The 72,089-nt window shown below is 43.7% G+C and overlaps 1 protein-coding gene across 2 annotated transcripts; it reads right to left on the reverse strand.

Annotated features, from left to right (window-relative positions):
• Nucleotides 1-12,848: 12,848 nt before the first annotated feature.
• Nucleotides 12,849-48,652, reverse strand: SNAP25 (synaptosome associated protein 25). Of its 2 annotated transcripts, none has more exons than XM_077812048.1 (7): nucleotides 48,581-48,652; nucleotides 47,726-47,767; nucleotides 38,042-38,090; nucleotides 26,882-26,999; nucleotides 22,731-22,856; nucleotides 19,995-20,139; nucleotides 12,849-12,917 (listed from the first exon to the last, which is right to left on the reverse strand). In XM_077812048.1, exons 1-7 carry the CDS (start codon nucleotides 48,650-48,652, stop codon nucleotides 12,849-12,851), a joined length of 621 nt encoding a protein of 206 aa, XP_077668174.1. The 2 variants fall into 2 exon arrangements, with proteins under 2 accessions (XP_077668174.1, XP_077668175.1); XM_077812049.1 differs by lacking the exon at nucleotides 26,882-26,999 and adding an exon at nucleotides 27,138-27,255.
• Between the last annotated feature and the right edge of the window lie 23,437 nt (nucleotides 48,653-72,089).

Raw genomic sequence — 72,089 nt, forward strand, 5'->3', positions numbered from 1 at the left:
TGTGGGGAGAGGAGGCTCTGCAGACACAGCTCTGCTCCAGCTGCAGGAACTTGCTCAGGGCATGGAGGAGAGAGGCTGTGATAGGGACACGCAGCAGTGCCGTGTAAAAATCAAAAGAAGCTGCGGCAGGCATAGCGGAAGGCAAGGGAGGCAAACAGCCATTCTGGTGTGGAGCCACAGACAGCAGTTTACACCAGCAGAGAATTTGGCCCCATGTATTTTCAATGCAGTTTATTTGAACAAAGATTAGGAATATTAAATATTTTGTTACAAAATAGCACTTATAAAACTCGAGGGCAATTTTCTGTTCGCTGCTTATCCGACTCATGGCTACTTGGAGTTAGAATAAAGATTTACAACAAATATTTGGGGGTCAAATGCATGTCTGATGCAATTCCAATGACTTCAGTGCCGTTCCATCAAAGGTGAAGTTGGTCCTTTGTATTTAAGATGCTTGAAATCTTTATGAACTTCAAAGGTATTTATAAAATTCAATTGATCAGAACGAAGTGAGATTTTTTTTTACAATTATTTTATTGTTTCCATTACCCAACTTAGAGCCCCCAAACAAGAGCAGGGTCCTATTGGTGTCTGGCAGACACACAGTAAGAGATACAAGTCTTTGTCCATTCTTGTTGAGACGTACAAAGAGCGAGGGGCACAGAAGCATTATTACTCCTGTTCTACAGAGGGGGTACTGAGCCACAGACAGATTCAGGGACCTGCCCAAGTCATAGAGAAGTTCTGTAGGAGAACTAGAACTTGAACCCATGTCTTCTGCATTCCAGGCAAATGACCTGACTACAATAATACTGATACCTAGCTCTTAGAGAGCACTTTTCACCCAGAGATCTCAAAGCACTTTACAATGGTGGTCAGTTTCATCATCCACATTTTACACATAGGGAAACTGAGGCACTGAAATGGGCCGCAACTTACCCAAGAGGCCAATGGCAGAGCGAGGAATGTAACCCAGGTCTCCAGTCAAGTGTTCTATCCACTAAACCACACTGTCTTCCATACAAGGCTCATCTTCTTCTCAGGTAGTCTTCCTCCCCAGGATATCCTATCCCCCTAGTCATTTTAGCTTATGTTTATAGCATGTCTTTCCATCAGACGGTTCTCAAACTGAAAATAGAGGGATCATATACAGAAAAATGCAGCAACCATTGGGGTGAAACAGAGTGGCCATTCAGAATGAGCAACATGACTGAACAGATTTTAGAAGAAAAAGGGAACCATTTCTTCTCACTGCAACCACAGGGAAATACAGTCAGAGGGTAATAAGCCACCTTGGAATTTATCCAAGGCACTGCGGTAGCAACCCTACTCTTGACTCAAGTGCAGTGGGATCTTTAATGACCAAATGTGGAACGAACCTCTCATCTCTTCCTTGTTAGAGTCCATTATCCACGCTGATCAATTTCACTGCTGTGATCAATAGGAAAATACAGGGCTGCTTTTTTCTCTCCTATCAGTTTCACACTCCTGTAACTCCAATGACTTGAGTGGAGTTGCTGCTGGTTTACACTGATGTAAATGAGAGGAGGATCTGGCCCATAGAGTAACAAAGTGCTTTCTAAAATAAATACAGAGAGGTGCTGACATTTCCAATGTTTTCTGGTCTCCCCAGACGAAGCTCACGCTGATGATACTGTATCAGCTCCTGTTTTATTCCCAGCCAGGTCTGCAGTTACAGAACAGATACAGCACAACAAAAATGGCTTTACATTATTCATTCTGTGCCGCGCTGTGATGTTGGCTGCTAATCCCTTCGAATCTAGCACTTCTTTGAAGAGCTGCATTAACAAAACCTTACGTTGGTATTTTCAGATCAGGTCTTGCTGGAGTGTGGCCCACCTCACCCAGGCAGCATGCAGAACTCAATGCATTTTCAGCCTGTGATTAAAAAGAGGTCAGGGCAACACGCGCAGAGAGAGCGAATCTCCTCTCGTCCCTGAGGAAAGCGGTGTCTTCTGGCCAGGGTGGAGTCTGACTGTTGAGGGGATGGTCGGGCTGGTGTGTCACTGTGCTCAGTTTCTCGACTGCCTGCTTCCCACAGAGGCTGTTCGCGGTGAATGATCATACTGTCTGGGATTGTTAGGCGGTCATGTTACATTATGCCATAGAATTTACACGTGTCAGGACAAACCAGGAGTGCCTTTTTGGGGGTGGGCGAAGCCCCAGTATGGGATGTGTCCCTGAATTCAGAGACAGGGCCCTTGATACAGGCTCTAATGTTACACTTATTGCAATCAGTGATACAGCTGTCGTTGGCTTTAATGGGTGCTGGTTCAGGCGCATGGTACCTGTGAGGAGGGGAGATCCACCTCTGATTTACACCAGTGGACGAGGAATCAGAATCAGGTATGGAGGGGGAGGTGGGGAGGTGGGGAGATCCACCTCTATCCTCTGCGGTCTAGAAATGCTTCCCCCTGGTGTCTGAGGTCAGAGCCGACTTTTTGCCGACTTTTTGGAGGCCTACTTGAATGGCAGTGAACATCTGAACCTCTGCTCCTCACAGGATCTGACAGAAAGTCAGCCAGAGCCAACTACTGCCGGCTGTATCTCTGTCTAACGCTCATGAAGAAGATAGCTTTGCTCTCACAGAAACCACAGGACTTCAGTCTGTGGCTTTTATGTCTTATCTGCTCCGACGCTGCTCCATTTTACACTGAGAGCCATACAGGGCTCGGCAGGGCCCCAGAATGCAGGGAGCACAAGTTATATATGTATCCTTGCCACTGTCCCTACCCCAAGTGCTGAAATGGAGTAACTGAAAATCTGGCTGCTAATGCTGCTATCCGGGCCAAAAGGGATGGGAAGTGGGTGGGGGCCGAGGCTGGCATGCCCCATATGCTCCCCAGACCTGGGGGCACAGTGAGCCACAGTCCACACACTGTTATGCCAGTATCAATGTGGCGTGACCTTGCTGAAGTTACTGGCGTTGTTCTGGATTCACGTCGGTAGAGAGCAGAGCCGTGCGTCTCGCACGCTGGGCCTGATTCTGATTCCTTGTCCACTGGTGTAAATCAAGAACGATTTCAATGTAAAGCTGGTGGAGGTAAAATTAGAATCAGGTCTAGTGCCTCAGGGATCTCGCACAAATTCCAGCACAGGCCTGTAGCTTAAAGTCACAGCAGAGCCATACGTCCCTGTAGGCAAAGATCTGTTTTAATACTGATTAGTTCTGAGAGGTTTTTTTAATGTTGCCATAGACCATACTGTACTGCATATATCTGCAATGTGTCTAGTGCCCTGGTTGCAATTTAGCAGTAAAAGAGAGCACATGGATTAAATACACCTTTCAGTAACACCCATGCAGCCCCGGTGTCAAATTTAGCCTTATATCTTCCTTCTTTACTTAAAGGAGTGGTGGAAGTTTAGCTTCATCGTCTCAGTCTATCACACACTCAGCTGGTCAGAAGAACAGCCAAGGCATTTCAACATGTAAAAATACACCACTGAGACTTCTCCCTATGGGAGAATCATTTCACCGAGGAATGATTTAAACAGCTGTCGTTTGCCTCAGCTGCATATTCTTGCTGCTTTTAGAGCTGCAAAGTAAAATATGCCCTCCACCAAAGGCACTGTTTTTTGCAAAAATACAATCCTGTTATACAGTGCAGTATGCATCTTCACAGCTATTACGCGGTTACTTGACACAGCTCGAGCTGGTTGGGAAATGGGGGTTTTTTCCCAACAGAAAATTTTGAAGAAAATGGAAAAAAAAAGTTTTTATTGAAGTTTTCTAAGGAAAATTTTGACTGCAGCAAAAAATGGAAAAGCTAAATGTTCTTGTTGAAAATCAAAACAGTTCCCTTAAAACCTGTAATAGTTGGACCAAACCCCAAAGTTGTTTGATTCGGCAATGCCACCATGGTGCTTCCTGGGGGTTGTAGTTTGGGTGCCTCAGGCCCCCATTCTCCATGATACGCCGCCAGACTTCCTAGTCATTCATCTCCCATGATGCACCACAGTCTTCCCTCTTTGTGACGTGGGTGGTGCCCCCTATGAGTCCCATGGCATGGTCCTTCATAGACAATAAAATCCAGCGGGGAGCTCAGCCCGATAAAAGAGAATAGGGGCATGAGGCAATCAAACTGCGACTTCATGAGGTGGTGTGGTGACATTTCTAAATCAAAATGTTTTGGGTCTTTGTTTTTTCGATAAAAACTTTTCCATGGAAAGCAGACATTGCTGATGAAGAATTTTATTTACTCAAACCCCCAATTTTCCCACTGAAAAACAGTTTCAATGGAATTTTTTGACCAGCTCTGCACACAATACACGTTATTGAGACATCTAAGCAAACCAAAAGACATTACCTGTATGATATGCAAGCAGAATGCAAAAAAATGATCAATTGTCACTAAAATTTGGTTTTATTATTTCTCTGAAGCAGCAGAAGCAGCTTCCCTTCCATGTAGTCCTTAGCAGAAATAGAACAGATTTGGATGGTTAATCAGAGAGCCTTTGAAAGAGGTCTCCTCTTTTAACACACTGCAAAGAAGTGTCAGGCAAGACCTTGTGCAGGGCTGCAGCTCATTCCACAAGAGAGAAGCCAAAACTGAGATCATACCTCACCCCAAAACTTATGGGTTTGGAATTGCCAATATAATATTGGTCCTAAAATGTTTCAGACATGGATGGTTCATAGGCACCTCACTGGCTTGCTTTGGCTGAGACATAATATATAATGAGACAAATTACCTTACAAATCAGACCAAAGTTTGCTCACCTCTTTCTTTACAAGGGAACAGTGGGAGTTTGTTTAGACAGAAATCTTTCTCTTCCTTTGACTTTTCTCTTCGCTTCCGGTATTAACCTTTCCCATATTTGTAAGATTTGCCGACACTCTGAGTCAAACAGAATCTGTGTACATCATACCATGTGATTCTTTTATCTGTATTTAAGTGGCTCATATGTATCCCTGCAATTTTTAATGCTTCCAACTTACAAGGTCCATGTTATGATGTGCAAGTACTTTGACATAATCAGCTGACTATATAGTGATTCCCACCCCCATATGGTATATGAGATTCGTTTTTAGCCAAGGGAGTATTAATGAGGCTATTAATATCAATGGAGGTTCCACATGAAGGAGATAGTGTGTCTTTTAGAGTGGCATTAGTGTGCCTTTTAGAGTGGCACACCTCTCCCACTGCTTCAGAGCCCCAGCTCCCACCCAAGCTGCAACTTCACAGGGCTGTGGATGCGGCTATTTTTAAAGTGCTAGCATGAACCCTGCTGGCCCAAGTCTGTCGATCTGGGCCGGGAGGCTCATTTCCAAATGCTGTGTAGACATACCCTGTGGGCCTGTGTCTCCTCTTACTGACGGCTTTATATCAGTGTAACGTCATTGACTTCAGAGCGTTGGGACCAAATTCATTCTCATATAAGTGAGAAGGGAATTGAGCAGCTCAGTTCTGACTTTTATTTATTGAAATTGGCTAATTTGTCATGTTAACTCAAAAGAACAGAGTAGAAAAAGCCCTGAGCATAATGCAGAATAAATGTTCTGCTCAAAGTACCTGTCATGAAGGCAGGTAAACCATAACATCTCTAGCCCAGTAGCCCTTATCTGTGGCTTTCCCTTAACATGTATTCAGAAGTCTTTCTATATTTCTAAACCTAGAGAAATCAGTCAGAAATGGTATTCATTAATCCCCTCCCGTCCTGCGAGGCTTGGTGGTTTGTCTTAATTGAGAGTATTTGCACTGAGCATTAGCTGAGTACATTTAGAATGTGATCGTGCAAAATCCAAAAGGACTTCTCAAAATTTCAGTGGTGGTCAAGAACACTCATTGTCTCCCAGGACGAGCTCAGCACTTTGCAGGGTTGGGCCCTTAAGTGGCAAGTGATTAATAATGTGCTCTCTTGTTTAGGCCACTAGAATGAACGTAAACCAATGGTAGTGTAGAGAACAAAAGCAGGAAGAGATATAAGGCAATGAAGCAAATGACTGTTTTCCTTAAAGGAAACCAGACTTCTTAATTTGTTTTGTTAACAGCGCTTAGAGGCTTCCACTGAGCTTGGGTCCCCATTCTGTTAGGTGCTGTAGAAATGTAGTTAGAGCTTACAGTCTAACTAGTCTTGTGTATTGTGGTTGTCATTTGTGGCAGTACACCATTGTGCAGCATTAGTAGATTATGCCTTCATCTCCTTGACTATTATAATTGGCTTCTCTATGGCTTCCCCAATTTCCAGCTCTTCAGCCTGTAGAGTGTACTGCTGCCCAATTTCTCACATATAATCAATGACAAACATTTTAAAAAGGATCACCAAGATGTGATATTTCTGTAGAGACCCTTTTCTGGTCATGACCACAGTTTGGCTGATTTAGTGGGAATTTTTTCCAACCATGACAATACGAGATGTATCTAAACATAACAGCCTCTTTGTATTGGTTTAGTAATATTTTACCATATATGGCATACAGGTCTCCAACTCCACAGTATCTTAGGGCTTGATCTGCTAAACCCTTACTCACACATCTAATCCTACATGTAAGTAAGGGTTTGCAGATTCCAGCCTTTAGTGACCTTTCACCTGAGATCTCTTCGAATCAGGTCACCTCACAGAAGAACCCTGTCATGAGGCTCTGGGATCAGCTCTTTCTGTGACCTCAGACATACTGAAGTCATTGTGCTTTTCAGTTCAAGCTGAGAGTATGTTAATTTTCTGTTAATTTTCGTATCCTCTACGTCTTGTTCTATCCCATCCTCCTTTTTTCTTTCCAGCCCTCTGACTAACCACCAGCCTCAACTACTGCGATTTTATTTTCGTCTAATTACATTTTATTTTAGAGACAGGGATATTTTCACCTCCAAGCTTGGCAAGGGTCAGCAAATGCGGCTTGACTTCTGTGGGCAGGCTGTAAGTACAGTCTGAGAAGAGCAGCAATTCATTAAATATTATGTTTCTGGTTTATTTCCTGATATTCAAATTTGATCTAGGACACAGGAATATACAGTAGAGCCTTCAAATGTGATTTAAAATAAGGGTTTAAGGCTGAATTACATGCACAATTGCTAATGTCATACAAATTAACTTTTCTGCACATGCTTTTATAGTCTATATAGACTGAATATGCTGTCTGAAGGATCATCTAGCCTTTCATGGTTTTCTACCAAGCATCAAAAATACTTCATGAAATATGGCCAGAAACAGGATCTTCTTCGTGTCAATGCAGCAAATCCAAGTAGGTAGGTTTGTTTTTAAAAGAAATGTTTTGTTCACGTTTGCATGTTGCTGTTATCTACACCCAGAAATCTTAGTCAAAGGCAAACTACAATTTTGTGCTATCAGGGCTTAATCCAAAACACACTCAAGTTAATAGGAACCTTTCCATTGACTCCAGGGGATTTTGGATCGGGTCTTAGATGAAAAATAATTGTATTATAGGTGGGAGAGGTACCTGCAGATACGGGTGCCTGACACTTATAAGACTTCAATTTTAGTTGCTTACAATTTTGCCAAACTTTAACCGTTTGGGCGAAAAGTACCAATGCTGGGTGTCTGCCTCAGACTGAATGTATATATTTAGTTGCAAGTTTCAGCAAAGACAGTTCAGCCCTTTCAAAGGATGAAAATGTGCTGTTTTACTCATCACAGAACACTCTCCTACAGATTCTGGAATCGAACCCGGGCGTTCCAAGTCTCTACTTTCCTCTGCTATCTGCAAATAGCCGCAAAGCCCGCCCCCAAAAATGTGTCCCCCATCTCCCCTCTAGAGATGGGTCCCCCTGGAAGATGATAGCCTACTGCTGCTACTATTTACTCTGTTCAAGTGACAGAGGTCTGTGCTGTGAAGCTAAAGCTCTAAACCCTGCGGATAACTCGTGTAGAGGTACCACATGATGGAATTTTTGTTTTTTTCCCCTTTTTTTTTTTTTAAAGATTAGGTAATTACACCCAAAATAAGCTATGTTAGAAGAATGTTAAAGTTGCAAAGTCAAGTACTTAGAAGTTAGAAAATGCGAAGATGAAAGTTGCCCATGCAACCTTAATTTGGTCTGCTCACGAGTGTGCATCATGATAGTCTTTGGACATGATCATATATTAGTTTTTCAAGGGCTACCTTACTTGTGGCATTTCCTGACTTTTGAGCATTTAACTTTGCAACCTTAATGCTCTTTTAACATAGTTGTGGTGGAGGTAATACTGTAGAAAGTGATAGGCCCTGAGGCTTGAAAATACTTTCTAACATGATTTACTTTACTCACATGCCATGGGTGTCAGTGGAACAGCTCACATGCTTAGTTGGCTGTTTTTCTAACGATCTGCTCTAGGAATTATTTTGGGGGGAAGTTCTATGGCCTGTGGTATACACAAGGTCAGACTAGATGATTGCAATGGTCCTTTGTGGCCTTGGAATCTATGATGTTTGTAATTAAGCATGTATAAATGTTTACTGGGTTAGGTCATAAGTGATCATGGTCAATGATGTAGCTGAAACTGCACTGGCAATCAAGCACTACAATAATGTCTTGCTATAGCGGTTGAAAGTAACCATCGTCATGTATGTCAGTGTGAAGTTCATTGGGGATAGTCCTGTTGCTCACAGTTATGAGTCAGTGGACAATTTGTCCATTAAAAAAATATATTCAACATGCAGGTGAAGCGTTAGGTATATCCATATAGCCAGTTCCCTCTGTTGCTTTGGGCTGATCCTTTTAAGTATCCAGGAGAATCTGCACTTTTCAAGGGAGGCTGTCATATAAGGGGTGGTGTCCACAAAATAACATGTGGCCTATGCTATGAAAATGTCAGAGAATCCCTGCCCTAGCACCTTTCATAGTCCTCAATTTCCCCCTGGTCAGAGATCCCCCAAGAATAGCCTCTGTTATGGTCATTTGGTATTTCTGTTTCCACCGGAGAGTAGGAAGTGGCCAGGATGTGTGACCGCCTCCATCTTGGCCAACACACTGGGGACCAAATCAATGATCTCCAGGGCTAAAAGCACAAGCTGCTTGAGCTAACAAGCCAGGTCTCGGTAACTGGGAGCTGTCACAGCTCATATCCTCCAGGGTTCAATACAGAGAGGGACCTGGAATATGCGGGTTACAAATGACTCATCATTTTAGAGGAACTCGTCAGCCGTGCTTTTACAGAGCTCAACGAATGTTTGGTTAGATCTGAGTTTTGGGTCAAGATTTCAGATGAGGAGGCTGGACACCCCAGTCATCTCTGGAACCCACCAAAGCTCTGGTCGGCTCCATACCAACTCCACGTCAGAACCGCATCATTATCAGGATTTGGCCCTATAGGCTGTATACAAACTGTCAGTGAATGTGTGCGTCAGCTGTAAAATGTAAGCTATATTCCATTAACCCCGGCCTACTTGCTGATCACCAAAAGATCCTTTCCCCAAAGGGTAGCTTTCTACGTGGTGCCGGTACAGAGAACATTTCTACAACATGAGGATGGTGTGCAGAAAACGCTGCCTGGCTGTTTACTCAGCTAACATTCCCCCCCATATGTCCCTTTGTAGGGCCTTGTACTGACCTCCTCACCAGGGGTGAGTTTCAGCTGAGGCAGGACTCAGGCTCTGCGTGAAGATTTGCCTTTAGGGATTCGTGACTGGAGCGTGCGTCTCAGCATTTACATGTTTGTCAAGATTCCAAGGCCAGAAGGAAGCACTGTGATCATCTGGTCTGGCCTCCTTCATAACACAGGCCAGTGAATGTCTCCAAAATAATTCCTGTTTGAACTACAGCAGATCTTTTAGAAAAAACAGTCAATCTTGATTTTAAAATTGCCTGTAATGGAGAATCCATTATTTTGGTAAGTTATTATTATTCTCACTGTTAATATTTACACCTTATTTCCAGTCTGATTTTGTTTAGATCAGTGGTTTTCAACCTGTAGTCTGCCCACCTTTGGGGGGTCCACAGACTATGTCTAAGATTTCCAAAGGGGTCTGCACTTCTATGTGAAAAATTTTAGGGATCCACAAATGAAAACAGGTTGAAAACTCAACCCCCAGCCGTTGCATCTTGCTATACTTTTGTTTGCTAGGCTGAAGTGCCCATTGTTAAATATTTGTTCCCCATGTAGGTACTTACAGACTGTGAGCAAGTCATCCCTTACCCATCTCTTTGTTAAGATAAATAGATTGAGCTCCTTGAGCCTACCACTATGAGGCATGTTTTCCAATCCTTTAATCACTCGGGTGGCTCGTCTCCTAACTCTTCCAGTTTATTATCATCCTTCTTGAATTGTGGGCACCAGAACTAGACACACTATTCCAGCAGTGGTCGCACCAGTGCCAAATACAGAGGTAAAATGACCTCTCTACTTCTATTTGAGATTCCTTTGTTTATGCATCCAAGGATCACAGTAAGTCCTTTTGGCCAAAGTGTTGCACCGGGAGCTTGCGTTCAGCTTTTTATCCATCATGAACTCTTCAGAGTCACTGCTTTCCAAGATAGAGCCCCTCCTCAGCATGTAAGTGAGGCTTAAATTCTTTGTTCCTTTGCCCATGTTAAAACATATATTGTTTGCTTGCACCCAGCTTACCAAGCAATCCAGTTCGCTCTGCATGAGTGACCTGTCCTCTTCATTATTTACCACGCCGCCAATTTTTGTGTCAACTGCAAACGTTATCAGTGATGGTTTTATGTTTTGACAATTTGATCACTTATTTAGGAGGGTGCTAATAACATCAGAATGCGGGGCAAGATCTTCATGGGGTATAAATCATGTAAATGTGGATTTAGGACTCTAAATTTAGACACCCATTCTTGGAAATCTAAACCCATAGTTTTGCATATTTCCCTGCATCTGACATAGCTCTTTAATGTTAGCATAGTCTGATCCATAATAATAATAATATTGCCAGAGGTTTACCCTTTATCGACAGAAAGTGGGGGGAAATTATTTGCACAAACGGAATAACAACAGATACTAAAAATAAACAACTGCAAGAACACACACAGCCTGGCATTTGCTTTCTTATATGTTTTGACAGAGATCCATTTAGGCATGTGAATGAATTGTTCACTCATGGAGAGCTAACAATAATTGGACTCCCCGTAAGAAAAATACCTGGAAAAAATATGCCAAACCTATTTTTAACCATATTCATTGTCAGTAAATATTTACCTATATTTAGTCCTTTGTTAAAGGCATTCCTACCAGGCTATACAAATGTCACAGTTACTAGGGTTCTATGAATACAGCCATATTAATAACATGAGGCCTGACCCTCAGCTGGTATCAATCAATAACGTTCCATTGACTTCAGTGAAGCTACACCGGTTTATACCAGCTGGGGATCTGACCCATGTATTCTATTTTCGACCCCAGAACAGGGAGAAATTTTCATCTCAGTATTCAGCTAGCTCCCCAAAACGAGGTAATTTAAAACAATAATCACATCACAGTTTGCTCGGTGTGAACCGCTTTTGTTCGGAATAGTTCCCTGTCACTTTAATTAGCATCCCAAATGGAAATCTTTTGTTTCCAGCCCTTACATACCACTGATTTGCAAAGAGCCCTTGGACTGCATCCCTGGCTCCCTTTTCGCACGTGGGTGGAAAATAACAAGATATCACTGACACACAGGCCGACAAATGGATAATGGAAGCCTAGATTCCGAGGTCTATAATTTTTAATAATTTTTAAACTAGCTACAAAATGTCAATCACGTCACAAACTGACAGGAGACAGAAAGAATTTTCATATTACATGCGGCAATGATATTTATCTCACAGTTTATCTAAGATTTCATTCGTGTAGGTTATTTTTTATTATTATTTTTCATTAAGTCAGCTACTAAACATCTCAGCGATTTGGTGTGCATAGCCCTAGGTAAGCAACAGAGAACTGTACTGATAACAAACCACACGAGGAGAGCGAGTAGTAAGATAGAGCCTTATAAAAATTACATCTCTTTGCATCGATTCCTATGGTAGTCGTTTCCTCCAAAAGATAAGTCTTCAAAAGCAACAGACAAACCCAATATATTACACCTATTTCTTTTTGCCTTTGACATATTTTCAGCCAAAGGTTCAATTTTACTGGCAATGATGAAATGGTGAGTGCCCAAGCCATCTTTTTTTCCATAATTAAAAAAAAACGATCATGGTTAAAAACTGTATATATATCAACAAGAAAAAAGTGGCACGACTGCATACTTGCTGGTATAACACAGTCCCAATACCGAGCATGCTTTTGTTGTCATTTGTTGGTGCGCTACTGCCATGGGAAAAGTCTTGTTTAAGTAGGAGTCTAGAGGTCTAGTTATTTCTCATGCATAAATGCATAAATCACATCACTTTTTAGTGCAATGCTTGTTATAGTTACATAATTCCACATTGTCTTATCATGAAATTATAACAACAGATGACAGCAATGGAGAACAGAAGACAGTAAGTTTAAGTGATACCCAAAGACAGGAGTATGGCAGTAGCTCTGTGGAATGTCACAGTTTTACAAGAACAATACTGTATATTTAAGGGTTAACAGCACAGTTAGCATTCCAACATTGTTGTCATTCAGCAAACATCATAAAAGAAAACGAAAAGAAAGCAACCCAAAAGAGAGAGAGAATTGAAACAAACAAACAAACAAAAAATCCCAACCAAACAATCCCCCCCCCAAACTTCAAAGTGAGCTAGAGCCATCAAATCAGCACTATGTACAACCTTTGGAAAGAAAGGTCTCTAGAAAAAAATAATTACAAGTATCATTTTTGGAAAGCTGACAGACTACACAGGACAACATTGACAATGGGGGCTGATATGTGCATGTGTGCAAACCTAGTAGGTAAATACCATGAGAAAAGCATGAAGAGACTGCCGCCTGGGACAGTGCTAAGAGGGAAAAGCACTACGTGGCATTTAACCACTGCCCAGCATCTTTGTTGCACGTTGGTTGGCTTCATCAATCCTGGTTTTGTTGGAGTCAGCCTAGGGGAAAAGAAGAAAAGAAACAACTGATTAAACAGCAGAGAGAGAACATCTGCTTTGCTAAATATGTAGTAGAGTATTTCACCTATCGGGGCCCTCTCTGCTACCTACCTCTCTGCTTCCTGATCCTGGCCAACTCAGGAAGGGGAAGCTCAGAAATACCATGGAATTGGCTGTTGTGTTTTTTTGGGGCCCAGCAGGAAGACAGAGTAGATTGTAGATTGGGTCCCTTTTGACCTTAAACTGTGTGATTCTGCGACTAATAGAAATCACCTGTTGGCATGGAATTCCCACCCGAATTTGCAAGCCCAAGAGGTTCAGGTAAACTCCGGGTGAGCATCTCACATTTCAGGTTTTTGTCTGAGCTTCCAAATGCTTGGCCACATCCCTGGCGGGTGTGAACTGACGTAGCACCATTAAAGTGAATGCTAGGAATCTGACCCAGTTTGAAATTCATCCATCAATAATTGTAACAGATGTGCTGGTTTCCCTGACCTCAGGCTTCGTTCATCTTTGCTATTATATAAGCATGTGGGATGCCATGGATCTGGGCTCTGTCCTGGCTGCACAATGATCTAAACCTTGTCCAGGCTGCCTAACAAGACTTTTGTTTTTGTTGCATTGGCAAAGCAGTGGAGAATCCATCGGGTCAGAAAGCTAGATTGTCCTCTCATATAAGCCACTGAGAAGAGGCAGGTTTCTTTTGAAAATACATCAGACTGAATCCTCAGGCCAGAGCAGAACTTGCTGCACTTGTGGTGGGAAGGGAATAGGACGCATTAGGCCACCCTTCCACCCTTCCACCCTTCCCACAAGATCCACTGGCACAGGTGCAAATTACGGCTGCCTCGAGGCTACTCTAATTTTCACCAGCAGATAACAGCATAAATGGGAATTGAGAGAGACCAAGGATCTGGCCCATCAGTTCCACCATATGCTCTGGGGTCAGATGTATACAAGGACTTACAATGCTCCCAATCCTATATTTCTCACATGTGGTCGCATCTCAAAATCCCATTGAAATCAATGGGACTGTCAGGCAGGATTAGGTCCACAAAAAGAAGCAAAAAGAAAAGATTTCTGGAGCCTCCTTGGACACTGGCTGTAAAAGAGACGCTCAGCACACTCCCCGCAACACTTTGTAGAGGGGTCTATGTGGAAGGAAAGATTCCAGGAATACAGGTTTCACCATCTCGGAGCCCACTGGAATATCATTATAAGAACAGGATTGCAATTCCTTTTGAGAAATGTAAATATCATTGGAAATAATCAGACTGGATCTTATTGAATACAGTGGGTTAAATTCATCCTTCATATAATGTCATTGTCATCCAGGGATGGATCTAGCCCAGTAATTTTGAAAATTAAACAACTCCCCTTTTTTTGGCACAGACACTTTTTTTAATTGGATCTGTGGGTTGTAGTAGCTGCCCAATGTCAGCTTTGGAGACAAAGGGGCATTATCTCAACTGAAGTTGACCGGCGCAGCTATATCCAAGTGGATGTTGCTACGCCAACTGACACCAGCTGAGGATCTAGTCCCAAATGTTCTTCAGTGTTGATAGACCAATGTATTTAGGTATGGGAAGCAGGGCTGCCAGCTGGGGCTGTGTGTATTCCTGCAGGTTTCGGTGCGTGACATAATCTTTAAATCAAGGTTAATCTTTAATCCCTGGAGCCTCCAGGTCAATCCTGGAAGGCTGGCAACCCCCTGGGAAGGGTGAGAATGGCATTACTGCTCTGTTAGCATTCATTTCAAATGAGCAATTGTCCATTTCATTTTATTAGCTCGGTATTGTCTCAGTGTTGCTTTTCATGATGACTATCCTGGTAGCAGTACGGGGACACGTTTCTGTCATTTCAAGGTCTGGTCTTGCGCTCATTGGGGTCAATTGGAGTTTTGTCCGTCATTTGTGTGGCCGGACAAGTGGGACCTGGGTTTATAAAGATTTCTGTATAGAACAAAACCTGGTGGAAAAATTGGTGATGCAGTCTGAAATAGTGGGTCTTTCTGGAGCCTTTTTCTAGCTCATTCCCAGGTACAAACACTCTGGAGAAGAGAACTTTTACCTCGCCTGAACAAACCACCCTCCCCCCGTTATGATTCTCCTGGGCAGAGGATAGAGCAATGGGTTCTAGGCCTGGCTCTGCCACTAGCTGGCTGGCTGTCCTTGGGCAAGTCACTCCCTTTCTCTGTGCTCAGTTTTCAGAGCTGCAAAATGAGGATACAGCTAATCCAGCGAGCTAGATGAAAAGGCACTGAATAAGAGTGAGGTAGTGTTATTTTACCTCCTCTGTAAAGCATTGTATCAGAGCTAGGTATTGTTTTTGTTTCTGCACCCTTGATAAAGTTGAGCCATTAATATTAGACTCGTCACCATTAAAATTTTTAGCCTTTGTAAACTGATAATGACACAATTGTATTCCTTATATGTTATAGGTTAGAGAATGCCATGAATACTCAATAACATTAATGCCTTACTCAGGCAATTGTGAAGATTTTAATGGAGAACACGGTACCTAACTTTTTGGAAAATGCATTAGTATTTCTGTGGTTTGTCTTTGTTTGTTAGCATCTACTGCTGTCTCCAATTTTCTGTGGCATATAAAATACGTTTCACTGAATTTGAGAGGTAAGTACGGTTATCCCCTTTTTACAGGTGGGGAAACTTAGGCACAGAGCAGCACAATGACTTGCCCAGACATGGGCCTTTCCAGTTCTTTTTAAAAGTGGCAAAATGGATAGGCTGATCATCTTTTCTTTAGCGTTTGCTGCCTTGTGTCCCATAATTGATTTGAAAGGCTACGAAGAAAGATATTTTTAGTACAAAAAGAAAAGGAGGACTTGTGGCACCTTAGAGACTAACCAATTTATTTGAGCATGAGCTTTCATGAGCTACAGCTCACTAAGCTCATGCTCAAATACATTGGTTAGTCTCTAAGGTGCCACAAGTACTCCTTTTCTTTTTGCGAATACAGACTAACACGGCTGCTACTCTGAAACCTGTCATTTTTAGTACAGTAATGAATGCAGTGCTACTTTGTTTTATCTGTGGGACAGCCCCTCCGCAAGTGTAAATCTGCATAGGTCCTTTCATTTCACTGGAGCTTTTGTACTGGATGCGGATTTGGCCCCAGGTATCTCTGGATATCTGCGTTTGTTCATGACAAATGGTGCCTCTGTTAGAGTGCTGGAAGACCATGAACAGTTTTCCATTAAGTAACAGGAACAATGCTGGGGCAAGGTTATATTTCGTCGAAGATGAAGGCATGACAGTCTACTTGAAAATAGTAAAGGTCATGGGTGGCCATTGAACTCAGTGGGAGTCTTACAGTTGACCTCAATGGGAGCAGAGGTAGGCCAAAGCAGAGCACTTTTGAAAACCCTGCCCCATATTTATGGCTCATTGTCACACAAAGTCCTCTGGAGAATGTGTCAAATCTCCAGGATGTTCCTGAGTTTTTATATCTGGATTTCTGACTTAAGAGAGGGAAAGAACAAAGGCTTTTCTTTACCACTCTCTGTAACTGGATAGGTCAGTCAAGAGCTCAGTCCTCTGAGGTAGCTCCAGGTTGTTCATAGATCCATCTTAAGTTCAGTGCCATATAAGCACCCAGAGCTGGCATTGCTGTGAACCTCTGTTTTTACAGAGAGTGGCAGCAGGGGGATTTTTAATTACTCCAAGTGATCCAGGCTGCAGTTTCCTATCTCCTCTGAATGACAGCACCTTCAGCAACACAGTGCCCATACCACTAGGACAGACCATTAGTCCATTACTGACTCATGGGGAAGAGTCCTCCCTACTGAATTACCATCACCACTACTAGGAGCACCCGGGTTTTCCCTCGGAGTTGACCTGATCCAGCTTTGCTGGCCTTAAATCTCATAGCTTGAAGTAATGTCAGTAGGGTTAGAGGGAATGATATCGGTACTGTTCCTTGGTTGTTTTCATGAGCCAAGGACTTGGTCAATGTAAGGATTCATTATTTTCTCTTGATCTGGAGTAGGGTGTTAACATGATATATTTGTGTGATGCATGTACCCTGGTGAGCTGGGTGGTGGCATATTTTGCTGTGTTGCAGGTGTTTGGTTAGAATGAAGGAACACGCTATGGATGGGAAATGGCCTCTAGTGACAATACTGTTTAAGGAAGGATGTGGGGAATTTACACAGAGCTTGGTGCACAGTGAACACTGCCTCATTTTACCGTTTCAAAAATATGAAGCTTGCTCTGTGAGCATGGTGTGCAGATCCACTATTCAGAAGCACACAAGTCAGCGTTTTCAGACAAATGCTGAGAAGCCAAGAATCCTGCCAAGTCAGTGCTCTACCTCTGGCTAGATTTAAACATCTGTGTTAGACTACAACATAGCTTCTTAAACTCTGTACAGTGTTGTGTACCTAGCTATGTAAGAGGTTTGCATAGAGGGCCATTCTTCAGCTGGTATAAATCTGTGTAGGTGAAATAACACCTGAACTACATCCATTTATACCAGCTAAAGATCTGGCCCACAGGACTTTACCTACACGAAGTGCCTAGTCTATGTTTTCAACATCAGTCAGGATGTTTTCTAAGCAAGAACTGGATCCAGCCCAGCAACGGGATATTCCTAGCTAGTATTCAGTGCATCGTTACGTCCCATAGGCACAAATGCCACACACCAGTATTTCATCTGTGTTAAATCACCTACTAGTAAGACTGTGTCATGCTACTGTTGGCGGTTAGCATGTGCTTCTGCACTTCATCTAAAAAAGCACTTGTGTGCTACGCCTCCCATTTCCGAGACAGATATGACCCATGCCGTGCAATACTGCGATCCCTTCTCCTATCACAGATAGGCAACTTTCATTCAACATTGAGCTGAATATTAGCAATCTCATAATGCCCCATATCAGGTTTCCTCACTCCAGAAGTGTGATGTTTTACAGGTGGTGCCGTGAGAATGGTCATGCCTTTCTCAGTGTGTCCCAGCTCCTTTTCTTTATAAAGTTTAGATTGCTGGTCTGAAGAAAATGTGCCCTGACTCACCCTGATGTCTAACACAGGTGCAGCTACTGTCATCAAACCACGAGGCCCTTCATTCATTGCTTCATGGGCTTGCAATCTGACAAGGAACGTCACAAAGTGCTACATGTCCCCGAGTGTCAGGGTGCAGGAACAGTTTGCATCGTGGGGGTGCTGAGAGCCATTGAACCAAACTGTCAACCCTGTATTTAATGGAAACCACTTCAAGCCAAGGGGTGCGGGAGCACCCCTAGTTCTAGCACCTATGCCTGAGTGCGCGTACGTTTTGCATTGGGCTCTCTGATTTAGTCAGTGGAAAAGTACATGTAGCCTATTGGCCCCCCATATGAGGAGGCTCAATAGCGCAAGTTATTCTGGCGTAGGTCAGCATTAACTCCTTGGGCCAGATCCTCAGCTAGTGTAAATCTCCATTGAAGTCAACACAGCCACAGCAATTTATACCGCCGCGGTTCTGCCCCCTTATTTTCCTTTCAGTTCCTTTCGGGAGATCTGCCAATACAAAGGTAGGAACTGTGTGGCTCTTCAGATATGGGGCTGCTAATGGATTCTTAGTTAAGCATGGAAGTTGCTGTCAGCTCTTTGAATGTAAAACGAGACCCAAACTCCAAAGATCTGCAATACAGGTCTGGTGTTGGAATGGTGGCCCTGACTTTTTAGCAAGCAGGGTTTTAATAGTGATTTCAAATGGAATATTTATTATTTGTATTGTCGTAGCACCCAGAAGCCCCAATCAGGGAGCAGGGGCCCTTGTGTGCCAGGCACTGTGTACCATGAAAAGACAGTCCCTGCCTCAAAGAATTAACAATCTCAGGTTCGGATGAGATGTATGGGTGCCATCACCATGCTAAGATGAGGCCCCAGTCTCCTTTATGGGAGTTATTCCCATGGAGGAAGATGGGGATTCTAGGTCTTTCATGGAGTTTCCTTCTAATTCTTCCATTGGAAGGGGGGGGAATTTAATCTCCCCTACCCTGGAAGTGCCAGAGGGTTCAGCCTTCACTGCCCCCCCCCGCCCTCCCCCCAGCCAAATCTGCAGATCTCTGAGGACTTTTGCATTGCAATGCACCCTCCTCCCCCAATCCCCAAGCTCCCGCAGGAGCCATATTGAGCTATGCTGTGTCCCAGCTGCTGCTGCCACAGCACAGAAGGGCCAGCAGCACAAGTTACTGGAGACCCTTCAGCACCATGCCCTGCTTGGTCCTAAGGATTTTTTGGGGGGGGCGAGGGAGGGGGGAAATCTGGCAGAGATCTGCCAGCTCCCAGGCCCAGCTCCCTCTTCCCAGAGCCAAAAAAATGGTCTCGGCAGAGTAACTTAGACGAAGGTTTCTAACCATCAGAGGAGTGAAGTTCTGGAACAGCCTTCCAAGGGAAACAGTGGGGGCAAAAGACCTATCTGGCTTCAAGATTAAACTCGATAAGTTTATGGAGGAGATGGTATGATGGGATAACATGATTTTGGCAATTAACTGATCTTTAAATATTCATGGTAAATAGGCCCAGTGGCCTGTGATGGGATGTTAGATGGGGTGGGATCTGAGTTACTACAAAGAATTCTTTCCTGGGTATCTGGCTGGTGAATCTTGCCCATATGCTCAGGGTTCAGCTGATCGCCATAAATGGGATCAGGAAGGAATTTTCCTCCAGGGCAGATTGGAAGAGGCCCTGGGGAATTTTCGCCTTCCTCTGTAGCATGGGGCACAGGTCACTTGCTGGAGGATTCTCTGCACCTTGAAGTCTTTAAACCATGATTTGAGAACTTCAATAGCTCAGACATAGGTGAGAGGTTTATCGCAGGAGTGGTAGGTGAAATTCTGTGGCCTGCATTGTGCAGGAGGTCAGACTAGATGATCATAATGGTCCCTTCTGACCTTAATATCTATGAATCTATAAGGGTCTTTGTGGGTTGGAGGTGGGGAATTGGCAGGATGCTGCAGGCGAAGGCTTGCAGAGAGGGCTGGGGGCATTCCATCTGGCACTGCCTGCTGGGCAAAGTGACTTGTTAGGATTAGTATGGAAAAGTTGTTAGTCCAAGAGGCAAATCAGCCCTCACCTTCTCCATGATCCTGTCAATTTGGCGGTTCTGTGTGTCAATCTCATTACCCATATCCAGGGCCATGTGACGGAGATTTCCAATGATGCCGCTGACTTGCTCAAGATTTTCGTCCATTTCGCCTTCTCGGTCATCATTTGTTACCCTGTGAGGGAACACACAATTCTTTTGAGTGGAGATGGACTCAGCCAGTCTGGGTACGTATGCAGCTATCCAGCGGCCCTTGTTCATTCAGCCCTGCCAGGTACTACCCATCCCTACATCTCCCTTCACTTTGGAGCTATTCAACCTTCCTCTGGGCCATTCACCATCAACCATGCTCATCCTGCCACTGCCGGAAGTACTGACAGATTAAGTCTGGGCTGTCACTACCAGCAGTGTTATCTTTAGTGGTGGTTCTTCTGAGCATTGCTACTCTTGAACTTGAGGTTTTGCCTATGAGTGAACAGGATATTTGGGAGCTACCTGTGGGCTGCTGAGCAAGGAGATCCCATCTACCTGCTTTGAGTTACCTACGCCTAACTCATGAATAAAGTGCTGATCTGGCAGATTTGAGACTAATCAAAGCACGACGGAGGAACAGTCTCATGTCTGAAACTTTTGGCTTAAATGATAAATTTTTAAGTAATTAAAAAAAAACAAGTGCATCAATTTCACTTGGATTCATCTGCTTCAGTATAAATTCCCTGTTGCCCCCATTAATCCCATCTGGAGTTTGCAATTTAAAGAGAAAATTCTAGCTGGTGGCGAGCAGACCCTGCAAAAGAACTCAGCCGTTAAGTCTTGAATTATGCATCAGCTCTAATAGTTGGCCAGTTATGCAGGGAGTTACTGGTCAGTGATTCAAACACTGGAAAAAGCTTGGCCCGCTTGGAAAGTCACTGCTTTTCACCATCTCCTGTGTTTCTTACAAAAGGTGGCAGATGGATAACCCTGAAGGCAGATGTCTTCTGTTTATCCGCAGAACAAATAGAACAGCAGCGTAAGCTTCCCCTGTGATATTCCACCACTGCGCCACATACCTGACCTGGAGGGGCTGCCCTCTAGGGGTGAAAAGGTAAATGGCAGTCTCGGTGTACTTAAATGGCAGCTGGATCCCACTGTGGTCAGCATCATAGAATCATATAATATCAGGGTTGGAAGGGACCTCAGGAGGTCATCTAGTCCAACCCCCCTGCTCAAAGCAGGACCAACCCCAACTAAATCATCCCAGCCAAGGCTTTGTCAAGCCGGGCCTTAAAAACCAATAAGGATGGAGATTCCACCTGTCCCACATCCTCCAGTCCCATCACAGTACACACATCTCCCTTCATCACAGCATCCAAAAAGTGAGTGGTTAGTAGTTAACAGAAGAATATTTACCTATTAATCCAGTTACCTCAGTCTTCATAGAGCAAAGCTTTGCATACTGGTAGGCCATTCTGTGGAGCAGCTGGCATTATGAACTTGACTGATAGCATTGACACCTACATATCAGTTTTATAGACACTGTAATCAATATTTACTTACCGCTGTCTCCTTAGCTAAAAGAGAAGGTTAGCAGGTGGGAAGCCAAGTCAGCACACTTTCCTGGTACCAGTGGATTTCATTTCAGCACCACATACCCAGAGGTGGCCACTACATGGCAACATTTACCTGCAGTTAATGCACCACAGCATCCCGGATACTGCACCTTGGCCCCGGTTCAGCAAGGGGCCTCAGGATGCACATAACTTGAAGCTTTGGGTAGTTCCACAGAAGACAACGGCACCACCCATGTGCTTTAAGTTATGCACTCGCTTGAGGGCCTTGTTGAGTGGGAGCCTGCACAGCTGTTCGTTTAGGAAACATCTCCATCGCACGCAGGGTGAGCCTTCCACCACAGGCTGACAGACTGGGGCTGGTGGGGCCCCCAGTCCCACCCTAAAGCTAGCTGTGCAGGTGTTTCACTGCGGGCTCTGGAGCCTAGGGAGGGGCACGGACATCAGAGCCCATGCTCCGGCCTCTGGCCCAAGCCACCACTTCCCAGTGCTGTCTACACAGCCATTCTTGCAGCACTAGTGTGAGCGCTGCTAGCCCAAGCCTGTCCACCCAGGCTGGGAGGTTGGGTGTAGACATACCCTTTGATAGAAAATAAGGGGGTTTAAATTGGGTGGTGTATTCCAGTGCTGATGCTCAATGATAACCACTAGGTATCTTGGAACAGTAATAATAAATTGGCATTTATAGGACACTTTTCATCTTCAAAGTACTTTGCAATCATTAATTACTTAGACCCCTTCCCCCCCTTTTTTTTTGCATAATGTTGTGCCCAGGCAGAAGCCCGTTAAAGTCAATGGGGACCATGCGGGCACAGAATTCCACCCAGGGTCAGTGCCTGAGTACTAGCAACTCCTTGGTCAAGTAATTATTATCATTCATCCCATTTTACAGCTGGGGAAACTGAAAGAGAGAGATTTAATGGCCACTGTTTCAAGAGGCCACTCAGTGTGGGTACGTAGGTCCTGATTTTCAGATCAGCCGAGCACCCACAAGTCCAGCTGAAGTCAACAGGAGCGGCTGGTGTTCAGCACCTCTGAAAATCACACATCAGGTGGATGTGAACACCAACTAATCAGTAGAAAATGTTGGCTTAAGTAACCTCCCCAGTGCCACAGAGCGAATTAATGAAGAATACAGGATATCTGACCATCTGGAAGAAATCTAAATATATCAGCACCAGGGAAAATAGAGAGAAAACTGGATAACAAGGCTCACCTGCGGATAAAGCCACCGCTGATGGCCATCTGCTCCCGCTCATCCACAACACGTGCAGGCTGACTGGCTACAACCCCATCTTGATTATTGCCCCAGGCTTTTTTGTAAGCATCACTTGATTTAAGCCTATGCAAAAAAGAGGGTGAGCAACAAAGCACCAAGTAGAAAGAGACAAGTGCAAAAATCTTTACTTCTCCAAGCTACGAGCTACATCAAGCAAATGAGTTTTAAGATAGAGGGGCATTTATCGTATACCGATATATCATAAACCTCAACAAAACTTTTTTTTTTTCACTGCCACAACAACTAGAGTGCGCCGAGATTTCGTTTCCAATAGAGCGAATTGCAATGGTCAAGTCTGCAACATTGCACACTGGGTTTTTGAACAAAACAAAACAAGAATAAAAATAACGGTAACGGGGAGACCATTCAATTGCATTACAACATCACGTGCGTACTTCGACATAAGACACAGAGAACACACTGGCAGACAGACATAAAAACAAAACTGCCAAATATAGTGTGTACATCACATCACAGCAACACACTGGCTTAGAGAAAAATAGAGCAGGTGAGATTTTAACACATTCTCATGCAAAAGAGTCCTTTTAAAAATATATCTGTGGCATTGTGCGCATCTCAGGCCCTAACCTGTCCAATGTTTTTCCAAGTATATAGCGTTGTTGGAGGAGGGGCTTGTTTTTAGCGTTTGCGTCACAGTGAGTGTAATTTCATTAGATTTCTAAATAATATATCGGTACTTGAAAATAGGAACCATACATCGACCGTTGATGTACAAACCTTTGTCCACAGAGACAAAAAGTAAAATAGGCAGAAGTGGGATGAGTGCAGGAGAAAATAAATACAAGCAAACTAGCATCAGAAAGGGAAATTTCTCTACACTTTCTTCATGCACCAGCTACAGGCATGAATAAGAAGTGAAGCATTCTCATTAAGCACAACTGCCCCAGTGGTTCATCATACTCTTAATGCACTAGCAGTAACAGCCTTCACAATGAGCAATGCCCAGGCAAAAACAGATCTTGGTCTTCTTCAGGAACCTGAAACCTCAGGACTTAAAAAAATTGACTTCCAACAGGTCATTTCTTTAGCTTATGCAAACTTTTCAAGAGCCATTTTTGACTGAGCCGCCATGATGAGAAAAATTAAAATCCAGGCATACCAGCAGTGGCAGATATTAAGATGTGCAGCATACTGTGGGTTGTTCTGACACTAAAGTGATCATGAGCTTTTTGGGTTTGTAACCAAAGAACTTCATTTGGTTCCAGAAATTGAGCCTGTTTTCAGCCAAGCTCTTGGGAATGACAAATTCCAATTTCCCTGTTCTGCACACGCCTATGACTGTGTGTGTAAGAAAGAGCCTTGCCGCTTGCACTTTGTGGAGGGAGTGAACGCACTTTAAGATGAATTGGGGACGTTACTGAAATAAGCTTTAGATACTCCCATCATGTAATTCTACTCTCCCTGGAGCTGCCAGGAATTTGTTTTGTGCAAAGATGAGTTACAATCCAAAAGGGTATTGATAAAACACCATTGAAGGGGATTTTTCTGGAGAGTCATCAGTTCTGCTGTTTTTACCTCTTAGAATTTAGTAAGACAAAAGAAATTGAGGGTTTTTTGTTAGGTGAAATGTATGATACACTATCGTTTCTGGAAACGAATTAGGGAAATGAGTGCATCCGATGAAGTGAGCTGTAGCCCACGAAAGCTTATGCTCAAATAAATGGGTTAGTCTCTAAGGTGCCACAAGTCCTCCTGTTCTTTTTGCGAAGCCAGACTAACACGGCTGCTACTCTGAAACCTAAACAGGGCTAGTGATTATCACCCCAAATGCTGCCTATAGTTATCGCTATGCACTTTCTTTTAGACCTTTGCCACATGCAGAGAGTAAGATATCTCCAGTGAGTTCTTATATCCCACCCAGAGCCTGTTCCCACTCTTTTTGTGCATGCTAACCTCCCACCCAAAATCAATGGGTGAAATCCTGGCCCTATTGCGGCCAATGGAAGTTTTAACATTGACTTCAATGGGGCCAAGGTTTCACCCAATGAGAACTCTGGCTGCTAAAGGAATGGGGGAATGGGCCCTAAATTAGAACACATGGTTCATTTAATGTTATTTCCATGTAGCAGGGAATTATTAGATGTGAAAGTGTCTCCTCGTATATGGCTACCCAGGAAAAGGAATTGTGGGAACATGTTGTAGTAGTGTTGGCATTTAGGCCCTGATGGATTTTTCTTCCCGCCGAACGTCACTTCTAAGACCCGTCACCCTTTCTAAAGCAGTTGATTCCTGGCTTGATGTCTGGGAGAACTGCCTCTAAAAGCAATATGAGCCCAATTCTGCAGCCTTAAAAATGCACTCAGGAGAGTCCATGGTACTGCCATCACCCTGAAGTGGTAAATATTTGAGGGTCAAATTCTCAGGCAGTGTAAACTGATACAGCTCCAATGGAGCTCAGCGGACTCACACCAGCTGATGATCTGGCCTTCAGTTTTTAATGGCTTTCTCAACCATTTGTACACTCAAAAAGTCAAGATCTACTGTAATATCCCATGGGATTTTCTGTATTCAAAGGGCTCCCTTGTGGCATAGGGTTTGCAGAAGATTCCCTCCCCAACAGGAAGTTCCAGAGGCATTGTTCCTATCTTGGGTGCGATGACTCCAGGAGAGCTGGGAAAATGTGGCTGCTGATCTACCCCGTGAAAGGAAACAGCGTATGCTCCTTCCCTGCAGCTCCACACCCCACTGCAGAGGGGAGGCAGAGCTAGAACCAAGACTCCACACCAGCGCTAGAGTGCAGGTGGCAGGTAGCCCCTGCATAGGGCATATGCGTGTGTATGTGTCTCCTTGAGTTCTCTCCCCAACACCACCTTGTGCACCCAGGCAGGGTTAGACACACTCTGGGGCAACACCGGAGAGGGTATTTATACCTTAATGCAGCAAATCAGAGTGAGAAAATTGACTTTTAAAGCTCAACCACTGCTTTTATGTCCCGTTCCCCTCTCCCAAACAAATACCAGTATTACATTTCCTCTCAAGAAATTAACTTTAAAAGAAACGGTGATTGCTAAGAGACAAATGCCAATCCTGCTGTTCTTACTCAGGGAAAATTCCCAGGGAATTCTAGGAGACTTTTGACCAGTTTTGCCTCAGTAAGAATAGCAGCATGATAAGACCCCAGTTGTGAACTAAATCAAGCAGCTGTGCCCTCCAAAAGACTGTAACATGGTATAATAACCCCACTCTCAGTGAAATCTTTGGGTTGGTTAATTATAAACGTATTCTCCATAACCCTCTATTCTCAATAACCTTCAAATTGCCTGACTGCATGCTAGGTCTTTTATCCATCGAGAAATCTGGTCTTTCCAGTGTATTTCCTCACTTCCTTACCCCCACAACCACATATCATATTTTTCTGCTGCATTTGAAACAAGCTTCGTTGTACTTGGATAAGAGTTTCATTTGAGTGTGATGGCATGCAAGCGAACTAGACACATTTCAACATTTCCGCTTAGTGTACACTCTACCCAACGGAAAGAAATTTGGCACGACCACTAAAATTTGATTCTTTACAACAAGATGGTAAATACTGTAGGTTGGGATCAAATTGCAAAACATCATGTCTCTTTCAATATCATGTCAAGGGAGATATCTGCCGAGCAATGAGAAGATAGGGATTTCTCTTCCATAACTGTTAGAGATATGTGTCCCAAATGACCTCTTCTGCATGTTTGAGCTATGAGTCTTAAAAACTTAATTAAGCCTGATCATGACAACATGTGTTTTAAAATTTAGGGTCTCCAGAAAAAAACAGCCCTGATGTTACCATGATTTTTGTCAACTAGGTAGTAGTCCCATGGAGTACACGTTCTGTAAAATGTTGAAACGTTTATCATTAAAAGGTTTTTACAGTAAAGCTTTCATTGCAGTATGCCTGATTTTAATGTATCTACAGTAATTCCCACTGAATTGTCTACACTATGAGATGAATGCATTGGAACCAGAATCGTTCTATCTGCATGCCACATGCTCATCCTGTCCATGTGCCTAGCAAGGATGAGCGTCACAAGGCTTTCAAGATCGGCCTTGAGTGCTCAAAAAGATTCAGGCAGGCAGGCAGCACCTACTTGTTACATGGACAGACACAAAGACCACAGAATTTTCCTAGGTCCGTCAAATTCTTTTCTGCTTCTTTCATGTCCTTATTGATTTGGTCCATTCCCTCTTCGATGCGTTCCAGTTGTTCTGATTAAACACAAGTATTTTATCCCCACAGAATGAAGCAGATGGAAAAGGACAAAGAAAAAAAAGACAAAAAACTTCAGACATTCACTGTGACAAAAAACTGGACATCACATAGCAGAGCCGGTACCCAGTACCTACTTGTTACAAGGACATATGAAAAGGCCACAGCATTTCCCTAAATCTTTTAAATTTTTCTCAGCCTCCTTCATGTCTTGGTTGATATGGTTCATGCCTTCTTCAACACGATCGAGTTGTTCTGGTCAGGACAAAGGGATGACAGCATGGAATGAATTGTATTTTTGTTGCTTGTTTGTTTGTCTTCAACAGAACATGAAAAATGACCATGGGAAACTGAATTAATAGCAATATTACAATGCATTAATCTGGGCTGATGCATTGCTGCTGGGATGTATGCCAAGCTAGATGCTGAAGTATGATGCCTTTTACTAACATGAGTAGAGTAAAGCAAAACAAAGCAAAAAAAAAAGAGAGAGATGTTTGAAATATATTAAACAAGATGTAATGATGTAGAAAGAAAACACGATCATAATCCTGAAAGTCCAGAAACATAATACAGTACATCCACTTACTAAGACACCAATGACATCCAAGAGAAAGAAAGAGATAGGGTTATCATCTTGCATTTATGCGCATTCATAAAGGATAGCATCTCATTCAATGGACAATACCTTAGTTACTTACACTTACAAATGCCTTTGAATTAGATGATTGACAATGTAACTGGTTTGACTTGTGGGTGAGTAAGTGACGGAACAGTTAGTAATGAAGTTAGGGGTGGGTATGAGCTGTCAAGTTAAGACCTATGTCCAGGTACACATTTTTGCAGAGACTGGGAGAGTTGAGATCCAGAAACTTGGTTCTGGTCCATTTCTAATCAGAAAATTCTTCTCTCTGGGATTCTGTTGTAAGTCAGTGGTAATGTCACTGGGGTCAAGGGAGTTAGGCATATCTAGAGACTTGGACCAATGCTCATTGAAGATAATGGAAAGATTCCAGTTGACTTCAGTGGGCTTTGTATTAGGCCCCTCAATGAAGTTCACAACAATTTGTTATGCCACTATAATTCCATTTATTTTAATGGAGTCACTCCAGATTTGCATTAGAACTAGTGAGCAAAGTATCCAGCCCAATAACGCGGTTTATACAGACGTGATGTGCTGCTTCACTGACATCAGTGGAATTTTTGTTGACACTTGGGCTGAATTTGCTGCACCTTTTGCTTGGTGACTCTGCAGCTGAGAATAATTTCACATCGTAATTTCTTCACTGAAACTAAAGGTCCAAAGCAGCAATACGCAGAAACTAAAATCCTAGGCCCAGGTCTTTAGGTGCTGCAAATAGTCATAACTCCATTGAGATCCTGGATCCTAACTTTGACTTCAACAGAGCTATACCATTTTGCACCAGCTGAGGTTCTGGCCTTTAGTTTTGTTTTAAAGGGAAAGAAGTATCATGTGTCGGACAAAAATTGCTTAGGGTGCTATTTTAGTCCTTTAAAACTTTTAGTCATTCGAAGCAATCCTGGTTGTACACAAATAAGGAATGATTAACCATGGTTAAACTGGTTAAACTCATGCTTCCTGCACTGGATAGAGAAAATACATCCAGACATTTCCGTGTGTTAGATCTGAGGGGAAAAAAGGACTAGAGAACACAAAAGTGCAATAGAAGTGCAATGTGATGCCTGAAGTTATATGGACCGTGTCAACATACAAATAATATATTTTAGAAACAAGAGCCCAGTCATGCTTCCACTGAAGTCAGTGGAAATCTTCTATTGGCTTCAGCGGGAAGAAGAGCAGACCTCATTTCCTCCTTGGGTTTCTGATAACACTTTGAGATTAAGGTTTTCAAAGCTTCGTAGGGTATTTGGATGCCCATTTCCCATTACAATTAACTTAATGTATTTCAATTAATTTTAACAGGAGTTGGGCATTTTACTCACGAGGGGCTTTGAAAATCTCAGCCCCAATTATTTAAGCTGAAAGAATTCTAAACATTGAACTTACCATTCAGTATTTACACTATTTAAGTGTTTTTAATTTGAAAGTGAAAGTGGGTGTGTCAACAGGCTGTATGTTGGTTTCACTTTTCTTGGTCTCATCCCCTATCAGTATGTTCATGTGTTTGGGTTCCCAGCAGTGCAGGAAACTGTCTGAATCTTAATTAAACCCCACATTTTGGGGCCTAAATTACCTGACAGTGTTCTTTAGAAGGAATACACTTCAGAGGGTTCAAGAGTTAAACATTGATGTGAAAACCTGAGCAACATATTTCACTTGCTTTGTCAAATAAAACTGTTGAATGAAGAACCAAAAATAAAATGGGTGTTTTGCTTTGAGAAACAATATAATTTTGATGTTGAGGCTTAACAGAAGCTTTGACCTGACAATTATCATTAGACTCCTCACATACTGAACTTAACTATCTTACTTGATCATCAGTTCTGTCTTAAAGTGGCACTTTGGTCTGAAAAGTGACCATGTGATGTAAAAATGGCATTTCTGCTCACCTGTTCTGCTCCCTGGGTATTCAAAGTCCTAACTGCTGCTGCTGCTGACTATTTGGCTAACACTCTTTAGCTTGGAAACAGCCCTTGCAGCTGTGTGAGTTTGAGCTGGATTCTATTCTGACTCATGCAACTTGACGAGAATTGCTAGCTAAGTCCCAGTAATGTGTTACTTATTACTGGTTTTGATGAAACAACTGAACTTGCTGATGCCAGACGGGGGTCAGTTAGAAGAACCATCTTTTTACTTGAAAATGTTGAGAGAGGCAATCCCTACAGAACCTTGTGGTGCCATTTTTACAGTTACTTTTCACAGGATACCTGCATATATGTTCTCAACATAATCTGACCAGTAGAAACCACTGGGGTAAGGCAGCAAGGGTCAATCACAGATCAGATATGAATGATGGACCTTGGGAATGATCCTCATGCAGGCAAACACCCTCTGAAGTCAAGAGTAGGATGGGGCCTTTGAACTTTTACTCCCAATAGATTCCTTGTGATGTTCCCCATAATGTCCAGGTTAGGCAAGGCTTAATTGGAGGGTGTATTTTACATGGCTCAAGGCTTTATCTTTAAATTATACTTCTCACCTCAGCTCTGCTTTAATTTATCATACTTCTGTATTTGTGAGTGTGCTGCTGTTTGTGATTTCACTTGATGGCAGCCTTCATCAGAGCTTATGCTATTGCTGAGGAACAAGGGGATGCTCAGGCAATCTATCTTCCATTAAGGGAAACCTCATCAGTCCGAAAAGCCTGTATTGCACTAGTAGCCCATCAGTCTAGACATCTGGTTGCTCCTTCTAAAACTGCTTGTTTAATTTAAACCCTGTAGGCCAGATTCTTAGCTGAATTAAATCAGCATAACTCCCGAGGCTTCAATGGAGCAATGCCAATTTACACAAGCTGAAGGTCGGGCCCCCAGGCAAGACTGATAAACAGACTCTTGATCCGGATCACCATTACAGTGGAATAAAAGTGAAGTGGGGTTATTGTGGATTACGTTGGTATAACAGAAATCAGAATCTGGCCCAGACTGTTTTTTTTTTATTGATACAACATCTGATGGCTAACAAAAGGTTAATGTCACATATATTTAACTGGCTTCCCCTAATCTAATGTTCTCTCTATTGTACTAAATCAGCTGGGGCAGAGGCTATGACAATTTGCACTAGCAAAGGGTCTTTTTCCACGTGATTTAGTGTAACAGACTCTCCATCTCAAATGGCTATAAATGATAGGAATTCCAGCAATCCAGTCTGGAGATGATGAGCACACAGATCACCATGACCAGAGCCTTATCTGAGAGACAAGGGCGCAGTCTCCTAATAAGTGGAAGAGAAGGCAGCTCTCGACACTGCCACTATCTGGTCAGTAAGTGTCATGGATGAATCCACAGGATCCTTGAGGTTTGCCCCACAGTGACCAATGTGGTACAGAAGGGAGGGAAGCCAGTGTCATGGCTAGTTCTTCAAAGCACTTCCCCCATCCTGGCCAGCACCATTGTGTCTCGCCAAGGGGTAATTTGAGCCAGTTGTTCTTCTTCCAACTGTTGACGACCCTGTGACAGCATTGATGCCATCTGTGGAAAATGAACTACAGCTGGGTGTGACTGGAGTGCTGTCAGCTGCAGAATTGGGGCATCTCACTGCCACTCCAAGTAGTCTCATGTAGGTACTGAAGGGGATGGGGACAAGGTAGATCCCTGTCAGACTCCTCAGGTGGAGTTGTCACCATTCTGTCTTGTTGGAGAGGACTGATTGGAGCCTCTGTAGTTATGTCAACACCTTCTCCAGCTCTGCCCTGAAAGTGGGCCAGCAGTTCCTTTTACTCAGCTGTGATGAAAGCTGTAAGGAAGGCACGTAGTAGGAGCACTGAGATATGATCTCTGTCCATTGCCATGTGGAGGTCATCCAGTAATGCTGCTAGGGCTGTCTCCATGCTGTGACCTGGTCTGAAGCCCAGTTGTGATGTATCCAAGGCAGTGACAGATGTCACAGGTTATTGGAGCTTGGTTGTCACTGCTCTCAGCAATTTTGCCTAGAAATGGGAGAGGATAGGTGGTTTGCATCAAGGACTGGGTTTTTGAGGTCTGGTCAGCCCATGGCATTTTTCAATGGGGTTGACGGGTTCTCTTCTCTAAAGGGTTGATAAGTCCTGGTTGCTGCTGTGCAGATTTGTTCTTTGCTAGCTTTCACCATGCAGGAGGAGCAAGGATCTGTTTTCCAGGTGGTGGCAGCATATGTATTCTCACCATGTCTGATAGGACCAAACACAGTCAGGCATGGTAGAGCAGCTAAAGCCATCCGCTCTGATGTAGATTTTTTTGCCTCATGGAGTTCATGTGGGTGAGCTTATCCGGGGAGTAGGAAGAGAGCTTTTCACAGAGGCCGGTGCTTGTGTCCGACGTTTGCATTATATAGTTGGGTTGATTAACCTGTGCACTTGGTACAAGGGCTCTGCTGGCTGTGTGTTTGTGGCTGCAGTGGCAGAGAAGGCTTGGCTTCCTTTACCGGGGCAGTGCCTTCCTAGTGGCTGACAAGTGAGAGACGTAAGCTTCATCTGTCTTGTCTTGGGTGAAACCTTTGTGTCTGAAACCCAGGCCTTCCTCCTGAATGGTACATCCTGCTTTCGCTGAAGTAAATGGGAAAACTTTCCCTGGCTTCAGCAGACGCAGAACCAAGCCTGCTATTTCCCTCTGCAGCATACCATGCAAGTGTATCACCGCACCCATCGTCAAGGATGGTAGGGCTGAGCTAGCCCTGTCTGAGGATGCTATCCAAGTGTGGTGCTCCTGGGTGAGAAAAGGCACTCTCTTCACTTCATAGCCCCATCGTGCACTGTTAGCTTAAATTGTGAGGAGTGATATCAAACTAGTGTTGAACAATCGCCCTATAAATACAGCTGCATTTTAATATATTTTTAAAGTTAGCATCTGTTGGAGAAACAGTTAACGAATGACAGCTATTGTCATTGCACAAACAATCCATTATTGCACCACAGATTTGGAGTTTAAGGCTTACATACAATATTTTAATGATTTGACAAATAAGGAAGCTTCCATTTGTGGGTTGGGGGATCTGGCTTGGGCTGCATAGGGAATATTTTCAAAAGCACTTAAGTGACTTAATAACCTGAGTCCCATTTTCACGTGATTTAGGGCCAGGTTTTTAAAAGGTATTTTGGGTACCTCTATATTCAGACAGGTGCCTAGAGGGATTTTCTAAAGCATGACCATGGCATTTTAAAACTGACCATGGCAGTTTACTCATGAGTCATGACCCAGGGGACTTAGGTACCTAGGTGCTTTTGAAAATCTTACTAGCCGCCTATCTGCCTAAATGCCTGCCCATAAGTTACTTCTGAAAATAGGTCTTAGGCTGCTTAATCACTTCAGCCCATCTCCTCAGCGGTATTCAGGTGCCTAACTCCCATTGATTGCAGATGTAATTTTGTACTTTCTGATGGAGTTTGGTTTGTAAAAACAAAATCTTAAGAAGCATATTAAGTATGTATTTAACACCCTAAAAGGAGAACACAAGAGTGCGTTTCCTCTGCTTTTTCCTTGGTAAGATCTACAACATGAGCAAAACAATGTAGTAACCTGTGGCTTGACCCTGGGAAGCACGGAGAGTCTGCAATCTTCACTGAAGTCAATGGGCCAAACTCTGAGGTTGTCACCTCACCTAGGCCTATGCACAGAGGGAACCCTACATGCAGAAATCTCAATATATGCAAAAGAAGGTCCATTCACCTTTACTGCAGTGTCTGCTGTCCCCCCATACCCTGCAGAATGCACCTGGACCTGCGAGGGGAGAGTGGGCAGGGTGGGGGAGTGGGGGAAGGAGCAGAATGTGCATCATTCCCCAGGAACCCTTTGGAGCTCAGGGAAGAAGATGATGTAATCTCAGGCTATGTTATATCCCACCCCTCTCCTCTCACACTGGGCATGCCCCTTTAAGGGGTGGACGAAGCAAGTGCTGGTGGTGGGAGCTCTGTCAAGCAGCTTCATTGGAGTCACACAGCCAAGGTGCGTGGGCTGCTGGAGACCCAGAGCTGCAGTTAAACCATGGGGCAGCTGTGTGGGTGGGTGAGGGACCTTTAAGGATCCTTGGAGCTTGTGGATGGGGCCTGCAGCATATTCCATAGAGGGGAGGAATGACTGGAAAGAAATCTCCAGAAAGGGAACCTACTCTCCCTTTAAGCATCTTTCAGTGGATTTCTCCTGGGGAGGGGTAGTTTCTACTTATTCCTTACTGAAGCGAATCCCAATGGCTTTGGAGAGAATGTCTGGCCCCTCAGGAGTTTTGGGTACCAAGTATCTTTTTGAATCTATTAGGGCTTGATCTAAAGGCCTTTCAGATCATTGGAAAGATTTTGCTGACTTCAGTGGGCATTGGACCAGGCCCCTAGTTCTCACGGCAGTCACATTCCCTGGGGGACCTATTATAACAAAGGGCATAGTGATGGCCCGCCTGGCAGCAGCTGGCTGCGGCGATACAATGTACTATGCAGCCTCCTGGCCTGCAGACTAGACTGAACTCTTCCAGCCAAGAGGAGCTAGCCAAACTGGTTTTTACCCAGAAAACCATCTAAATACCTACTATTAAAAAGATGCATTGGCCTCTTTCCTCTGTAGTGATGATCTCAAAGACATTTGCTTACAGGTGCCAGAAAGTGAGTTCTGCTCTGTGCTATTGAAACTGAAGTTGGCTCAGAAGAATGTCTCTAGTAAGGTGTCTACAACATCAAAGCAAACACGTTGTCTAGAAAACCTACAAACAGAAAAACCCAAAGGGGGTTGAGTGGTTGGAAAGATTAGCTATGCTGTTAGCCACCCATTGGAAAGATCAATGTAATGTTCTTTGTCTAGATGGCACCTAATAATCTTAAGTAATTTATGCCGTCAGGTCAGCTGAAAAAAGATCACACAGCTGTGTTAACGAATGCTTTCATTCATCTGATAATCTGCTGAGACATCCATGAGTTACCCACACTGCAGTAACTGTAGGGTTTGAAAAGCCATCCTAGGTATATTTTGCCCAATTACACATAATAAGTATATCACAATTTAAAAAACAAGTTGCAGCAATTATTATTAGAATGACACACTGCTAAAAATGACACAGACATAATGAAAACGCATTTAACATAGTGCCATGATTACAATATTTGGTTTGCAACATGACCAGTCTGTTTTACTTGAGAGAGCTGTAATCGAAAATTAACAGAGTAATTTACTGAAGCACTTAAAACACGACCATAACCATTTTAAGGAAGCTTTTATGTTGTCTGAGTCTTTCCAGTTGTATTGACTGGCTACATACCTGATCATACAATGTCCATGTATGTTCAATGGGAATTTAGTACTGAGATTCCTGGATTATAAAGTGGTCAAATGGCCCAATCCTGCAACCCTTATGTATGCAATCCTTGCTCAAGTGAGCAGCCAATGGGACTACACACATGACTAAGGACTGCTTGTATGTATAAGGCTTTTCAGGATCTGACCCTAAATGACAGAGGTCCGAGAACAAAGAATATTCAAGAGACAAAAATATGGCGAATGGAAAATAGCAGTTAGATTATAACGTGCTGCTTTAGCAGTTAGCAGAGTCAGTGGAAAAATCCCATTGAGCTTTTCAGATAAGGCCTTATGGACATAGGTTGAGGTTTTCAAGGGCCCCGAAGGTTGTTAGGCACCAAAACCCTATGGAAATGTAATGCGAGGTAGGCTCCTAATTCCCCTAAACCATTTTGAAATTCCCAGCCTGATTCTAGTCTGTGCTCTCATGTGCGGCACAACTTTAATGAACTGCACTTGAACATTTGAGATCCATTCATGGAGAGAGAAAGAGCATCTGTAAATTTCCTAACCAGTCTGTGGATGTTTGAGCACTGCAGTAAGGTCTCAATTGACTGGAATGAGAATTGCAAGGATAGACTCACTTGGATATTTACAGGCTTTCACTCACGATATTTGTGCTTATTGATTTATTTTAAAAGTGCAGTTCGTTTCTATGCATCATAAAGGATACATGTTACTTATGCAGATACTGTATCTGTTTTGACACAGCTAATCTTTGATTTCTGAGACCTCAAAGTCTCTTTGCTGGTATTATTCATGAAAAGTTAAAGCTGCGCAAACTTGATTCCAATAAAAATCATATGTGAAAAAATGATTTATCTAATGCTTTAAGGGTGAAACTCTACATATGGCTTATGAACCACTTAAGTTCCATTCAAGCCCTCAAAATTGGGCTGAAATTGGACTTAAATGGTGCATAGACTTTGTGCTGCCCGATACAGAGGCGTGAATTCTGTACTAAAAGAAAACAGGCTTAGGAAGTATTCTCTCTTTGATTCATTCCTGACACTCCCATTATGAATGTTGGCAGGAGCTCTGTGCATGGCGGGAGAGGAGAACGTATCCCTTATTTTGAAATGTGTTTTTCCTAGGATATGATTCTGTAATTTATTATTCTGGATTTTACTGGTGTCTAAAGTAGAACTTAGTGAAACCCCAAAGCAAATGAAACTCCAATGAGTTTTGTCTGGTTTCGATGTAAAAAGCTATAAAACAAGGCTCAGATTCATTCTAAAAGGCCATGAACCATAGTACACTTTCCAGTACAGTCAGTTTGGAGTTTGGAATGAAACACAAAAGTGGGTGTGTTTCAGAAGTTTTCACTTTGGTTTCAGATATTTCACACTGCTTTACTTATCAGCTATTGCAGGGCAAACATGAAAGGCCTGAACTGTGGCTTTGACAAGCAGGTATACATAATGGTTATGGGCCAAATCCGGCTTGTTTTGCTTATGCAAGTAGTGCCAAGAGGTGTTTTCAGCGCCCATGGAATGTGCTATCGGGCTCTAGACATGTATTTGCAGTGCCAGCTCCTGCCTGCGACAGTCACACCTATAGCCCCTTTGACTTCAATTGAGAGTTTTGGATGCACAAGGAAGGCATGATCAGAAATAGCCTGTTATTAGCTGAGGAGCTTAAACAATGTTTATATTGTGGGTTAAAAGCCTTTGTTAGACTGTTAGCAAAAAAGTGACACAAGGCAACAACCACAAAGCCGGCGTAAATTGGCCCAGATCCATTAGGATCTGGTCCCAAACCTCTCACTTCCTTGTGATCTTTGGCATAATATCATAAGCACATTCCCACGTTTCGCTTTAAAGAGGAATACTGGCAACAGCTCTGTCAAGAAGCTCCTCCTTTCATTCGTTTGTGATACAGAGCAGCTTCCCCAGGCATCAGAATTCCACAGTGAAAGAACTGCCTTATTACCAGGAGTTGCCAATGTTACACAGAAGTGGCACTGTACATCCTGGGACCCAGAACTGAAAATTCCCTTTTTAGACTTAATAAGACGGTAATTTCATGGTGACTCACTGATCAAATATATGAGGTTTTGCTCTTGAAAAAAAAAAAAAAGCGAGGAGGGAAAAATACTTTCCATTTAGATTACACTATAATGTTGCACTCATTTTAACATCATAAAAGAAAAAAAAATTACAGAAGAAAAGGGCTGTTATGTTATCTACTCCATTCCTTAATATGCAAGATTGTTCCGGATGCTTTTTTCTGTAGCATAGTGTTGTCAAGTGTCTAGAAAACATTCTCCACTAATGTTTCATGTTCTGTTCTATTCAAAGATGTACCGAAGCCTCACAGGGGAGGCTGGTATGAGATAGGGCCACAGGAATTAACAGTACATTAGGGAATTTTTTTTTGGAGATACCATTTTGTTGCTACTGTGGGACTGCAGCAAAATGGATGCTTCTTAATTTTATTGAAAACATTCCATTTACTGGTCATCAGGATTACAATGGGCAAACAGTGTCATTTTCCCCATGTTTATATTAAACACATCCTACTCTGGTTTTGCCCATATCAGAGCCGCACACTGAGCTCCCTTTTAAGCCTATAAGCTTCTATACTGTACATCATAATGAGCTATATTTTGCCATCACTTTTCATGCAGAACCCTCTTTGCCTTCAGTCAGAGTTCTGCCCTGGGAATGATGGAAGAGTGCATCTGATGCATCTCTCTTTTATTTTTCTCTGTTGTTTGGGATTGCTGCCTGCTCTTGAATCATAGCTAGAAAGGGAAAAATCATACAGCGCCTGCATAAATGGTACTGCATTTTAAACAAAGTATTCAGGGACACATTCTCCCGCATTTGTGCGATATTACGGCATGATCCAAAGCCCATTGAAAGATTTTCATTGACTTCAGTGGGTGTTGGAACAGGTCCCTTTACATGAATGAGTGCCATATACACAAAGATCAAAGGCAAAATAGTCCCCCCATATGCTTATCGTAGATCACTTTATTACAGAAAGAGGTTAGAGACAGTGAGACTATGGCAGATCTTACCTCAGACACAAATGCACACAAGTGTGTTTTAAGAGCATTAGTGATTATTTATAATTGCACATAATTAATACACTTCTCTGAGAGTGCTTTTATTTTTTGACTGAAGCAATTTGAACTTACCTCCTTGCTCATCCAACATAACCAAAGTCCTGATACCAGCATCTTTACTCTACATTCCAGTAATGGAAGCAAAATGAGAAGAGAGAGAGAGAGAGAAAGAGAGAGATCAGTGAGGGAACAATTAACCCTAGATTTGGGATTTAGGAAGACAAAGGAAAAACAGTGAAAGGTATGGCAAGGCCATAAGGGGCTAGTTGAATAATTGGAAGCCTTCATGTGAATGAATACAGTAATGGAAACTGAGCATTCTCCATGGCCCCATAACCCATGTTGTACTCACTGGGGTACAGAGCTCCTACAAAAAAATGGAAAATTCCAGGGCTGCATTTGGAAATTAACATTTTAGACAACAGCCATTTTCTTAACAGAAGGATTAATCTTCAGGTTCCACAGGAGGCCAGGTAAGTGTTGCAAACGTGCATTCATTCCCCGAGAGAAATTCCAAAGGAAAACATCTTGCACATGAATAAATACTGGTAAAGTATGAGGGTGGAAGCAACTGTATGAGGCCATCAAGACATATTACTCTCCCTCACTATATATTAGGAAACCTTTCATAAAGCTGGTTAATACTCAAGATGAAAACAGGCAGTCCTCAGACTTATGACGCAGTTGGTTCCTGAAAATCGCATTTTAAGTCAAAAACGTCGTCACTCGAATTTCCCAAAGGAATAATGTCGGATCGAGCGTTGTAAAGTCGAAACCGGCGTTGTAAGGTCGAAACACAATCACAATTTATAAACGTACGTGCCATTCATCGTAACTCGAATGTCGTAAAGTCGAGGACTGCCTGTATGAATCATTTTTTGGTACAAAGGTTTAACAGATGTAGGGGCTGATCCAAATCTTATTGGAGACAATGGAAAGTCTCCTGTTAACCTCAGTGGGCTTTGGGTCCAGACTTCCATGGGAACAGTTAGGCCAATGCTGAGCCCTTTTAAAAATCCCGCTAAGTGTACAGATGGCAAAGTGCCCTTTACAAACACGGCTTTTGCCATTATTGTTATTGATTTGGAAGGAGATAAATTATATTGTTGGTTTTTCAACACTAAACTATACCATAGACCTGAAAGGCATTTTTTTAATTACTAAGGGTAGGCTAGACTCTTTCTGCTCAGTGCAATAATAGTCATTGCGTATAACTGAGGGTCTGAAAATGCTCATGCCTGTTGCAGTTCAAGAGCAGAGGAACTAAGTTCTTTATGGCCCTACATGGTAATATTGACACATTGCCGGGAAATAAGGGCTGCCAGCAAGGGGCCCCAAGCAACTATTTTCTGCACAGTTTAACTGCCTTCCCGGTATCTATTAACTGAGTATCACAATACCGCTGTGAGGGAGATAAGGATTATTACCTCCATTGTGCAGCAGTATAAGGAGATTGAATTCCTTGCCCAGGAACTCCGCGGCAGCTGCTAGGAATAGAACCTCCTAGTTTTGTGTCTCAGCCACACCACCATCCTCCCTCCCTGAGGCTACCTAAGGGCTACCTAAGGGCTCATTTAATATCCCCAGACAGAGACTTCTTCCCAACTGCTTTTTTGCCACTATCAGTTCCTGGTCACAATGATGTCCTTGCTGCCTCTTGGGATGTCAGCGGCTTGGTCCACCCTCCCTCAGTGCTGAGCAGCCCTAGGCAGTCTGGCTGCACATTCAGCGCATTGGTTCAGCTACGTGACTGAGTTTCTGAGACTCAAGGATTGTTCAGAGGCAATGGCCCGTCCCCTCCACTCAGGCCCCTCACAAGCGATGCGAGGACCTCTCCTGCTGACCCTAACTGTCAGCTCCACTGTAGCCAGCAGGTGGCTGGGGGCCATCATATCTGTGAGTTGCCTTTTTTTCCCCCTCCCCCTTTCCTTTCCTACCAAGAGGGGGTGAGGCTGGAGAGAGGAGGGGCCAGCCCTATGCCTCCTCTCCATCCTCCCTTTCTTCCTGCAGCAATTCATTTCAAGTCCGTTTGCAGGCAATAGTGAGGTGGACATTTGCTGCTGCCCTATGCCCCTGTTCTCTGGCTCCTTGATGTCATTTATACTCTGACATGGGCCCTCTCCACATGCTGGTCCCCCAGGGCGTGCAGTTGTCCTGTAAAGCCCGCTGTTTTGTGGCGTGACAAGTGGTGTCCGTTTTCAGCAAAGCCAGCCACTGCCAGGCTTAGAAATGCCAAATGCAGTGAAAAACATCCTTGCCAAATACCATCTGCAGGGGCTGACCTACTCAGGTGAGACCAGTAGCGTGCCTGGGAGTTGTGCCTGGAGAAAGACTCCATGATTTGCCTTTGGTGACAAGTCCATCTGTTCAAATCCTTGCACTGAGGAAAATGAGTGCAACTTTCTTCTGCCTACCTGACCTTAGCTGCCGTTTCTGTTGATCAAGCAGAATTTAGTCTGTGTTTCTTACCAAGGAGGCCTGTTCCACAGGCTGCCACAGGTTTAATACAGATGTGATCAACTAAGAATTTATTAAACGCGTGCACAGTGGATATATTTGTGTGTATTCTGGGCCTGATGCAAAGCCCACTGAAACTAAGAGGAAGGTTCCCGCAGGTTTAGATGGGAGCTGGATCAGGTGCTAGGTGATCATCTACTCATACCCCAACATTCTTTTATCATTTGTTTTCAGCTGTCCACCCCGCAGACAAGGCTAAACGGCTAGGCCCACATTTTCAAACGAGCTCAGCTCCCTTACAGGGACTTAAAGAAGAGCCAGATTTTCACCCAGCTCCTCCCAGTGTGATGCTGTGGGTGCGCCGCACAGGCTTCAGTATGGGCTAGTCACTTCAGTAATTACCCAAGGTCCTGGATACAACCTGTGCGGAAGCCCCATGCTGCTGCCGGTACATGAATGAGCTCGATTAAAGCAAGCTTGGCTAGGTCGACAGGTGCTGCACTCACATTCCGGCTTGCAGCACGGACAGACCCTGTGACAGTGTCGGACATCTCCGGCCAGAGTTTCGAAACTGCTCAATGGCCAATGTGTCCCCAACGGGCTGCGGTTCTTTTTTTGGAGACAGGCTCATTGATTTTGGTGCCAAAATGCAGATGAGCGTCTTTGAAAATCTGGCCCTCAGTCTCGGCAAACTGAGGATTCATGTGAAAATGTGAAACCCTCCTTGATTTAAAAGAACGAACACTAGCATTCACGTTAGCAGGAGAAGAGGGCAGCCAGTGTGGAGTGCTGTTGAAAATCCCACAGGAGATTTAGTTTCTTGATATATGCAGGATCAGATTCTTGAAGTATCTCAGACCAGAGAGGTATAGCCTATACACAGGACACTACAATGTGCATGGGTCTCCTTTTGTTGAAGTATCATGAAACCAGGTTTTCCAAATCTGGGCTAACTAGTTAAAATATGCAACTGTCTCTTCTCAGTAATACTTGGACTACCTCTGTTTTCCCATTGTACCTGAGAAGAGCATTTGGACCAACATGCTTTGCCATGGCATTATTAAAACCTGAACGTTTTATATGTCTGGTCTTCAGAAAAATAAATCAGAGACTCTAGAGCTTTTGTAAGGTATTGAACTGGTGGGTCTGGAGGCTGCAATCCTTTGTTTAGCCACAAGACAGGTACATCATGGGCAGCAGAAGGATAATCTCTTCAATACATTTCTCAACCCTAACTCTAGAAATGAGGAGTTCAGTCTCCATGACCATACAGTCTTTGGCCTATGCTGGGAATGCCAAGATGCCAATTAGAGCAAATTGCCATAGTATTTATTGTGATGTGGACATATATTCACTAAGGACAGGCCTGACACCACCCACACATGTCACATAAACAGCCGAACAGCCATCAGATGGTATTGACCAAAGTCCCTTTCACAAATGGAACTTCTATGGAAGCCAATTAGAGTTTTTTGAATGGAAAAACTATGTCATCAAGCACTTGAGCTGAATTTGAACTGGTGACTGATTAGTTAGACATTAATTGCATTAATAGAATAGAAACGAATAGAAAACAAAAAATGTATAAGAGCAAAAAGTTCTTATTCTTCCATTATTCAGTACTACTAAGCTCCAGCATTCTGAGTACTAATGAAGTAGCCTTTTCATAAAGGCGCTCATTCAGCAAAGAATTTAAACGTGTGCTTAACTTTAAGCATGTGAATCAATCCATTGCTTAAAGTGAGGCACATGCTTAAATGTTTTGCTGGATCTATTTCCTGATTAGAAAAGTACAATCTGGAGTGGTGTATGATTTTAAATTCTATGGGTCAAATTCTGCTCTTGGATAGATCATTGTAAACCTGGCATAACTTCAATGAAATCAGTGTAACCAAGAGCAGAATTTGACCCTGTCAGTGACTATGACATACACTACCCTCTATCTTTTGTAATGTTAACAATAGTTTTTTATTACAGTCTGAGTCAAAGCCCATTGAAGTCAATGGAAAGACTTCCATTGAAGTTTCCGCAGCACTTTGAAGGTGAAATGCATTGGTATATAACTGCTAAGTATTATCATTATATGGCTTAATTTCCCAAGGAGGGAATGAAACTGGGAAGGACAATGTAAAACTACTCAAAAGCCCCATCAATCGTTTCAGAAACAGAGTGGCCCTGATTCTTCCTTGCTTTGCACTTTGTACAGACATTCACACCTGTGCTAAGTGGCTGTAAAAAGGACCTTTTCTGATATAGTGGAGGTCTACACACACTTCTCCTTTGCACAGGTGCAGAGGACAACATAAGGTGCCAGGCACTGAGGAAATCTAGCCCAGAAAATATATCAGCAAGTGAATCAGAAATACAGGAAATGTTTTCCATATGTTTCAGTAGGTACATTGAAAAACAAATGTATGCTTGATCATGACCAAATACTATAGCAGACATAAACACCCAGTTAAATAAAGAATTCTACTTCAATCAATATGGCTTATAGACTTTATTCTGAATAAATTAATGCAGACAATTATCTACCAGGACAGGCTGACATCGCTAGCAGTTCACAAAGACACTAAAGGGAAGTGTCAATACCCTAAAGACAAAAGTCTGGCTAACAAAGCATTTCGTAGTCATGCATTATAGTATATTTCCTCAGACCCTTTTTCGAGATAGCAGTAGCTCTATGCAATAGAGTATTGTCTTTCCAGGTCTGAGTAAAGGAATGAAGCCATTCTCTCACTACTAGAATTCACCTGATAGTCCAGAACATCAGCTGGTATAAGTCAATGTAGTTCTACTGAAGTCTGTGGGCTGGATCCTCAGCTGGCAGAAACCCATATAGCTCCAGTGACTTCAAGGCAGCAATGCCAATTTACACCACCAAAGGATTTGGCCCTGCACACTTACAGTTGACACGAAAATTCATCGATTCCAAGGCCTGAAGGACCATTGTGATCATCTAGTCTGACCTCCTGTGTAACTCAGGCCAGAGAATTTCTCCAAAATAACTCCTAGGGCAGATCTTTTAGAGAAATGTCCAATTTTGAAAAATATGTAAAAATAATCAGTGGTGGAGAATCCATCATGACCCTTGGTAAGTTGCTCCAGTGGTTCATTACTCATCATAAAAAATTTACACCTTATTTCTAGTCTGAATTTGTCCAGCTTCAGCTTCCAGCCACTGGATCATGTTAGACCTTCCTCTTGATAGACTGAGGAGCCCATTATTCAATATTTGTTCTCTATGTAGGTACTTTTAGGCTGTAATCAAGTCACTTCCCTTAACCTTCTCTTTGTTAAGCTAAATAGATTGAGCTCCTTGAGTCTATTGCGATAAGGCATGCTATCTAATCCTTTAGGATCCAGCTTCATTTTGGGGCAGATAACTTGCTTCCACAGAGATACATTAACTAAGTAAAACTCTTTCTTGACTAGAGGCCCAATCCAAAGCCCAGTGAAATCAAAGGGATTCTTGCAATGGATCAGGCCCTACATTGTCCAGAATGTTATTTTATGTGGTGATTGTTAGGCTACCACTGAGGAACATTCAGAATGAAAGAGCGATATCATGGGGAAACATTTCCCTATTACAGATGAGGGCATGTTAATGTACATGAAAGTCAGCTAAAATAGTGACCCTGCACTAAGCATCCAGTTTGAAATGACATCATAGCATTATCCAATAAAACAGTTATACTTTACAGTTTCCATTCTGAAATGTCAATGAGCTTAAATGTAAAACCAAATGTTATAATAACATGAGAAAACAGCCCCATTTGGTTTGGGGTTTATGTCTGCATAAGAAAAGCCTGTTGAGAGTCCTTGGTTTAAGTTTTGAGGTGACAGCAACAAGGATGGTGTTATGGTGAGCGTCTGCTATAGGCCACCAGACCAGCAGGATGAGGTAGATGAGGCTTTCTTCAGACACCTAACAGAAGTTCCCAGATCACAGGCCCTGGTTCTCATGGGGGACCTCCATCACCCGTACATCTGCTGGGAAAGCAATACAGCAGTGCACAGACAATCCAGGAAGTTTTTGGAGAGTGCTGGGGACAACTTTCTGGTGCACCTGCTGGAGGAACCAACTAGGGGCCGTGCTCCTCTTGACCTGCTCCTTACAAACATGGAATAATTGGTAGGGGAAGTAGAATTGGGTGGCAACCTGGGCAGCAGTGACCATGAGATGGTCAAGTTCAGGATCCTGACAAAAGGAAGAAAGGAGAGCAGCAGAATACAGACCCAGGACTATAGAAAAGCAGAAATTGACTCCCTCAGGAAACTGATGGACAGGATCCCCTGGGAGGCTAATATGAGGGGGAAAGGAGTCCAGGAGAGCTGACTGTATTTTAAAGAAGCCTTATTGAGAGCACAGGAATGAACCATCCTGATGTTCAGAAAGAATAGCAAATATGGCAGGCAACCAGCTTGGCTTAACAGAGAAATCTTCGGTTAGCTTAAACACATAAAGGAAGCTTACGAGAAGTGGAAACTTGGACAGATAACTAGGGAGGAATATAAAAATATTTCTTGAGCATGCAGGGGTGTAATCAGGAAGGCCAAAGCACAATTGGAATCGCAGCTAGCAAGGGATGTGAAGGGTAACAAGAAGGGTTTCTACAAGTATGTTAGCAACAAGCAGAAGGTCAGGGAAAGTGTGGGACCCTTACTGAATGGGGGAGGCAGCCTAGTGACAGATGATGTGGAGAAAACTGAAGTACTCAATGCTTTTTTTGCCTCAGTCTTCACAGACAAGGTGAGCACATCCAGACTACTGCACTGGGCAGCACAGTATGGGGAGGAGGTGAGCAGCCCTCAGTGGTGAAAGAACAGTTTAAGGACTATTTAGAAAAGCTGGACATGCACAAGTCCAAGGGGCTGGATGCAATGCATCCAAGCGTGCTGAGGGAGTTGGCTGATGTGATTACAGAGCCATTGGCCATTGTCTTTGAAAAATCCAGGCAATCGGGCGAGGTCCCAGATGATTGGGAAAAGGCAAATATAGTGCCCATCTTTAAAACAGGGAAGAAGAAGAATCCAGGGAGCTACAGACCAGTCAGCCTCACCTCTGTCCACGTAAAAATCATGGCGCATGTCCTCAAGGAATCCATTTTGAAGCACTTGAAGAGGAAGGTGATCAGGAACAGTCAACATGGATTCACCAACCGCAAGTCATGCCTGACCAACCTGATAGCCTTCTATGATGAGATAACTGGCTCTGTGATTATGGGGAAAGCGGAGGATGTGATATATCTTGACTTTAGCAAAGCTTTTGATACAGTCTCCCGCAGTATTTTTGCCAGCAAGTTAAAGATGTATGGATTGGATGAATGGACTTCATGGTGGATAGAAAGCTGGCTAGATCGTTGGGCTCAACGGGTAGTGATCAATGGCTCGATGTCTAGTTGGCAGCTGGTATCAAGCAGAGTGCCACTGTTGGACTGTGGTAGGAAATCTGAAAGGCCTTCTGTAGTCACCTTAATGGAAATGATGCTCAGATCACTGTGAGAGATTTCTCCTGATGTTTCAGACTAACCAGTGCTATATTTAGAAAGTTCTTTGACTGAATGGGAAGCTCCTCTATGAGACGAATAAAAGCCAGAGATCCTGTGTTCTACTGAGCTCTTCCCATGAAGTGCTGGGCTCCTATATGGACTGATCAGCAAACTCAATATTCCCAGTCTTTTTCCCATGGAGATCAATTACTGTTATTTAATATTTGCATTCCAGTGGCATTCACAATAGGCTAATCCACACATGCAGGAAGATATAGTCAGTGGATAGGTCACTGGATTGGGATTCAAGAGACACAGGTATGATACTTACTGACTGGGACAAGTCACTTGCTATCTCTGTGCCCTTTGTTGTCTAGGCTATTTAAGCTCTTTGGGGTAGGCCCTGTCTGTTATTCTGTGTTTGCAAGACTCGTTTAAGTAGAGCAGAAAGGTTGGCAATAAGAATGGAGAGGCTCAAGGGTAGAACTAGAGAAGAGGAAGGCGAAGGATTGATTGCATAAGGCATGTTCACTGAGTGAAGTGGTGGAGGGAGGAGGTGGTAGAGGGACAGGTAAATGGGTTACGGTGGGGTTGTTTCAGGATAGGGGAGAGAAAAGCCTTCTTGAATTGTGAAGGAACAAACCGAGAGAGAGAGCTGAAGTAGGTGAGCGGAGAATTACAGTTGTGGTGTTTATTGATCAATAGGTGTCGGACTCCACAATATAAGGCCCAACTCCATTTGAGCTGAAGTCAAAGGCAAACCACCACTGATTTCAATGAGGGTAGGAAATGAAGGCTGGAGCTTATGCCAGCTTATAAACGTGTGACTCAAGGCTATTTCTTTCCCTTTGTGTTTGCTTGGAACTCCCACTGTTGTCGATGCAAAGCAGGCATGGGGGTCGAAGGTGTCCTGCAATAATAAGCATGTCAAAATTGATGACTTATTAATGTCTGAGGGCCATAAACAAAGTCTAACAGCCTTGTTTGAAATTATACATCAGGTGACCAGGGGACCTGATGGCTGATTGGTAGTATGAATCCAATGTCCCAGATTATAAAACCCTCCACCACGATTAGGATGAATTGGCACCCGAGTGAACTACCCTTTCCCTCCCAGAAAATCCCCACCTGGTGAGGATTGAGGCATATTAGCAGGGTAGACTGAGCAAACTTCCACTCTCACTCCCAGTGCTGTGGATGATCAGAGGCCTTCTGTCTCCTGGGTTCTCAATCTGCCATCTTTCATGAACCCTAACATCCTCTATTAACAACATTCCCAGAGAAGATAAAGAAGCATTGCCTAGATTCTGTGGTGACTGGGGCTCTATAAAGACCCGAAATGGATGAACAGATAGATAAGGAGCCAGTCACACCATTGCATTTCTCCCCATTGACTTCTGTGAAGTTTATCGGCTTCCTGCAGTTTGATACCACTGTGGGTATCGGGCCCACGGTGACCAACCAGAGGTCATGTACAAAGGGCGTTTCATTGCTTCATCTTGAATATTTCAATTCAACCAAAATTAAAATATGGACTGAATACAGTTCCCCATTAACTATAGTAGTTATCCTGCAGTTCAGTTGAGTCTTTCAACTGCTTGATCAACTTTATCAATGGCTACACCACATCTTGTCTAGACTAATTCCCAGGAACACCTTTTGAAAATGCCCCATTTTTGATGGTCACAAAAACCTATGGAGATGCCCTTGGTGTGTGAATATTGGCAAGTGGCTCAGGCCTTTGCTTGTGTCAGGCTTTCCCATACTCTATCTACAAAGGAAGGGAGGGTAAAGCGTAAGTCCTTACCTCTTCAACAAGCTGCAGCATACGACGGGTGCTTTCAAGTGACTGGAAAAAAAAAAACAGGAGAAAAGCAAGTTAGATTTGGCAGATGCCATTTCCATCACTAGTGTGCAGGCGTGTATCAATGTCATGAATAGCCTCATATAGACGACTTTGAGTGCTTCTTTCCTCACTCTCTAATGGCCAGATTACAGCTATCCCAGCGTGGGAGTGCAAGGAGGGAAGACGGCGTTTCTCCAGGCACTCCGGCCTGGGAGGTAGCCGGAATTCTGCAGCTAGCACTCTCTAGCAGTAACACTGTTGGCAGTGATGAATGCTCCCATAAGGAGAGGATAGCCCTGGCCTTGCCCTCCTTCCCCATCTAAAGGTGGGGCCTGGGCTCTGAGACCTTCTGCCCCGGCCAGGTTTCAAAGCCTGGGCTTCAGTCCAAGGCCAAATGTCTACACTGCTATTTTTAGCCCTGCAAGCCTGAGTCAGTTGACCCGAGCCCTGAGTCGCGGTGCTGCAGGTTTTTCTTTTCAATGTAGACATACCCTTAGATCCTAACTCTGCCTTACCTCACTCAAGTATCACTTCCATTTTTTCCACCGCCAATACCCTGAGAGTTGAGATCTGCTGGACCACTTGAGCTAACCAACCCTTGGTTTAAACAAGGGTAGATGGGTGGCAGGGCATTTTCAAGGAGGGACCCTTGATGCTGGGATTTTTTTCGTGTTCCGATATCCTAAGCCTGTTGACCTACAGGATATGGTGCTAGACGTATGTTTTGCTACAGCTGTGCACATTTCTGGATGTAGCCTGTGGACAGCAAGATGAACCTCAAATGTTTCCACCCTCCTCGTTTGCCATTGGTTTTACCTCATCCGCCAGCTGGTCAGCACGCCGCTGCATTTCTTCCAACTCATTGCGCATATCAAGTTCTTCTGCCATTTTAGCTGTGAGTGTGTCTGTCGAGGCTTCAGACCAAGGGTTTGTGTTTGTTCTGCCCGTGAGCCTGCAAGACAGCAAATTGGGGGTTAAACACTGGGGTTAAACTTGCTGCACTCTGCAGATTTGTGCTTAAATGTCAATCCCCTCAAATGTTTTTATATGAGTGCTCTCGCCAGCAATCTTTCATCGGGGCTGGTGATTCTTACAAATGAAAGAGTGCTCGTGGATTGTTCAAGGTGATGTTCTATTCCTGGGCTATTAGTCACTCTCTTGCATAGGAGCATGGATGGATCTTCGCTGCCTTCCCTACAGAGAAATTAATTCATTTGTATTTTCTACCTGGCACGCTTCAACTGCCATTAAGCACCAAACCCTTATAAAATGCAGAATCAGAAGGGACGACTTGTAAGTAGACTTGTAAGTTGAGCTGCATTCAAACTTCTCTGAAGTTGAAAGGGTTCAGCTCTGACAGGAGAGAGTGCTCCGGTCAGCATAATTACTCCACCTCGGTGAGAAGCGGATGCTATGTCGGCGGAAGAGCGTCTCTCACCAATATAGTGTCGGTGTGGACAGCGTGAAACTTGCATAGCTCATGGGGGGAGGGGAGACTTTTTCACACCTAGGAGCGAAGTAAATTATATCGACTTAGGCTGTAGTGTAGACCTGCCCTAGGTATATTTGCCTTTATTTGCCTTTTAGGACAGGGAAGGAGTATCTGACAGAGAGCCAGATCCTTAGTTAAGCTGTAAATCTGTGTCGTGCCATAGTAGCTTGCAGATAATGGAGCCTGATTGATTTTCACCAGCTGAGGATTTGGCCCAGAAACTCTATCTCAGAAACCTGAGCCAGTCAAAACTATACTGGATAAATTTTTAAAGGCCTGGCAGGGGGTTGTACTATATCACCCAGCTCGCCTTTTCTATCATTGCGTCTAGAGGGGCCAGATTCTGATCTTGATTACTCTTGTCTAAATCCAGAGTAAATCCACTGAACTCACCTGTACCTGAGATCAGACCCCCATCCATTGAATCTAGTTTAGGAAGATATTAGCTTTTATTTAAAACCAAAAGACACAACGTGGCTTCTATTGCTGACTTGAAAAGGAAAAGTGGGGCCATCCACCACCTCTGAAGTCTGTAGAACATCATCACTGTTTTATTTCTCTACCTGATTGAAGCATGACGCGTTGAAAATTAGTGCTCAGCGAGGGTTTGTCGCTTAGAGGAAGCACTAATCCAGCTGGAAGGAGAGGCAGAGGGCTGCGAATAACTGCTATGAAGCACTGGCCATTTCATTCAACAACATAATAACACAACATAAGGATGGCCATACTGGGTCAGACCAATAGTCCATCTAGACCAGTATCCAATGGCCAGTGCCCGAAGCTTCAGAAGAAGCGAACAGAACAGGGCAATTTATTGAGTGATCCATCCCGTCATCCAGTCCCAGCTTCCAGCAATCAGAAGTTTAGGGAAACCCAGAGCATGGGGTTGCATCCCTGACTGTCTTGGCTAATAGCCATTGATGGACCTATCCTCCAGGAACTTACCTAATTCTTTTTTGAACTCCATTCTTCTTTTGGCCTACACAACATCCCCTGGTCATGAGTGCCATAAATTGACTGTGTGTTGTGTGACGAAGTACTTCCTTATGTTTGTTTTCAACCTGCTGCCTATTAATTTCATTGGGTGACCCCTGGTTCTTATGTTATGTGCAGGGGTAAATTCACTTTCTCCACACCATGAACGATTTTATAGACCTCTATCATACCTCGCCTCAGTCGTCTCTTTTCTAAGATGAACAGTCCCTATCTTTTTAATCTCTCCTCACATGGAAGCTGTTCCATCCCCCTCATCTTTTTTGTTGCCTGTCTCTGTTCTTTCTCCAATTCCAATACATCTTTTTTGAGATTTGGTGACCATAGCTGCACACAGTATTCAAGATGTGGGTGTACCATGGATTTATATATTATCTATTCCTTTCCTAATGGGTCCTAATATTCTGCACTGGCTTTACACCTTGTGCCGCTCTAATGGAAAAGACGAGTCAGGGCAGCCTTTGGCCCTAGGAGTTGACAGCAAATAAACTATAGCATCTGTCTATAAAAACTAGCTATTATGTATTTAAGGCGGGCTCAGTCCTCGCTCAGACGATACTCTCACTGGAGCCAGTAAGAGCACAGATTAAGGATGGCAGAAGTGGACCATAAGGCCCCAGATCACAGGGTCTGCAAACAGGGAGCACAGGAGCAGATGGGATGCTCACCCCCTTCCCAGGCCATGAGCCTGTGCTAGAAATGCACCTTTTAAGCTGCTGAGAAGAGGAAGTGTGCCTGCTTGAGTCACAGAGACATGGATAGGTCCCCCAGCGCAAACTCCTCTAAGCTCACACAGACTGAGCCCCTGTAGTGCACATGGGGACTTCTCCTGGGGGCTTCCCTGCCTGCTGACCCCCACTCAGAAGAACCACACCACTTCCTCTGCACCAAGTGCAGCATTTGCTTCTGACAACAGCCAGGCAGGTGTATGAATTAGCATTGGGAGGAAGGAACTCTGCACAACAATAGCAGTGCCCCCATGGAGGGCAACACTGGTGTTTGCTTTGCTAACACATGCTGATTAATTAAAGCCAAACAAAAGGCCATTGGCTAGATGCTGACCCAGCTGTTGGCTCCCATTTCGGCAGAATGCAACAAACCAACCACCCAAAACTGTCTAAGTAGCAATCAGCCAATATATGGCAGTGAGTTAAACTCTGGTTTGGATTAGACGTCCTTTCATATTCATCTATCTAGTCCTCCCCCCACTCCTCCCCTCACTGTCTTTCCCAGCAACTCTTCTGTAATGGGATGGCCTTTCCTCTGCATAAATCAACTTCCACCGAGAGAGGAGCCATAGCCTTCCAAGGATCAGGCGGCAAAGGATATTTGCTGCTGAATCAAGCTCTATCTGCTTACCAATATGTAAGAAAATCAGACAGCTGCTTACATATCCTCTGCAGCTTCTACAAAGGATTGTTGTTATATAAGGAGGGAAATGTATGACCTTCATGCTTTTACATTAGCTGTGCTCTCACTTGAGGTTGTCTTGCTTCTTTTCAGTCTAAAGCAGGAAGAAATCCATCTCAAAGAGGAGACTGAAAAGCCAGCCCCCAAGCAACTGGCACAGCATTCTGTTTACATCAATCTCAAACACTGAATACATCACAACACCCCTGTCTGAGGGAGGCTAACATCCTGTGATGGCTCACATCAAATTTAGAAGTTCCCAATATACCCTGGAGTAGCAGCTGGGGTAGGCAGTTCTACCTAGTGTGTTGGATGGCTGGGCAATTCACACCAGCATTAAGGCTCAATGGCAAGAAATGTGTCTGTGGGCTCAGCTGATGCAAATACCTAGCTTAATGGCATAGTGAATATTCAGTTTGACATCAGACACTTTTGGGATGCTCGCTGTCAGCAGTAAACAGCTTTCACCCCAAAAATAGGGAGCACTCCAGGGATTAGGAGCTCCATGGCAGAGACACATCAAGGATCCTTCTGCTTCCAAAGAAGAACACTGTGAGAGTGACTGAAGAAATCCTATTGTTCTTGTAGGGGCCAATGCAGCCCACGCCCACATGGGTTCTCCTGGAGGCAGAACCACTGTGATTTGGATGGGCTATGTGCCTAGAGTGCAATGCCATGAGGAGTCATTCCCTGAACAGCCACATGCAGGGGTTATGTGGGAGCGAGGCAGATAGGCAAGTGGTCAGGGGAGGTTGAAGATCCTCCATAAAACAGCTGCTCTGCAGCCCAAGTGGAGGACTCCTTGGCTATGTCTACACGACCGCGGTAAGTTGACCTACGCTACGCAACTCCAGCTATATGAATAACATGGCTGGAGTTGACACACATTAGGTCGAATTACCGCGGGGTATACACCACCAGGGGTCGACGGGAGAAAATCTCCCATCGACTTACCTTACCTTTCTTGTCGGGGGTAGAGTACAGGGGTCAACTGGAGAGCAATCTGCAGTTGATTTGGCAAGTCTTTAGACCCACTAAATCGACTGCCAGCAGATCAATCTCAGAGCATCGATCCCAGCTGTAGCGTAGACCTGCTCCTTGACTCCTTCCTCACCATGTACCTGGGGCACAGCTCAGTTTGGCTTGGCACTAAAGCTGATCAGAGAACAGAATTTCCATTCATGGGAAATTCCAATATGTCAAAATTTGTTTGTCCCAAATCAGAACAAGTCGCCAAAATTTTGAAATTGTCCATGGAATGAACATTCCAATTCAGAACCATTGAATATGTTGTGTTTCGAAACGGCAAACACATCATATGGAAACACTGTAATATAATGTAAAATATTAAATGCTATAGATATTCAGTATGTACAAATATAAAATATTAATTTTAATACTGTATTATATGATGTAAAAAAGTCTAAATGAATCAAAATGACAGTTAAAATGAAAAGTTTCAGCATTACAGGAATGAAATGAGAAAGTTAGAATGATTCATTTTTTTACTCTTTCCATAGACAGTTTCATTGAAACCAAGGTTCCTGCTAAACATTTAGATTGTGATGAAATTTCTGATACTGTTCCGTCAGAAATTTCCCAACAAGCTCTACTTGACACTAAAGATCGGACCTAAAGCCACTGAAGTCAATGGGCCATGAGATCAGGCCTGTAGAACAATCAGGGGTACAAAAGCCAGAAAGCGTTTCTGGGATTTTCAGTGCCACAGAGGGCTCGGAATAGGGATTCTCTAACTGGCCTGTTGGCCCTAGTCATGATCTGAACATGGACTGGAAGCTTCTCTCTCCATTGTGGGCGGGGAGGGGGGGTTTGGGGGGGGCTCAGTAAGGGTTGATGCAATAGGGGACCTTGGGGAAGAACCAGTTCTCACTTACAGCCCCTCCTTATTTTCCCTGCCTGATTTACTCAGCTGCTATACAGATGTGTGATATTCTTTACAAACTTGGGGCCAGGTCCTCAACTGGTATAAGCTGGCTTGGTTCCATGCCTGGTGAGAAAAATTTGGAGCCGTGGTATGTTATGGTCCTGGGGCCCCACCCCTCCCCTTTTACTTTATTGACACAGATGTTTTGGGGTCCCTTAGTAGAACTGTACTCCACTCCTTCTCCTCCCCTCCCCACACTTCCCATCAGCCCTAGTTCCATTGATTTCAGTGGGGCTATGTCCATTTGCATTAGCTGACTATCTGCCCCATGGTTTGTTTCAGCATTTTCAAATACCTCACCCTGTCATCGCAAGAAGCTAGGTAATGCAGGGAGAGCCTTCCCTCCTGAGTAAGGGCAGTGCACCCTCAATGTATATTACTTTCAAGACATGCACTGTTCTTTACAGCTCTTTGTGGCTTGTCTCCAGCTGGCTTGCTGCCAATCAGCTTTGGAGAATCATTACCCCATGACATGTGAACATCAGTGGGCTCTTGTGCTATTTCAGTGGAGGGCACTGGATTTCAGAGCCTTGCTTACCCTAGGGTTCCTACTCTAGAATTTCTCATCGTTGCTAACAGCGTTAGCCATGGGGGGAGCACTAGTGGAGACAAGGAGCTGGGAATTCTAGCCACCATGTTGTCTATACCTGCTCTTAAGTGACCCAGTGCTTAAAATACTTGCAGCTGCCTGCATCTTGGTCTACACTAGCATTGGTGGAGTTGCACAAGTGAATTTTAGGGGAGGGGAAAAGTTAATTTAGACACAGCCTAGGAAGTGATATGATTTGAACGTTCATATGAGTGGGTGAAGAAGAGACTAGAATCTGCTTTCTACCTATTTGGTGTATTGATAGTCTAAATAGTAAGGGGATAAGGGATGGTCTAGGTAATACTTAGTCCTGTCTCAGCATGGGGGGACTGGACTAGATGACCTATCGAGATACGTTCCAGTGCTCTATTGACATTGTGTTCCTAGCATGGGAGATGCTAGATAAATAAGACGATGCAATGCTAATAAGGGATTGGTTTTAAACCTCTGAGCATACGCAGTGTAAACTAGGTGGTAAATGAAGCCTGAGCAGACTAATGCTGAGCTGAGTTCTTGTGCAATTAATAAAAAAATGATAGTATTTATGAATCACCATAGTTTCTAAACATTGCACAAGTAAATTAGTTCTGCAGTAGACATCTCTCCCCACAACCTGGCTCTTGATTACAGCACTTAATGATCACGAATGAGCAGTAAGTTTGGACAGTGATGTTTGGACAGTAGAAAGATATGGAGCCGTTGTGACTTACCCTTAGAATTATAGTTTCTGATTAATATATCCCACCATGTTTACATTTAGGGATAGATTCATCCCATTTTACATCAGCCTAGAAAATGTCAGAGGTTATAACTGCAGAGGTGTTTTGTAGCAAATGATTAAACTTGACAAGTTGATTGAAACTGGTTTTTTTTTTTTGGTAAAGCACTTAGAATGGAGTGAGAAACACCACAGAGCCCTCTTAAAGGCAAGCCATTTTACATCATGTTTTAGTCATAAACATGAGTGCCCTACTGCAGTGCTGATTCAACTTCATTTATAGAAAACCATGCCCAGGAATCAATACAAGTTACTCATAGGCACACAGTATGGTAAACTGCATAATTTGTCTAGATGCAGGCTGAAAGTGGGTAGATTTTGCAGTTATACTGGTTACTGCCCATATCTTTGCAATAATCTTCCTTAAGCACGGGGGATAGTATACATTGGGGATGGGATTCTTTAGTTAGATACCCAACACCCACTGAAATTCAAAGGGAGTCGGGTGCTTAACCAAGTTTAAGCTAAAATAAACACTGATGCGAGGTAAAATCCCTTCAGCTTCACTAGACACTGCAGATTTGATTTATGGAAGCAATTATTTTCCTACAATTTAGATTAATATTTTGCCCACTGATATCAGATGCTGTATTTCCAATACAGAAGAACAGTAGGAAACTGAGGGTTAAAGAGAAAGTAATAAAGAAACTCACTGAGGAGAACACATTGTCTACTTCAGTTTGAATGCTGCATTTATTATATTACAGGTAAAGTTCAGATGTAATAAAGAATCAGGTAGCTAGAATGTTTTATCTATGTGGAGTTATTCTGAAGCTCTAAGTGAACCGTCATATGTCCCTGAAGAGGGAGAAATACAATGGGTGACCTTTAAAAGGAAATATTTACTTTACTGGGATGTAAACTCTTCAACACAATAAATATAGGAAAATGAAAATGCAGCAGTTTACCATGGCAAAGTCAACATCGCAATAAAGCAACTGTTTCTTTTCAAGCACTCTCACTGTGTTAAAGTGCAGATCTATTTTTCCCCTGGATATCCTTAGCCAGAGGATGACTGCATTGGCATATTCTCCACAAAGAACATATATATATAGGAGACTGCCAATAACAATACTTTATATAGAGACTTTTCTTCTGTAGAGTTCGAAGAGCCTTGCAAAGGTGGGGTAAGCATTATTATCCCTATTTTACAGAGGGGAAAACTGAAGCACAAAGAGATTGAATGACTTGACCAAAGTTGCAGAGCAAGTCAATGGAGAAGCCAAGAATAGAACCGCCGCAAAAACAGTGTTCAAACCAGAGGGCCCACATTCCTCTGTCTCAGCCAGCTCCCATTGCTACCCTCTCAAATGTCACTAGAAAAGCTTCGGGGTCATCAGCAGGCCCATTTTACACAGGGGTCCGGTTTCCATTCCCCGTACTGGGACTCACCAGGAGTAACTGTTGCACTTGTCCTTGCTCCCTGATAAATTCCTGTAAGCTCCTCTATGGCGCTGCTTGCCAGGCCAGCAGGGATTTTCTCTCCAGCTGGTGTGACTGTTGGAAAGATTGCATGCTCTGTTGCAGCTTCTTCTGCGGGCCCACCAACCGCTGCAGAGTCTGCTCCACCATCTGGACATCCAATAATCCCTGAGGCCTCCCCTGTGTGTCTCTCAATTGCCACCACTGGGGCAGTCCAGCTGACAAGCCTCAGCATGTCATGGAGCATGGCTCGCCTCCTGCCTTCTCCCAACAGAAATTACACAGACTCCTATGGTTGTACCTTCACCATATCCTTTTATTTTAAATTCCCTCCACCATTTCCACAACAACCTCCATGCAACAGTCTATTTACAGCACCAACCGTACTTTTTGGCCCTCTCCCCCAAAACCTGAGGGGAACAGATATCTCTCTTCCAAGAGGCCTCTGTGTTACTGGGCTTAACTAGCCCTAAACCCTTCTCTCCCATTTTGGGACTTCCTGCCTCTTTATCTCCCTTGGGCTGATGAGCTAATTGGCTCCTTATCTCATCCATCCATCCAGCCTGGTTGTCTAATGGCCTCTGTCAGGTCATTAACGCCTGAGTGATCAGAGTGCAGGGGCACCCGTTTGCTCCCTGCACTCAGTCACAGAGGGCGGCGACACACAGGCTGATTGAAGAATACCAGATAAGAAAGAGAAACTGTAGAGAACTGAAACTATAAACCAGAGGGATCTTTTCCTCTCCCACTCTGGTTCTGAGTTACATGTCTGCATAACACATAGCTGCATATGTGGGGTTTCTATCCTTGGAAAGAGGCCACTGTACATTGCTTCACAGGAGCCCCATCTGGGGGCGGGGGGGGGGAGCTGCTCTAGTGACATGCAGAATTAGCACATCCACCTACCTGCTATGCAATTATTGTCTCCTCTTCAGCTAGCGCTGCCCACATTTGGAGCTCTGCTGGCTGGCAGGTGGGGAATGCTTTGTACCACTGCCATCCCTCTCAAGGCCGCCTTTCTACTGTGAGTGCTGGGTTATACTAACAGAAGCTGGCATAAGCTGGGGGCTGAAATCTAGCCCAGAGACTGTCCACCAACCCCTTGCAAAGAAAGACTGTTTTGAGATTCAGGAATGTGAAGCTGTTGGGAATAGTCCTTTGGACTCCAGCACCTCCACATGCTGCTGAGAACGAGCATTCCCCAACCCGCCTTTTCTTGTGTCCAGGAGACCCCATTGAGTCAAGGAAGCATAACACTGCTGCACCCGGCTTCACCTTGTTGACCTGTCATTCCTTGTCCTCAGAGCTCTGCCCATCTGAATTCCAGCTCAGATAGTGTCTTGAGAACCTTATGCCTGAAAACAGACGCCAGCTGCTGCCAGAGAATGCAGAGAGGTTTATGTTTTTGAGGTGTAATCTGTCCACATTCAATTTCATATACTAATGCCAATGGGGCAGATTTTATGTGGGAGCATTATTCCCATGGCACACGTGCTATTAAATCCAGTGGGTGCTCTTGTAATTCTCCCCCACAGTTTATAATTCTTCACCAGGTTTTCACATCTGTCTACTTGTAGTAGAGTCCTCAGAGGGCCAGGTGGCATAGTGGTTAGTGCACCCAGTCACTCACCTCCCAACAGGAAGGGCCTTTAGTCCAGATCCTATCTCTTGTCTGTGGCTTATCCTTGCCTCAGAGTTTTCAAAATCCCTTTCCCATCCCTTACTACAGATTTATACCCTCCCGCAACAAGGACAGTTGGTAGGGGAGCCAGGTCTTCCCACTCCATTGAGCTCCAACCCAGGGCCCTATAAGACACAATAGTGCCCCAGAGCTGTTTCCCTGGGTCACTTCCTACCATCTCCCGCAGAGTCTCTCAGTCCAATATAAGAGAACAAAAGGAAAGAAAAAACAGTTACACCTTTGTTCCCAAATGGGCTCAGCCTCACAGGGAGGCTTCTTCAGTGTTCTTGTTCAGGAGCCCTCAGGGTAGTAGATAGGTTGGTTGGTCCGTCTTCTCCCCTGCTCTGAGCTGCGCGGCTTCCTTTTAAGTTTCCTCTCCAGCTGGAGCATGCATTGCAAGCCTGGAGGGGCAGGAGCTACTGGGGCCCCGTTTTGTCCTTTAACCCCTTTACGCCCAGTGTGGGGTTTGTACACCCCATCACGCTACTCTAACACTATCCATTTGGTTTACAGAGTGCTTATAGCAGTTAATATTGCCTCTACCGAAACCATGGACCGGATAGGCCCTAAATGTGTTTTAACTGCTCTGAAAGCACCTTTAAACCCTATCCAGTCTGTTCTGTAATGAAAAATCCTATCTAAAAATTTACGCTATCGATATGAAGCATTATTAACAGACAGGCTGTTTAGATATTGTATTTAAATAAATAGATATGATATGTGAATTCAACATTTTGAGTAAAAACTGTGTTATGTAAAACCTGTGCCAGGCTCATTGCCTGGATTGTCTAGGATCCTGCAACCTTTTTTAGGGAAATTGGCATTATCCAGCAATTCCAAAGACAGTGGGTTTGCCACGGATACATTTCTGCTTAATTCAAAGCTTCAGCATCTACATTTTTGCAAATTTGTGCTAATGTAAACCCTTGGGACCCAGTCTGGATCTGCACAGGTCAACAAAGTAGGTGGATAATTCATCCCAGTCTGCCTTAGAAAATAGTAAAGAGTAACAACCACTACAAGGAAAGTCTCGAAAAGGAATCATATTAGAAAAGATTGGAAGAATGATCTTGCAGACAGGAATTCAGGAAACCTGAGTGTAATTCCCAGTCTGGCCACAATCTTCCTGTGTGGCCTTGAGCAAATCCCTCAATCTCTTTGTGCCTCAGTACCCCCTCTGTAACAGGGGGATAATAATACTCCTTTTCTTGCCTCCTTAATCTGTCCTATCTAGTTTAGCTGGCAAACTCCTTGGCTCAGGGTCGATATCTCTCTATGTACAGCACCTAGCCCAAGGTGGGCCTAATCTCAGTTGAGGCATCTAGATGCTACGGTAATAGACATTTTAAATAATAGCAGGGGTGTGATATGACCCCAGGCTGCATCTTTCCCCCAGTTACTGCCAAAGGAGCACAAGGGAGCACGAATCTAACTGGAAAGAGCACTCTTCAAAGGCCAAAACAAAGATGTTTGTTGAAGCATAAATAGATGGAGTCATGAGACCGTACCCAATATGTTGGAAAAATAATTCAAAACCAGTTTTCCTACGGGCTGGTGTCTATGCAGTTTTTGTACAGTTAATGCTATGACTATATCAAAACAGATAAAGTTAAAGTAGTCCAATGCTAGTGTAGACATACTCATACCAGTATAAATGCACCTCCATTGGTATAGCTGATTCTCATACAAGTATGCACCTTTGTGCTGGTAGAACCGCATCCATAGTAGAGCGTTGGACCACTTTAACTATCTGATATAGCTGTAAAAAAAACGTGTAGCCCTAGGTGAAAATGTAGCACCCAATATTGTGGGACTAGTAAGAACGTTGCAAGAGTTCTCCCAAAATCTAAGGGAAAGAACAACACGGTACCTACAAAACATTGACAATGGTGAGGCTGCTCCGGTACCACGGCCACTTTTCTATCATGCTGATGTTTCCTTATACTTCCCTGACTGTCTGTATCCATCTGTGACTTAGATTGTAAGCACTTTTCAGCATAGACCATCTTTTTGTTCTGTGTTTGTACAGCGCTTAGCACAACGGGGTCCTGATCCGTGACAAGAGCTCCTCGGTGCTCTGGGAACACAAATAATATACAACAACAAATACTTCCCCACACTGAAAGAGAGACTTCTTATGTTGGGTTCTGCAGGGAGCAAGACAGAGGAGAAAGGGATGCCATTGGCACTAGAAGTCTCCAAAATCATGAAGCTGCTGCAACCTGTCATGGAGTTAGACCTGTCCGGGGTTTCTTTGGAGCTAAATATAATAGATGATATGCCATGATCACTCAGTATTATCTGAGACTGAAACCCAGCGTGATGCTGAAACCTGAGATATGCAAGACATAAGAGGGATCATCACCTACCTCGGATCACTATTTTATAAATGCATGGTTGCTGTGGAGTATGCAAGTACTGTTGACACAAATGCTCTTAGCTCCTGGGATCTGCAAATAGAGGGGCCAATGAGTAACACATCCCACGGCTTTTCCCCCCAGGCACTGAAAGAGGATAGAAGTGACAGCTGAAAAAAAGCTGCTTTTGACATCTCGGAGCTTAACAATAGGACCTAAACTATACGCCCAAAGCCATGTCCCCCACATGGCAAAGCGATTCATTGTTGTTCTGCCAGTGGGCTGACAACACTTATGTTTTATAAGGATTAAACAACAGCACAGGTGGGTGATGTGCTGCAATTCACATACTAGTTTTCTTTAGCTGGCTTCTATACTGAAGACAGGGAAGCTGAGGGCAGCCATTTTGTCATTCTTTCGCCTCACAGAATTGATTTGCTTTCTGTACATTTTCCGGTTAATCAAAAACTTTTGAAAATAAACCTTTCAACATTTTACCTCTTCACAGCCATTTCTCACAACTATTTACCCACTCATTTTTTTCTGCCAGCAACACAACAATATCACAAATGAAACATGGGCTGAAAGTGACAGACCTACCACAGTGGTGGAAGGTAAACAAAAGAACCTCCACAGGGTGTGGAGCATTCAAATGGCCATATATGCAGTTTATCTCCAGACAGTGGATGATTAAAGAAAATGTCTTGACCCTTCCTTCCAATGAACAAAGTTTGTTTGCTTTCCTTACTCAGAATTTAACCTGGAAGCAAATGAAATTTCCTCAGCTAGAGGATGAGATTTTCAAAAGTGCCTTAGTGATGTAGAAATATAAGAAATCCCCTTGACTTATGGGATTTGTGTTCCTAAATCACATAGGTGCTTTTGAAAATCCCTACCCCTTATTGCTAGAGCAAACAAAAAGAAACATGCCTGGCTTCAGGAAGACTCTCTTTCTCTCCTTCTGATTATATTTCCTCTAGGAGAAGTCACGGCTTATTCACACTTCTACTACTGAGTCACTAAACCTTGTTAAAAGAGAGCACTAGTAACAAGGGATAAAACCTATTCCACATTGAAGTCACTGGGAGTTCAAGTCTGGAAGTCACTGGAGAGATTAATAAAGCTGGGACTTTTCAGCTTGGAAAAGAGACAACTAAGCGGGGATATGATTGAGGTCTATAAAATCATGACGGGTATGGAGAAAGTAAATAAGGCATTATTATTTACTCCTTCTCATAACACAAGAACTAGGGGTCACCAAATTAATAGGCAGCAGGTTTAAAACAAACAAAAGGAAGTATTTATTCACACAACGCACAATCAACCTGTGGAACTTCTTGCCAGAGGATGTTGTGAAGGCCAAGACTATAACAGGGTTCAAAAAAGAACTAGATAAGTTTCTGAAGGATAGGTCCATCAATGGCTATTAGCCAGGATGGGCAGGAATGGTGTCCCTAGCCTCTGTTTGCCAGAAGCTGGGAGTGGGTGACAGGGAATGGATCACTTGATGATTACCTGTTCTGTTCATTCCCTCTGGGGCACCTGCCATTGGCCACTGTCAGAAGACAGGATACTGGGCTAGATGGACCTTTTTTCTGACCCAGTATGGCCATTCTTATGTTCTTATGATGTCAGGGGGCAAGGATTTCACCCTAGTTGTTGGATGGCAACATTCTGCTGGCAATATACGCAGGATAGTCATGAGTGTGTGTGTGTGTGTGTGTGTGTATGAATGGGTGGTTCTTACCCTCAGTGGGTGCAAGGCTGGTGCCACTGGTAGGACTGTGGTCCATGAGGCAAGAGTCATGACCTTGCCTCCTTCAGAGGGCCTCAAAGGGACCTGCCTGATGCTCCAAAGATCATGGGACTGACCACCTCCATGTTGGTCAGTGGAGGTGACCCAGCTCTGGCTGGGTGCAAACAGGAGCAAACTCTGCATTCTGCCAGAATATGAAGCAGCAGCCAAGCTCCATCATATTTCTGGAAGTTCCAGAAGACATAAAATCTCCTGGAGTGCTCACTAGGGCAATGCATCTGTCTTTTGCACCCCAACATGGGACTGTGCTCAGACAGGCCCAAGCAAGTCCTTTATACACAACTGTTCATATGGCTGATGTTCTGGCATTCATATATTAGTTCTCCTAGCTGGCTCCTGCACTGAGGAGATGTGCTCAAATCCAACTGTTCTCATGTCCTTTACATCTTTATTAACCATTATGCAAAACATTTGGATCACATTTCTTTTGCATAATGCAGCGGATCTCTTCTGGTTGTGAGAAGATGAAAGTAAATGACAGAGCTGAATATAAACAACGGCTGAGGAAGACGAATGAGAGAGTGGTATTGTTTCTAGTCAGTGAGGGAACTGTGCACTGTACACATGTCTGAGCCAGTTCCATGTGAAGGACAGTGCATCTCAAAGAGTCTGACAATCTTCATTTATGTCAGGCAGCTTGAGCAGAAAGAGACTATTCTGTAAGGTGCTGAGGGACCTGTCCCAGCCCAGAAAGGGCTCAGCACCTGTTAGCATCAGACCATGCTCTTTTTATAACTGGTTAGGCTATGCCATGCTATCTTCCCTGTTCAATGCACTCAGTGTGATATGAGCAGTGGCAGTCAACAAGAAAGTCAGGGAATGGAGAGGAGCAGGTAGATTACGCCCAACAGCCTGTTCAGGCAGATTTCTCAAATGTGAGCAGAACGAAATCCTTGATTCGATCCCAGAAGATAATTGTATAATACCCAAAATTAATGGTGCCAATGACTACTCAGTCCCCCAAAGGAGTTTCGGGCAGTGTCTCTGAGTCAAGAGCACTTTGGATACATATCATATAACGTAACACGAGAGAACTGCAGTAGCTCAACAAAGTCGACTCATTCTTTTGCTCTTAATCCTGCCAGTCTGGATGCCTTGGAGCCCAGTGCCCTAAGAGCCAGAGTTGCTGATGTCACTCTACTCTCCTAGGTTAAGGGTCTGGATCTTTGTAAAACAAGAAGAGAAGGCCCACTGGCAACTGATGAGTCAGAAGAAAATTCTGCTTCAGCAGAAGGACATTAAACATCAGCAGTTGTTCAAAGGAAACCAGGGGCCTGAGTCTCCATTGTCCTACCCTTGCACAGTCATCATGCCCGTGCAAAGTTGGTGCAAAATGCTATCAGAGCAGAATGGTAGCATTTTATCTTTGCCAAGTGTAAACAATGATACCAAATGCCAAGCAATGGCCAATCAGACCCCAAATTTTTTAGCGTGGTCCAAGACATGCATGAAAGTAGAGTAAGATTCTGTATGACATCAGCCAACAGTAGGACTGATATAAGGAGAAACCAAACAATGTTACTGGGAGGCCAGAGCATTTGTTTGCATTGAACTCTGTGGCAAGCTAGACCTAATTACTGCAGTTTCTGTGTTCTATTATCCTTTGATGAGGCCAACTGGAAATTCTGTGGCAGTTTCATATTAATTAACAGGTGAGGTTTTTAATTAATTAAATAGGAAAATGAGTAATTGTGACAGTCTGTATCCCTATGTCCACACATTTTACAGGACTATGATAATTTTTGTACAAAGCATGACCTGTGAGGTATCATTTGAAAAACATTTGCTGATCATTACTGTCCAGGTAAAATATGTGTGGCAACATTTTATGTGAAGTTATATGATTCTACTCTGTGATGTTACCAAGGCATATTTTAAATCTGGGGACACAACCACAAACCAGTTCCTCAGAGACAAAAGGCAAACTGATGCCTCAGCCAAGTGTCAATGAAATCAAATGGACTATCATCTGGTTAAGCGACCATTCTTTGGCAGGTAAAAGGGCACGAGCGAGAAATTTACGTCTTGGCAAAGAAATAGCTGGAGGTTCCTGTCCCCACAGACTTTCTGTCTCCTAAAGCCCAGCCGGAGTTGATTCTCAAAGAAGAGGAAAAAGTATAAAGAATGGGGAACAGACACTCCAAACCAACTCTCCCTTCATCTCTGCTCATGACAACAACAACACTTGAAGGACAAAAAGAATTATCACTGGGCTAGGGAGGGATCCTGGCAGAAAAGAATTCAGCCAGTCAGACTGCAAGAACATGTGGTGAGAGAGACTTTTGCTTTGAATTCACTTAGCTCGTTAAGTTAGGTATTAGTTGCATTTACTTTTGTTTTCTTGTAACCAGTTCTGACCTTTATGCCTCATTACTTGTCATCACTTAAAATCCATCTTTCTGTTGTTAATAAGCTTGTTTTATTGTTTTAGCTAAACCAGCGTGCTTGGATTGAAGTGTTTGGCAAACTCCGTTTGAGATAACAGGATTTGTGCATATCATTTTCTATTGATAGAATGACAGATTTTATATGAGTTTGTGTTGCACAGGAAAGGGCTGGGCTGAAGAAGACGCACATTTCTGGGGAAAGTCTGGGACTGGGAGTTTGCTGGTGTTGCTCTGTAGTGTAATTCAAGAGTGGCTGGCTATAGTGTTCATACAGTATAGCTGGGAGTAATTTACATGTTGGAGGCGGGGCATGAGCAGAGCAGGAGTGGTTGCTCTCTCAGCAAAGCAGTGTAAAAGGCACCACAGGTTGGAGAACTGAGGGGACACAGCTGCTCAACAGTCCAGATTATACCAGGGGTAACGTCATAATAATACAGTCAGTACAGTAGCTCTGTGTTCTTTATTTTGGTATTAAAGTCACTTAATTTTGTTCTGATCCTTCATTTTCAATCCTGATGATGCATAATTGCATGAGAGAAGCTGTCAGGATGAATCCAGTGTTGTTGGGAGCTGACTGAGGGATGGCTGGGGGTTTTGGTACACAGGGAAGCATAGGAAGAAGTTTGGGGTTGTGTGATATGCACAATAGCTAGATATTTGTGCTACAATGATTGGCAGTGAGATGGTTAAATATGTTGACATTTAATTGGTCATGTCTTAGATTTCAGGCTCACTGAGATAAATATGGCAAACCACACCTCTCCAAGACATTGTTTCAGACTCTTTATGGAGTCAGGAAGACGACAATGCATTGGCTTGTACTTGGTTCACATTTACAATGTTTTCTTTGCAACGATAAGGGCTAGAAAACTACACACAGCAGTATGGCACAAATAGACACTTCTAAGAGTCTGGCTTTGCACGTTCTGGATATCACGTGTGTGACATTATCTGATTACAGTATAACCATGTAGAGCATTGTGAAGACGAATATTTTACTAATGAATATTTTACTACCTTTTGATTTAGAGGTACAGATCCTCACCTGCAGTAAATCGGAGTAGCTCCACTGAATTCAATATCTGTCTGTCAATCCCTCCCTCCCTCCCCAGACATATTATCTATCTAATCTATCTATCTATCAGATAGTAGTTGAAATAAACCACGATAAGAGAAGGAGCTCCTCAATTTTAGTGCCTGTCCATGTCTAGACATTAGGACGGTGGTCCCCAAACTGTGGGGCATGCCCCCACAGGGGGGTGTGGAGGAATGTTTAGGGAGGTGTTGTGGGTCCCAGGCCAGGCCCCACAGGGGGTGGGGAGGAAGCACCACCCAGCCCTGCTCTGCCCCCAGCTCTGCTCCGGCTCCACCCCTAGCCACGGCCAGTTGTGGCTCCGCTCCTGGCTGAGGCCCTGGCCTCAGCCCCTGGCTCCTGGCCTAGCTACGGCTCTGCACCCGGCCATGGCCCTGGCTGCTGGTCCCAACCGCAGCCCAGCCATGGCTCTGCTTTTGACCCTGGCCCCATCCACCCCAGCCTCAGCCCCCAGCTGTGGCTCCGCTCCCAGTCCCGGCTCTACCCCCTGGCCAGCTGCAGCTCTGGCTCCAGCCTCAGTTCCCTTACCCCTGTCCACCATTCTCCCCCCCCCCCCCAGAAACCACGGCCTCACTCCCGGCCCCAGTTCCTGACCACGATTCCGGGGGGGAGGGGGAGGGAGGAGCGGGCAGGGGTGAGGGGAGGCATGACATGAAAAGTTCGGGGACCACTGCATTAAGGGCACGTCTAATTCCCAGCTCAGGTATATGTACCTGTGGTTGCTCTGCTGAAATGAGCACACTACAATAGCAGCGAAACAGCGTGGATGGTGGCTCAAGCGCTGACCTAGGATCTCAGAGGGGATTGTGCGTGGTAGGCTCGCCCACGTTGCCAGTCCACCCATGCTGCTATCGCCACACTACTATAGTCAGGTGCCCGCTCAATCAGAGCTAGAGCGTGTACATCTACCTGAGCTGGGAGTTACACCTCCCAGGGGCAGCATAGACCTAGCCTAGCCGGTGATGGTGCAGTGCACCATCTTGTGGTAATGGAGTGCAATGCAAGGAAGAGAATGGGCCCAAGAGATGAAGCCCATTTAAGTCAACATTTCTAAATGTATCCACTGGAGGTTCACATCCCCAAGCAGGCCCAAACAGAAGCATGTGATTTTGTCTACAGTCTAGGGGCACATCCCTGGTACTGCCCACTAGTTTCTCCCAGGATGGTGAATGTGTGTCGGTGGAAAAGCAAAGAACAGCGGGGCGATCTAAGGGGCTCTTCTCCAGAACATTCCAACATGCCCCATTGAATGTCTTTCCTGTTAGAAGACTCCAGGGCTGGGTTCTCCCATCTGAAAGTCACTTTGCACTGCCTGTGGATCAGCTAAGCCACCAGTTCTGCTGCCTCCTGCCATGGGACCCTTCCCACTGGCATACGGGGAGGGAGGGGGCCTGTCAAGAGAAAGGAAGATGGGGGACATGAAGGAGTTGGATTCTGCTATGCCTGATTCTCCAGTGGCATACGGTCGTTCAGGGAATTTACATCGGAAGTGCACGTTAAAGCTGCAGGGAGGCTTTGGGAAATGACAAAGAGCCCCTCTCCTTCAAAAAAAAAAAACCCTGGAAAAATATCTCCAGCATTTCTGAAATAGCTTTTTACAGGGCCTAATCCAAAACCCACTGAAATTAATGGAAAGACTCCCCTGGATTTCATCGGGCTGTGGATTGGGCCTATGTAGGATACACAGTCGTGTAAGGATGTAAGGGATTAATTGACCATTATTTGTGCATTTGAGATGATCTGCCTAACTCACTTATTCCTTCAGCAGTCAGACCTCCAGGGATTCTGTTTCTCTATATCTTCATTTGTTCGCATAGACAGATGACAGACAGACTTATTAGAAGGGAGAAAGCACACAAGAAAATCTTTGTATTAAAGTGTGGCCTATACTATTAAGAAGTTTGAGAACCCCCCTTCCTTATTCTAATAGTTTTTCAGCTCTGACTTTGGTTATTTCAAACCTCACTGCAGTGCTCCAAAGTACTAAAAATTCCAGGTCAGATCTCCAGCTGCTGTCAATCGGCTTAGCTCCATCAAAGTCAGCGGCGCTGCACATGTGAGTCGCTGTTTACCAGTGTGAGTGAGCAGTTCACAATCTGGCCCCTGAGCACGCTGGAGCTCACTCTGAAATACAGCCTCCGATTTTAGCTCAGTTGATTATAGGAGCAAGGGACAGGCTTTAGCTGCCCAGCTGTCTCACTGGGGGGGACGTGATCTGGTTATTGGATGGCTACCTCCTAGCACTCACCCTCACAATTAATTGTAGGTGTAAATACAGAAGCACAATTAATTGTGGGGATAAGTTTTGCTTTTGGATCATTAGACCCCAGGTTGATGACTGTTTAAAAATGTAGATTTCCAGATACATACATAAGTCGAATATTGAAAGCATCTGGCATTTCCAAGCTGAGCAAAAAATTATATTAGCCACAGGAATATTTAATAGTACCCCGCAGCCTTGTGATACTTACTCAGTCATTTCCAAGGCACACTGCTGCTCTCTGATTCAGACTTGTGACTAATTCCTAGCTGCCTCCCACTTCTCAGTACTCAGTAGTATAAATATGAATAGGCCAAACACACGCACACTGGCTTTCCCTGCTGCAGCATAGGAGAACTTGTTATTTTTTATTACTGCCTCCTGAGGTTGATTTAGAAACCTCTCCTTCCACTGAACCACATTTTCAGCCTTCGCAGGCTGATGGAGAGTCCAATGCACAAGCTTTAGTATGCCAAAGATTCCACAGCCTTGCATGAGAGGATTTGTGCTGTATTAATATAAAAGCACAACATCGACTCTGGGGTTTTGGGTGTGTGTCGGTGGCATTTTTCTGAAAACCGATCAGCTAAACAACAACAGGCTGGATTGTGCCTCAACGCCATCACTTTCCATCACGTGATCGGTAGATTAACTGAGAGGCTGCAAATTCGTTTCTGCTCAAATTGTTTTAACAGGGGATCACAATCTTTCCCTCTGCATGTAAGATTTTATTTAGTTGCTTTCATTCCATTTTGCACATGTTCTTGTGGGAATTAAGACCCACAAAGTCAGGCACAATGATCCAGAATGGTGCTGTCCTCTCTCAATAAAGCAGCCTGATGAGTTTATTTGTTAGTATAATGTTTGCCAAATTTTTCCTGGGAATTTTGCCCCTTCCTTAACCTTTATGATTGCATTACAATTGATATCTTGCACTGAGGTCTCATCAAACCGCAGATGTTGCCCTGAAAGAAAAGTTACCGCAGCTGCTTTTCTTTCCCTGGCAAAGTCTATATTCATTAATGACTGAGATGAAAAGATTAAATGAGGCAGTGATGCAATCTTCAGGGGAAATCCCAGGAGCACATGGACTGTACTGAGACGGGCTGCTCACGCCCTATCAGGTTCAGTTTAACAGTTGGCTATGGGATTAATTTAGATCACGTAAATACAATAAATAAGAACTGACTCTTAGGCCTTGTCTACACTACAGGGGAAAGTCAATCTAAGTTATGCAATTTGAGTTACATGAATAGTGTAACTCAAATCAACGTGGCTTAGATCTACTTACCGGGGGGACCACACTATGCAATGTTGAGGGGAGACACTCTCCTGTCGACTCCCCCTACTCTTCTCGATATGGTGGAGTACAGGAGTCCATGGGAGAGCGATCTGTGGTCGATTTAGTGGGTCTTCACTAGACCCGCTAAATCAACTGCTGATGCAGCAATCCCCACTCGTCGATCCCCCAGTAAGTGTAGACAAGCCCAGTGTCCCAGCAGTGTGACCAAAGCGGATGGCAATGTAGTCCAAAGGACAAAGATGAAGCAGGAATTCTCCATAAAAACCCTATAAACGCTCAGTGCCTACGTCTGCCCTGAGAAATGTGGGTACAACTCCTGTTGACATCCAAAGGGGATCCCTGATTTATTCATTTTCACAGCACACCAAGCTTTCTTACCAACCAAAGAAAATGGTGAACTTCACAAAAAAACTCTAGCCACTGTGTTCAAGTGGTGCAGAATGAGAAGCATACCCAGGCAAGGGAGTTACTCAGAAAAGGACATGCAGAAAGGAATGAGCCTGGAAAGACCAAATGGCTCCTCTGGCTGAGAAGAAAAGGTGGGGATGTGAAAATGGCAGGAAACTTCATTGTAAGCAATACACTTGCGCAGTCAGAGAACAGATAAAATACCATGTGACTTACAGCATTTGTCCAATCAAAACTAACCAACTCACCTCAGATGCTGGATGGTAAATGACAGCAGGGAAGTGGCTCATGAACAATCTACAGAATTATTCCAAGAACTAATTCAGCAAAGAGTTTCAGTTAAGTCTGAAAAAAGTTTGACCCGCTCTGGACAAGCTGCAAAAAATGTCAAAATCCATCAAGTAAATGATTACCAGTGAACTCTTTGCTTAGGTGTTCCTATGAGTTAGCCACTGAAGAGACTGTGTCAGTGCTAAGGACCTACCGCTAGTGTTTTCAGCCTGGGGAGCAAAATGTGCATTGTACATCTGAGGACGAAGAAAGTTTGCTTCACTGGCTATAAAGGAAAGATCAAATTCTTCACTCATTTAAACCCTTAAAAACCTCCCTGATGTCAGTGGGAGCTACATGGATGTAAGTGGTGGCAGAATTTGGGCCTTTAAGACCAGAGGCACTATAAGGAGTGATGCTAACATGAAGGAATAAAACATTTCTTCTGTTAGATAACAATAACAGCTGTTTTGACTTTTTTAAGTATTGGAACAGTGCTTGTTTTACAAGCCCATAGACCCCTAAAAGACATCCAGATTCATACTTATTATGCCAAATTTGCTCTGATTTTCCACTGATATAAATCCAGACTCAGTCTGGATTTCAATGGAGTTATTCTGGATTTATAGAAGTATAAACAGACTTGGCAGAATTAGATTTAAAAAAATATTTTTGACAGATAATATTGACGTCTAATTATAAGCATTTTAAAATGTTCACCGATTTAAATTTTCACAGTTGTGCGAAACTATGGATGATCAGACAATAATTATTTAATGACAATAGACACTGAGATTTAAAAATGTAAAGCTTCATAAGCAAAACACAAATTGTCAGCATTATACAAAGTATATTGTCAAAATATACAAAGTAAATATTCTTAAATTAAGCTCCAATAAGTTCTCAACCAACAGATTTCTTACTTTGCCTGTCTGTAAATTCTGATTATCGATGGAAGTATTTTTTCATCGGTTTGCGTGTTCGGTGAAATTGATGTTTACTGACATTTACCGATACAAATTTAGCCGAAGTATAAATGAGAGTAGAATGTGGCTCAAGGACAGAAGGCTATCAATAAAACTATCTCCAGAGTGGCATAAAACATGAGTCAGGCTAGGAGTTCTACGGGGATTAACAGGCATCCTTGCTTACAGAGCTACAGATAGAGCCCACAGGGCAAACTCCATGACAAAGCAGAACTGAGAGTACCCAGCTACCTACCACACAGCATGTCTGGCCAGGAAAAGACTATGACGACACCCCAGACTGCAAATGCGTAGGTATAGGAATGGTAAAGGATACGTGCGCCAATCAATGAATAGGGTGGGAATAGAAAAGCAATAGGAGATATTGCTATTAAGCATACATGGTACGTATTAATGAAAGAAAGAAAAGCAGCATAATGTTAAAGCTGTGACATCAAGCACTTGTTAGTGAGGAAATTCTAAAAGGTCAGATTGCTCCTGTGCCAGTAAATGGGCCAAGTAGCACATATGTGGTATTTGTCAATCCTCCTTCATTTGCAAAACTTTAAACCCTAGCATATTATTCTTTGATCTAGTTAGCTAGCTAGTTAGGTATGTAACTAGCCTCATCAGCCCCCATCACCGTAGAATTTTGAGTTCCTAACGAGTAACTGATATTAGTCATTACAATAACTCTCTCTCTCTCTCCCCACACTGAAGAAGTAGTTAATAGGTTCCTTTCTTGTTGATTGGCTGTTTTATATTGGGTGTAGGTGAGCATGGAAAGCTGAGTCGAAGAAATGTTCTGAAACTGGGGAGGTTCTTATCTCTTGTGGGAGTGAAATCCATAGCTTAGGTGTTGCTCCCGGGAAAATTCTGTCTCCTATGCTCCCAAGTCTCTCCCTTTTGGCTAATAGTTTCATTGTTCCAGTGGAGCATAGCTGTTGTGGGAAGTTATAGTTGCTGAGGGAGAGGCAATCTCTAATGTGGGTAGGGCCAGTCCCATGGAAGGCTTTGAATATCAGGACAGAGATTTTGAACTGGACTCTGTATTCATTAGGGAACCAGTGCAGAAAGTGGAGCATTGGGATGATGATCTGGCAACCAGCATTGCGAAACAGAGTAGCTGTTAGGTTATCAATGAATACAGTACCAT

Source organism: Eretmochelys imbricata, chromosome 3 (genome assembly GCF_965152235.1).
Source record: "Eretmochelys imbricata isolate rEreImb1 chromosome 3, rEreImb1.hap1, whole genome shotgun sequence".
Lineage (NCBI taxonomy): Eukaryota > Metazoa > Chordata > Testudines > Cheloniidae > Eretmochelys > Eretmochelys imbricata.

What these genes read in the sequence shown, in the direction of transcription:
- SNAP25 (XM_077812048.1), bottom strand. Translation starts at nt 48,652, where the DNA reads ATGGCAGAAGAACTTGATATGCGCAATGAGTTGGAAGAAATGCAGCGG. An exon ending in CTGACCAGCTGGCGGATGAG is followed by an intron (nt 47,768 to 48,580) that starts GTAAAACCAATG and finishes TTTTTTTTCCAG; the next exon opens with TCACTTGAAAGCACCCGTCG. An exon ending in TATGTTGGATGAGCAAGGAG is followed by an intron (nt 27,000 to 38,041) that starts GTAAGTTCAAAT and finishes GTGTTTAATCAG; the next exon opens with AACAACTGGAACGCATCGAA.